Below are 72,089 nucleotides of genomic sequence, written 5' to 3' on the forward strand. Positions count from 1 at the left end.
CGATCTCATGACCCTGTGATCATGACCTGAGCCAAAACCAAGAGTTGGACACTTAACTGATTGAGCCACCCAGGCACCCCTAGGCTAGGCTGACCATCAGGGTAAAAAAGACTGTTTGTTTGCCCATTCCCATGGTGTAAATACTCCCACCAGGCTCAATTTAATGCCACTAATAATTGTGTCACTGAGTATGGAATTAGGGAAAGATGTGCAAAATTGGCTCTCATGAGCACTGGTTCTAGCACACTACAGAAAAGTCATCCTATTTTCTTCTGGATTAGGGCTAATGATTTCTTGTTAATGGCCAAGATTTCTTCTAAGCCAGGTTGGCAGATAGCAGGGTGAGCTGGGAGCTGGAACCTATTTGTATAATAAAGGATACTGTGGTTTGGTTGGTTCTGTAACAGTGAGTGTTGTGGAATGTGCTATTCCAATCACTGTGATGGGGAAGTCTGTTCTGGTGTCCTAAGGAAAGACGAGAGGCTAAATATGGACAGGTATCAAGGATGGAAACTTTTTCTCATCTGACCCAGAGTGCAATTGAGCATCTGATGCTTGGTTTGCAGCTAAAGTGGTCAGAATCCACTTTTTTTTTTTTTAACTTACAAACAATAATGTAAGGTAGTATATTTTTCTGCTATTATATGTAGAAGGATTTCACTGAGTGTTAAAGACATAAAATCTATTCTACTCTATCTTATGATATGCTGTACTGTGTTATTTTATATCTATTTATTTATTGTGACCCTAATATGTGCCTAATTTTTTCTATCCAGTATTCAGGCTAAAAACAGATTCAGGATCCAGTCCTTTCCTTCTAAAAAAGTTAGAATCTTAATTATTACATAATGTACACTGAAAAGAAATAGATCAGACCCAGAATTTAGAATGGCACTTCAAAAAAAGAATAAATGATCTATTTTGTATCTTTCTTTATAAAGTAGATACTACTTTCATATGTGAGGGCAGAGGAACTAGCCTCATTCTAAAAAGTTAGGTTATGGTTTTCATTTAAATTTAAAATATAGGGGCGCCTGGGTGGCTTAGTGGGTTAAGCGAAAAAGAACATATCTATTTATTTTCTTAAACTAAGTCTCATCAAATATAAACTTTTCTCAGTTCTGCATATTGACTAACTTGTAAGTCAGACTCTCAATAACCAAGAAACAAATATGGCTTGACCTCCAAAGATCTCTTTAGACAGATCTCATGACTGTTTCACATGAAGCTAGATGTAATTGGTAAAAGAGAAGCAAACAAGTGTAAAATCTGGGATAGTCATCATTTTCCTCTAACTTTAGTTTCTCTTACATGAACTCCTTAGGCCATGAGCTCCTTTTCTTCCTTGAGATTTATAACATTTCATAGCACTGTATGAATTACAAATCAAGCTGTACCACAGAGACGACAGAGTATTGATTTCCTCAGACTAGAAGCATCAATCTCACTCACAAGGACTTTCAGAAATAGCCTGATTCTTTTATTTCTGGCCTGTTTAAATGTGAGTGAACTTGTGTCATGACCCCTCTTTATAACCGTTTGTATATTTTTCCTCACAATATACCAGCGTTCCTTGCTTTAACCTACCTCACCATCAGACACTGCATTCCTATGATATTTCTTCCTGCTGCCTTTGAAATTCTTGTTGGCTCTTCAACCAGTATCCTTTGCCAAAAAATATAATAAATTCTGTAACAAGAGTGTTTAGCTGTGATACAGGGAGTTGACATAAATGACTTGTGATTTTTATTTTCATAGTAACAAATTAAGTTGCAGTAGTAAATGACGAAGATACCGGTCAATAGTGAACTAGGATACTGCGTTTAAAACTCCACAGGAGAATGACTTTTGTGGCTCAGTTATCATGCTTTGAGTTGGAGAGGCCCACTGAACAAGTTGTGAAGGACGTAATTAATGCATGTGTATCTTTAAAAACTATCTGGGGAAGCCCTGAGATATCAACGAAGGTCTAACAGATAAGGTTAAGAGACAAGTTAATAGATTCAGAGTTTGGACTCCAGTTTCCCTGACCCAGATATTGTTCTCTGGACCACAGTGACTCTCTATTATTCTCCTCGCATCCTATGACTGATTCAGCTACTTGGGATTCAGCCTTTGCAAAGACACTCTGAGAGGACTAAAGATCTCTCTGCTCTATTTTCTAGAACTCTTATGACCTCAGGGTTCTGCCATGTAAACCCAGTGCTTCTAAGATTACAAAACAGAAGTGCAAGCGAGACTTTTCATTCTCCTGGACTCACTCTTCTGCTTTATTAAGACTTCTACGAATCCCACTGGTTTGAGACTAGGTGTACAAGGTTTCAGAAGTCCTGTGCCACATTGGTGACACTCTCTGCCACTGGTATTGCTGAGTGCGGATAAGAGAAAAGAGGGACAACTTGTCACTTCCACTCAAACTCCCGACAAGAAAAATCTACCAGTGTGCATCCCATCAAGCAAGATTATTTTAATCGACTGTTTTAATAGAAAGCAACTAAACCATAAATGTTTAGTGCTTTTAGAGAAGATGTCTTTAATTTGAACATCACATTGGTTTCTTGCTCCCACAAGAGAAATGAGATTATCATGGGGCACTGGAAACATTCATAAAACCAATTCTCCTACTTTATGTTTTGCTCCGATTCTGTCCATCGGCTATTTGATCGATACTGAAAATTACCTTGTGTACAACTTGGGAATTTGGGGAGAGACCCTGTACTTGTTACTTAAACTTCCTAAGCCTCCCTGTTTCTCATCCATAAAACGTACCCATAAAAAAATACTCATTTTATAATGTAACTACAAATATTAAATGAGATTAAGTGTATGAAGCACTTAGAATAGTCCCTGCAACACATCAACTCCCACATGAATCTTGAGGATGATGATGATGTTAAGGACTGATATAGCAATACCTGAAGTTTACAGGTGAAAACGGTCATCATTTCCACATATAATGGGTGATCCTGTCTGCCAATCAATTTCCAGAATTCCATTTTCTGTAGACAACGTCTACTCTGATATACACCAAGACTTGAACTAGGCTCTGTTGCAAAGTCGCAGCTCAACTTGCAAAGTCCAGACTGTAAAACTAACTATTTGTGCCAGTTAGCCCTTCATCCTAATAATTATAGTGATAAATAAAAATACAAATAAATGTTTCTCTGTATGTGTTACCACTAACTTATAAAGCAATCATTTTATGTTTTCGATGGTAGGATTTGCCCCATTGCAGGTAATACAACTCTTTCTCCCCAAACCCTTAAACATTAATATTAAACTGCAAAAGCATAGAAAAAAACATACTTCCAAAGCAGCCGACATCCTTTCAATTCTCCGTGCTTTGCCCTTCCCTCCCCCGAAACCTGGCCCTAACCCAGTGAAAAATGTAATGAAGCAGCTCAAAATTGATAGTCAAATGAGGCACAAGACCAAATTCATGCTCCCAATAGGAAACTAAAGTTTTGAAAAGGTTGCAGGTGAATTATTTCTCTCTCTATTGCTCTAAGTTTCTGAAAACATATTTATTCTTTTCAATAGCAGAAGCCTTGGCCAGAACCTTAAAAGTTTCTTCAGGGATTTAGATGACCACGTACAAACAATTCCAACCAGACCAACAGTCTCACATTTTCTCTCAAAGGCCCAAATGATACCCCCTGAGACAGAGCCAGCTGCTTTGATGGTTCTTATTCCTCAAGAAAGGGCACGGTAATGAAGCTATTTCTTCCCATTACGGTACTTCCTGCTCGAAAGGACACCTTCAAGTTTGTTAGGCTTAAAAATGGTCTTGCCTTACATAATGGTCTCAGTGGTTTTTGTGTCCTGATTTTAGGCAATGTGTTTTATTTTAAAACCATTCTTGTCAGGAAAGAGAGAAGGCAACATACGGCAGTAAAAAATCTCAGATCGGGTCAGTGGGTACTCCTCAGCAGTCATTACATGTCTGGTGATCTACCAAGAGTTCTAATCTATAGTAGAAGGGAGCTGCGTTGCCCTAACTCAGATTGCCCAATCTGGTAGGGCCTCCAAGGGACATGGTTTTGCTTCACTTCAAATAAAATGTAAACTTGAGTGAAAGGAAATGGATCACTGGTGACTTAATTTTTAGTCTGTTGTTATTTTATAGCATTCCCATCCTTCTTTTGCTCATTCACCCTTTCTGTATTTCAGGTCTCAGATCTTTTCCCACTCAGTGTATTTAAAGTTCTACTCAACCCAGGCACTAAATAATTGAACTTTTCTCAATGCAAGTTATAATTCTATATAACGATATTAAATTACCTCATTTATTTTTATTTGAATTTTCTTTTTTCTCTCTTAACTCTCCTTCCTTCTTTCCTCCCTCCCTCCTTTCCTCCCTTTCTCTCTTTTTCTTTCTTTCTTTCCCGTCTTTAAAACCATGTGTCCCTTGAGGGTCGAGGCATTATCCATAATTTCACTACTATATCTCAGCTTCTAGAAAAATGTCTATAGATGTTTAATGAATATTTACAACCTATCAGAGATTATTTGTCATATATAATCTCCTAAATGTAGCTTTGTAAGAGTACTTGCTCTTTTCTCCAGGATATATAGTCGGACTCAAGATCTTAAAAGAAAAAAAAAATACACACACACACACACACACACACACACACACACATACATACATGTTTACAGTTCTGGTAAAACTTCTACAAATTTTTATTCTAGTGAATAAAGCCAGTTCAAAGGATGCTTGCTGTTTATATTCATGTTCATTGTCACAGTAAATGTAAAAGCACAGAATAACAAGTAATAATAGCAAATCCCACAAAAAAGAGATTTTCTCAATTTTTTTATACATACTAAGGAGAGATTCATGATATGTACCAGAGAAAAATGAACAAGAGGAAGGGCTGTAAAATATTAGGTGGAAAACTAAAGTTTCAAGTTTTGGTTGCCTGTTAAGAAATATTTGTGGTCACATTGATATGCAATAAAATCAAAGAAAACTGTAGTATTTCAATTATCTGGATCTACCCATTCCAATACCTTATTTTTAAGTATCATTAACATATTAATAGAAATTTATTTAAAACATACCTAATGCTAAGGTTTGGAATTGCAGAGACAGTCCCTGCCCTTGGACTTAAAGACCAATAAACAAATCTTTAAAAATAAATACAGCTATTGTTATGACAAAGGTTCAACAAAACTCTTCTGGAAACAGAAAAAGGAGAAACTAACTCTGCTTCTCATGAAAGAAAGATAGATCATGCATTCATATATTAACTTATTTGTGCATATTTATCGTGCCAACCCTATATATCATGAACTGTACTAGCTGATAAGACCTACATATAGTCTGAAAGATGGATAAAAACTGTAGTCTAGAGAGGAAACGAGAATGTACACCCTGGTTGCAGTATATACTAAAACACAACAGCACATGAGAATACTCGAGAGGAACTCCTAACTCATATGGGAAAATCAGGGAACGCTTCCAAAAGGGAAGTGATTTCTAATCTGAGAGCAGATCACTTACTGTCCTCATTACCCATTACATATCAAAATCACACTACCTTTCTTTCTATATTGTTTTGTGTGGACAAGTCCTATAATTTATTTTAAAGTGTGGGCTCCTTAAAGACCGGGATTGCCCAGCATCAGGTCATGAAACTCAAATGACAGTTGTTGATCTGTTGACAGAGTAGATGGTGAAAACCCAACATTTGAAAAGAGTACACTTAAATTTCTTTGGTAAGTTTCAGTTGTTGGTATTTCTTAAAGGCAAGAGGCAAAATCTCAAGGAAAAAAAAAAAATCCAAAGCAGTTATCTGCCTATGTCCTTATCACAAAGAAAAAAGAAAGAAAATATACAAAGAAAAAAATACTGAGAAAAGAACAGAGATTCATTCCATTCCTGAATTCCCAAGGATATGCAAATAAATAGAACAAAATTTCCCTTTAACTTATTACATGTCCATACATATTATGCCACTGAATAGTCACAAATCAAAGGAAGGAGAAATATGCAAGCGACACGTTCTTTGGTTAATTTCAACTTCTAACTGCATCTTAAATGGTGTTGCTGTTTCAAAAGATTTTTTTACACATTATGTTTCATCCTCAAACTGATTACACACCTGTTTTAGGTGAGATTTGTGTGCTTAAAATGTATGGAGTATGGCTTCGTCATTTTTATCATTTCTGATTAAGGTAAGTTATTACTCGGCCAATTTATCATAATTGATGCCATTACTGTTTGCAGAGGCCAAAATAATCCGAATTATCAGGCTTCATTACTACTCAGTGACCACATATAGAGTTCACTTTTTTCTAATCAAAACTAAAGCTGTTTTTCTTTTCGCTGTTCAAACTTAATGATATTCTAATCTCATTTGCATAAAACATTTTTCATCTGTTAAAGATACCTTAGCCAACAGATGGTGCTATATATAACATTTTTATGATAGTGTACAGTATTTAAAAATATATATTACAGCTGAGCTGCAAGTTTAATTACATTGTTAGAAGATATATATGAAAGTAAGTTTTTTGAAAATATTTGTTTCACGAAGCTTGTAAGATATAAAAGAAAAATGCAAAGTCACTGAAAAATGTTTAAGTTGAGTCAGGGGTCACCAGCTTTTCAATTACGCACGGAAACTTGTCAGAGTTTGGGACGTCCATGTTTATAAAAATGAAACTTAACATTTGGTTTGATTTGGGGAGCCTGGAACTGATCGGCAGGCCCCCTTTGATGCCAACTCTCTGTTCTGAAAATACCTTGCTCTGAAATCTTTCTGGCTTCAATATCTTGTCTTTCTAATCCATCTTTTCCATAACTACCACACTGAATTTTCAAGGCCTTTTGAATTTAGCAGTGGGGAACCATTGATAATCTTTGAGCAATTGAGAAAGGAATCCAAGGTCCTGATCTTAGTCTAGCCGTCAACTCTTTCATCTCAATCTACTTTTCAAGCAGTTGCTCCACATTTCCCTGCAAAAAATCTTATATAACACACTCATTTTAATCTTGTGAGATGTTGCGGTTCACTCACAATCTGGAATGCAGAGATTGGTCAACACCAGCCTTATTCACCACTTTTCTGTGAAGCTCTTCTGATCACAAAGTGTGTGGGCACTCTTGTCCAACTCTGAACACTCTGAACACTTAGTATTACTGTATCTACTTTAACTTGATCTCACACTGCTTTTTGTTATAGAATTTCTTTTTTTTTTAAGATTTATTTATTTAATTTATTTATTTCACAGCGATAGACAGCCAGCGAGAGAGGGAACACAAGCAGGGGGAGTGGGAGAGGAAGAAGCAGACTCCCAGTGGAGGAGCCCGATGTGGGACTCGATCCGGGAACGCCGGGATCACGCCCTGAGCTGAAGGCAGACGCCTAACGACTGCGCTATCCAGGTGCCACTGTTATAGAGTTTCTTAACAGAAATAAATCCAGTCCATTATGTTTCTGGTTTATTAAGTAAACCAGAAGTCTGAAAAAGAAAGCGATGGTAACACCAACACATGAACTGATGGGTTCAAAAATCATTTTCAGTTAGTTTCTGTTCTTTTAGTAGCAGACTGATCAACAACTTCATCTATCAGTAGATATTCAGTTTTGTTCTTCTGCGAAAATTAAATCATGTACTAATTTTATCTATTCTTTATTATGTAGATTATTTATAAAATTGTTATAGCTGGGTTTATTCTTTCATTCCTTGAACAATGTGCTGGGTAGATTACTTACTGCTTTTGAGCAAGTGCGTGTTTCTGGAGTGGGAGGAGGAAGGATGGAAAAACTCCCAGAAAACTCCAAAACCTATTTTTCCAAACAAAAGTACCACTTACAGCCACGAAGAACATAAAGTATTTGTAAATAAGATACACAGCAACACATGTTGAGAAAAATCTAAGTTTTTCTATGTTTTTAAATGGGCTTAGCTTGTAGTATCCAGAGCATTTGAAAATGGCTGAGTTCTCACACTTTTAACTTTTCAGTAGTTATTCTAAACTTATTAACCCTTTCGTCAGCATTTCCATTTGGTTTATTTCTGTACGTTCTATCTCTTTGTTGATATTCATTCTTTGTTGAATCATTGTTGTCACACTTTTCTTTAGATCTTTAAATGTGGTTGCCGTCCATTCTTTGAAAATATGAGTAATTGCTGATTTGCAGTGTTTGTCTACAAACTCCAATGTCTGGAGACAATTAATGGCAGGTTCTATTGATTATGTTTTCATCAGTATGAGTCACATTTTCAAATCATGTCTTTGCTTGTCTTGTAAGATTTTTGTGAAATATATGATATCTTACATATTCTACTAATTCTCAATTTTGATGTTTTCTTACAGAGGGTTGTAATTGTTTTGATTTATCTGTTTGCTTAGTAACTAACTTCTCCAAATTAAATCTGTAAAATCTGTTTTCCCTGTAGTCTGAATTTTTGTTTTCATCTTTTGCCATTGTTGCTGTTTTTATTTTTAAACCTAGATCCTCAGGGGTTTTTCCTGTGTCTGCACATCTTGGCATTCAATCGAAGACCAATCAGACATTATGATCAAATACACCCAGCAAGTCTTCCAGTCTCTGCTGAGAGATCTCTGTGTGGCCTAGGAACATATTAAAAGTTTAGGCCATTTTCAAGTGTCTTCTGGCTTTTATTTTGCATTGTACCCTCTCACGTCTCCTTTGCTTGTATGTACAGATTTCCTTGGCCAGCAATGCATGGATAGCTTGGGCTCCCTTCAGTCTCTGCCATGCATGAGCCCAGCCTTAGGTCAACCCAGGAGATGGAGAGAATTCATCCAGATCCCTACAGATAGTTTACCTTCCAAAATTCCTTAAAAATTTCCTGACTATCATTTATTTGCTTGTCCTATTGGGACTGAAACCTTAGGCCAGCAGAGCTGCTGGCCCTCCCTGTTCACTTGTCACTGAGATCACCACTTCAACCTCCAGGACCTCACTTCAAAGGAGCTGAGTCTAGCAGCAGCCAGACTGCTGATTTTCATAGTGCCCCACACTGGCCCAACAACTTTGCCAAAAGGGATCAGGTGTGATAGCAGCCATGCCAATCATGAAGGCCACATGCTCCCAAGGTTCTCACTCAATGCTGAGTAGGTTTCGTGAGTAAACATTCTTTTTTTAGCGTATACATGTTATCTCTTTCCCAGGCATTTAAATTGTTTTTATATAGCTTGATAATCACTTTCTGCAGAGAAAATGATTTAACCTCCTTACTTCATCATAACAAAAGTAAATCGGTTCTCCTTTTCTTTTCCCTAGAGATCATCCCTATTGTATTCCACAATGGACAGTCTAATAATTGAATTGTTTCGTTATTTTGACATGTAATTCTACACAACGGTATCTTCGCTACTGAGATTAAACACACACACACACACACACACACACACACACACAAACCTGACCTATTGCATTTTGCTTATTTGTTTAAGAACTGAGGTCATTCATGTAGTTGTGTATTTGGTTTAACCTCAAGTCATAGTCACCTATTATTTACTTCACAATTTACCCTTTCTTTTACTGAACTCATTTCTATCATTTCTATGAGCTTTTCTCCCTCATGAGAAATAAAAATAAGTCAAATCTTCTATTTCCTTCTACTACTATTTTTTAAAAGAAGTTGAAATATGGTAGAGAGCAAATAGTATCCCACAGTATTTTAGAAGACATTAGAATTTCTTTGTCCTTTGTGAGATTTCAATTTATAAGGAGCTCTTTCACTTTTCAAGGAGGAGGGGTGAGGAATATTCAGAGTATTGGTGTATGTGTCTTTCTTCTGAAGGTAATTTATTCAAGTGTTTACATCATTTTCTTGAGACAGAAAATCATACGGTGCTTTGGAGGTGACAATCACCACTGCTGGCCTTGAGCTGAGGTCTATTAAAACTGACTTCATCAGAGCTGGATGTGCCAGATGTAATTTCCATGACTTCCTATGGCCATTCAGAGTTCTACTTACATTTTAACTTTAAGCGTTGGGTCTGTGCATATTTTAAAAGTGGTTATTAGTAACTGTTCCTAGTAAGATTTTGAGGTTTTGTATGAAAAAAAAAAAAAACTTGGTTAAATAACCATATTTCCATTATAATTAGCTTAATGCAAAATTTTTAGAGTGACAAATTCATAAATTTCTACTTACTTCGTAGAAAAAGATTCAGAAGATAAAGAGAAAATGAAGGGGGGGAAATTAACGTATGTACAATAATCATTATTGGCTTGGAATAAAAAGAAAATACTTTCTTCCATATAAGGATATGCAAGTTCAAAGAATAATTTTGCAAACTTCCATTTTAATTTTAATGGTTTATAATATACTGTAGCAAATAGTGCAAATAGTTTTCTGATTTATTTCATGAAAATAGTAAATATATTACATATGGAAAATTTGCCTCTCCGATTTGGCTAAAGAAGAGGCAGGAAAAAAGAATAGGCACAGAAAAAGATATAGAAAATTACATGAAAATGAATGTAAAACCCTATTTTTAATTGTGAAAATGTTTTCTGTAACAGACATAAAGTTAATTTCACCAAAAACTTGCTCACGGTACGTTATCGGCAGACTCTTCAAACTCTGTGTGTGTGGAAACTGTACTACAAGATTGATATGTGGCTTTAACTGACATCACATTGTAATCTTTCAGATGAGAGAGATTTTCTAACACAACTAATCATTTTGTCTGAAATGCTGTCAGTAGTAATCTTTTTTGTTCAACATGAATCACCTTTTACCTATTAAGGTTTGAGTTTTTACCCAGGGTTTTTATAAATATTTGCTCCAGAATAGAACTTTTATAGCAAAGAAAATTGTTGCTGGATATCCAGCAGATTGGAAGCACCCATTTCACTCATCTTCAGTTTATCTTGGTTCCTCGGGTCCCGTTTATGCATCAGCCTCAACAAATAACTCTGTAGAAGTTTTCTTGTTAAGCTATCACACTAGCAATACACTCAGTTGTTTAACAGTAAATGACTCATGAGTTTACAGACACGGGAGAAAGGGATTTAATATTTTATAAGTGCAATTATTTCTCATAAGGCTTGCCCACGCTCCTTTGCACCAGTCTTGGCTTCCAGAGCACTTTAGACAACCGGAAGTACTAAGCCCACCATCAGAGGGCAAAGAGCTAGAATCGGGACAGATATTCAAAAGCATATGCCAAGACACCAAAGGAAATTCACAACAAATTGAGAAACCTGAAAAACTGGCATTACTTGGGCTCTGCCAGAAACAGCAGCCCTCTCTCAGATGTGCACCTAAAATTCATTTTTAACAACTCTGTGTCTACACTGCCGAGTCAGTATTGATGTTAAGGTAGGAGAATTAATCAGCATTAAATACTCAGGAAATAAATGCGGACTAGGACATTTGACCCCTGGGACTATGATAGTGTGGACCCAGTAAGGTGCTCATGACATCAATTCAGTGATGTACTATCTGCCTTTAAAAAAGAAACTGTAGGGAAGCCTGGGTGGCTCAGGTGGTTAAGTGTCTGCCTTCGGCTCAGGTCAGGATCTCAGGGTCCTGGGATCGAGTCCTGCATTGGGCTCCCTGCTCAGTGGCGAGTCTGCTTCTCCCTCTGCCTGCCGCTTGTGCGCTCTCTCTCTCTCTCTACTACAAATAAATAAATAAAATCTTAAAAGAGAGAGAGAAAGAAGCTATTCTTTGACGTACCAAAAGTAGGACTAATTATTAGGGACTTCAGTAGCAGTCGTGATGCTGGTTTTGTTACTGTTTTTTCCTTCCCAAGAGAGGGAAGAATGGTTGGAAAAACATTTTTGATCAGATTAATGCTGGATACCAGAGCTGTCTACAATTTAGTATATGAAAATGAAAATATTCTTAGCTATGGCCACCTTGCCATTGACAAAATATTGCTTCCAGCGACCCTAAAGAATCAACATAAAAAGTTGAGGAAAAGATATATAAAGATCATTCTAATACCTCAACCATTAATTTATCACGACCGTGCAAGCCTCCGTAATTTGCTCTGTTGTGTATTTTTGTCACTTGTACGAGTTTGAAATAGACTTTCAAGTACAATTTTATGATTATTAACTTCAAGTCTGAAAAAAAAAAAAGTCACGGGTTGAAGTAAACCAGTATAAAATGGCATCGCACTATAGCAAAGCTTTTAGAAAGGCTTCACTTCTAGGATTGTGCTTATAAGAATTTATTAGCAAATGTTATATGCCATATGGTAACTTTGATTTATAAAGTGCAGGTGTTTCATTCCGTTCTTCCAATTATTAAATGAAAATATTTTTATGGCGAGGATTTCTCCTTGTTCTCTCCCGGCACATTTTCACGGAACTGGCCATTACCTCATCGAGCCACTTTACTTCATATGAGTTTTAAAGCCCTCTCCCAAGATGGCGTTCAGCCCCGCTTAGAAGCAGGGAGACACCTGAACACAGAGTTCTATGTAGAACACTGGTTGCATGAACTTGACTGTTTGTGTCCATCTGTACAATCTCTACTCTGGAATGAAATACCTAACGAGAAGCCCTTTTAGCATGTTCCTCAGGTCTCCTCTCAGGAACCACAGGAAGTGTTTGTCGGTTGTCCAAGCTTCCCTGTGACCTCTCCCCGCCTCCCTCCCTGGGGCTCTGGTAAAAGCTGCCTTGTTTCCTAGGGAGGCTACCCTCCCATTTTGCTAGTGTTGGACTCAAGTGGTACATGCTTAGCTAAGCTCCATGAAAGAGCCTATAGAGGGTTTGTTTTGTTTTGTTTTTTGTGTTTTTTTTTTTTTCTGCCAGCTGCTGCCTTGCCTCACACCAAAAGCTATAAATTCTTTGCTGAAATAACCATCACTTGAAGGGGGTGTTGGTCAGGAGCCAACTGGGGACGGTGAATGAAGGGGGTTTTCAAACAGCCACCTTGAAGCTAGTCACAGAATCCTAACTTGCCACAAGCTTGAAGTGGCCCAAACCAGATGGAATTTCAGTCTGTACAGAGCCTCCCAGAGCCTGGGGCTTGAGGAAGAATACCACCCCGTTGTCTTTTAGAGAAGATCTTGGCCAAGACTCCATGAAGCCATATGAAGGGAATTTGTTTAACAGTTAGCAGTTAGATTCAAGAAAAGCAATGGATAAGGAAAGAAAGCCTGTATCACTCAGACCAGAGAGACCCAGTATCCTATACCTACGAAACAATACCGCAGTACGGGCAGCATGGGGGGATTTTATTGGGAAGAGGGTGGTCCCAATTGGATCATTTCCATCTAAACAAGTGATGTGATGTGTGATTTTTTTATCTTCACGTGATGGTGAAATGAGGCCACACAACATTTATTGACCACTTATGTCGCAGCCATTACGCTTTATATGTTATTAAATATATTAGTACATATCTATTAGAAGACGGCCACATTTTGGCAATTTCATCTTGGTTCTGAATAATTTATGATTTCATTTAACATTCACAATAACTCTGTATGTATCAGAAGTAACTCTATGAAGAAACCAGTCTTTGCTGACTTTTGCTGAGTAGGCACTGTTTTAAGCCCTGGGTAAGAAGTAATCCATTTAACGATCTCAGTGAACCAATGAGGTAGAGGATAGCCAGTGTTAAGATCCACATACAGATGAGAAAGCTGATGCACAGACAAGTTAACCCAGTGCCTCAGGTTGCACAGCTAATAAAGGTGTAAAGATGGAGAGGGAAACAATTCAGTATGATTCTAGAGACAATATGCTGAAATGCCAAAGATCAGACGTGGAAAGGTGCGGAGCCATAGTTCAACCCAGAAAGTACAGATTTTACAGATCACAATTGTGAACACTTTCCTGTGGTTCATGCTGAATAAAATTGGCCAATGTGTGGCAAGCGTTCCACAGTGGGTAAGGAAGAACAGTTTAAATTTCATTTTATGAGAGAAACTACTATTTTTTTGAGGGGTCGTTATATAACAGACACCGGACAAGCAACTGGTATAACTTATACATTTCCATCCTCCTAAATGGAATTAGTATCCCCATTTTAAAGACAGAAAAACCGTGGTTGAGAGGAATTATTGAAGGAGCTCGTCCAAACTGGCAAAGCAGGTGCTCAAACTCGGTCTACCTTGTTCTGGTTTTGTAATGCAGTGTGAAGAGCAAGAGCGTGATGAGCTGCTGAAATCAGGCATCTGAAATTGGTCTGACAGGGCTTGCAGAGAGCTGAGCAGGCTGAGAAGGTTTTCAGGACCCTAGTGACACCTGGGGAGCGAGGCACCCTGGTCTCTCGCAAGCTGGACCTACTAGGGCTCCAAAGCCTACTTCATCATGCCAAGCTCTGCAGGACTCAGTCACAGCCTCCATCAAACTTCCAGTGTCTCTTTGTCTGCAGGAAGCTTTGCCCTGCAGTGCCAGGATCAAAACACGGTCTCCACAGGCCTCCTTGCAGGGATTGTTACCAAGAAAGTAAACCATCTAAAAATCACAAACACGACTCTGGAGGAGGGAGAAAAGACAAGAGGCTTGACTACCCTCTCTTGTTGCCAGCTAGACAGAGTGAGCTAGACAGGGTGAGCTGCAGCTGGTGCATGGGAAACTCATCATGGCCACTCGAAGCCTTGGCAAGGGCAGCAGGAAACCTGAGAGCCCCGCAAGGAGCCTCCTGGCCCAGTGGTCAATCAAGCAGCTGTCACGTCAAAGCAGACAGCACACACCAAAGTAAGGCACCAGATTAGGTCCCGATAGTGCACGGGGTCAGCTAAGTAGGAAAACAGGGTTGGATCAAGATCAGCAATGATGGTAGGAGCAGCTCCGAATAGAATGGCCTGCAGTTTCCTCTCTAGTGGAGAGAAGGGTAGCCCCGTTATTAATAATTATAATACCACAATAAGTATTAGTCAGAACCCTGGCCTCAAACAGAATTTCCATTAAGTAGGTTCACTGAATAGAGTTGAATGAGGGGACAACTTACAGAAATGAGGGCAGGGTCAAGGGAACCCAAAAAATGATGTTGAGATACCCAGCAGCTAGTAACAGCCTGAAAAGGGCAAGGGACCCTTGTGTTGCTAGGGATCAGCCAAAGCTCAGGGGAGCTGTGACTAGACAGGAATGTCGCCACTTTTGTAACTGGGATGCTGAGGCTGGAAAGGAGTGGAGAAAATATTCCCCACCTTGCTCTGTCTCTTGCCCTCTGATCTTTTGCAACGTGTCTTATTGGTTGAACGAACCCAAAGCCACATGGGAAATGGAGCCCACGGGATACAATCTGTGCAAATCAGGAAGATGGGCGTGCAATGTTTGTGAGTGGGCAAACACATTAACCATCTGCCGTCATAAGTGCTCCAGTCTCAGCAGAGCTGTCGCTAATGCACACATCTACAGGGGACAGACAGGTGCACCAATGAGAAGACGGAACAACATGAGTCTCAAAGTCATGAATGCCACACCTGTAATTTCCTTCCAGCCTTGGGGTCATACAGACATAGAGTTTGTCCAAGGTCCATTTTTGGAAGTGAAGCACAAAATCCAGATTATCCTGTGAACACACCTTTAAATGTTGGGAAATAATTGGGAAAATAATTAGACTTTAGGATGACCAAACACAGCACATCCGTGAGAGATATTAACTCCACCTTCTGGAAGTGAAACATATTACGATGTAAATTCTATAGATTTTTAAATATTGGCAAATAATTGAAGAAACGCAGATCCTGGGATGACCAAACAAAAGACATCCATGTATATATTCATCTCACAAGCCAAACTGTGTTAGATAACTCTTGCTCCCCCACTCATGTCTTCCAGGCTTACTTTTGCTCTGGACATTGACGAGACAAATAGCTCCTGTGTGAAGAACTTAATTTATAGGACCCTTTTTTTTTTTTTTTTTTCCCCCAGCAGCACTGAAAAGATTTCACATTTATGCCCCAGGGCTTTTCCAAGCCCTCAGCATGTTACACTTGTGGGAATCACTGAGGACTAGAGTCTGAATAATTGGAAATATAAGTGGGACCAACAATGACCAATGTGCTACCCAAGCTAGGTTCTAAAAGTCTCCTTTTCCCTGCTTTAGCCTGGACAATCCCGACTCATGCATGTGGTTCCTCAGAGTTCAAGTACAATCACCCACAGTACCATCCAAAGGATGAGAACACACCCTTATGTTGGCCTCCCCTCTCCCCTGCTTTAATTGTCTTGCGTCCTTCACTCCGTGGGATAAAATACCAAAACAAACGATCTGCAAACAACCTTTTTCTCAGGATCTGCTTTCTGGGGAGATTCTTACGAAGGCTGCATCATTCTGAAAATTCTGCTTCAGAAAACAATCAGAAAAGTTCTCTCTTTGTCTGGAAGACATGTTATGTTCACAGACTATTTAATGAGTATTTGTGGCATCAGATCCAACTCAACCTTAATTCTAAAATATTTAAACGGGGTCATTTAAGCTGAGAGAGAAGGTAGAAGGACAAGTTGTTCATTTGGGACGAGGTATTGACCCAAGTTAGGAAAAAAGTTGTGTGAATAAGCATGAATTTTTGGCTACCTCCTAAGCCCTCACTCCTTAGAAAAATCAATAGGAATTTATCTTTAAACACTTATTTTTTTATGTGTTTAAGCGCTCATTCCTAAAATGGCTTTGCACTCTCTTCACGAAGGGAGCGTGCCGCACAAGTATTAACCACCTTCACAGGGGCGCCGGGGTGGCTCAGCGGTTAAAGCGTCTGCCTTCGGCTCAGGGCGTGATCCCGGCGTTCCGAGTTCGAGCCCCACGTCAGGCTCCTCCGCTATGAGCCTGCTTCTTCCTCTCCCAAAAATTTAAAAAAAAAAAAAAAAAAAAAAACACCTTCATAATAACATACACAAGGCCAGTGTACAGAGCCTAGAGAATTAGCCTATAAACCAAGAAACTAAAACATAGTGTCAAGTGATTTATAAGTCACATATCGATCAATTAATCAAATACATTCATCCATTTAATCTTAAAGTCAATGCATATTTATGATGTGCTTTGTTTATGCAAGGCACTGGGCTACGCCTTCAGCTTTCCACAGTGAAACCAAAAGCTTTACCCCCACCCGCACAAAGGTCACAGGCTAGCGGACGAGAAAGTTAATAAATAAGTGAATTTGTCCAGGAAGTGGAAAGCATTCTGGGACTGCATCAGTGGCACTCCTAAATTCAGGAGATAAGGAAAATTTTTTGGAAGATTTTATTTTCAGCTGAGACCTTAAGAATGAGTCAGAGTTAGCTGGTTGATGAGTAGGGGCGGTAAAGACTGTTTCCTGCACAAGGACACATAGGTGTAAGGGGCAGGGCTATGGAGAGCATGTTGGAATGATTGCATTAGGGAGGGAAGAGGATGAGGGGTTCTCACAAGAGAGGCAGGAAGCAGGTCAGGAAGACCAGGTATTAGATGGGAAGGAGTGTGGCCTCCCCTGCATCTGGTTTGGGGAGCAGCAGAAACTCCCAGGCCCCCTTAGCTTTCTGTGTGGGAGGGTATGGCAGGACCTACTGGCCAAGGTCAGCCCTCTGTGAAGAGAAGCAGGTGCAAGCTGTTGGACACAAAAGCACAGGGAAGCTGGCAAGTGGTATGTGACCCGATAATAGTAAAAAGGAGACAGAGGATATCTGGGTGAAACGCTGGAAGTATTCAGTGCAGTGGTACTCACCAAGTACAAATATGTATTATTGTAGCTGTACACATCCATGAGCAAAAATTATTTTGTGATCATTGATAAATAGTGGCATTTAATTATTTACAATGCTTTGCCATTATTTTAAAGTATGGCAAGTCCTCCATTCCACAGAAGATGTCTAGCACATCTCCCACAGGACACTCAGTAGTTACTTAAAACCAACGAGTGTAGACCACCACCCAACCTTTAATCTTCAGAACTCAGGCCTCTTTCAAGTTTCACATGAATTTACCCACGTTTTATCGATCTGGTCCCAGCTCTTCTGCCTCCGGAGTCAAGTTCTGTCTTAGCGCACAATTATGGGAAACCTGAACACGCTTGGACACAAAGCAACTGCCGACCAAACAATGCAATTTACTGGGAGCCCGTCTGCCCCAGTGCTTGGGGGGAGCCTCATGGTAATATGTCAGAGGGTGCCATCCACCTATAAGAATTCCCCTGTTTTAAACACTGCCATAGTCTCCTTACATCAAAAGACCAGACTTCTACTTCCATTGGGGGTCTTCTCCAGACTCACTTACTGCCAGCCCAATGCTGCCATTTTTAGAGCATAGATTCTAAGGGCAAAAGAGTGGCCAAGGGTGCGACTCTCTGTCACAGTCACATCACTGCCAGCCCTGGCCTTGCACAAACTCGAGAGTGAGTACCTCCCTACACTGGGCACACTCAGTACCCCACGTCCCTCACCCTAAGCCAAACTGTAGCCCTGCTCAGACTCATTCAAAAAGTAGTGCAAAGAAAGGAGGTGCTTTCTTCATGCTGCCGAGAAATGGTTAATCCTTCTCCTCAATCCCTTTCATATGTAATGATATATTTTGTATCGTCAAATCATTCCAATTCAAAGCGTGTGTACTCCAAAGAGAGGACAACATTACAGGCAATTATGGGATCGTGGGCCCTGCAGAAAAGTGGGAGAGCTCACGCTCAACCATGGTGCACACACACCTATGAAGGATGGGACTCAGTCTTCTGAATGCCTTTGATGGTGCAGAATGGCTCAGGTTACTCTAAAGAGACTTAAGAAAAGTACTGGGGGCGGGGGAGGGGCCGCGACTGGGAGGTTCACTCAGTTAAGCATCTGCCTTCAGCTGAGGTCATGATCTCAGGGTCTTGGGATCTAGCCCCGCATCAGGCTCCCTGCTGCTTCTCCTGTTCCTTCTGCTGTTTCTGCCACTTATTCTTTCTGGCCTTCTCTGTCAAAGAAATAAATAAAATCTTTAAAAAAATCGAAATAAAATAGAAAATAAATTACTCAGGGGTGTTTGTGCCATTCTTTCAATCATTCATCGTAACCACAGTGTCTTGAGCACCTACTATGTACCAAGCGCTGTACCTTGTGCTGGGGACACAGAGATGGCAGGGAGGTGAAAGAGATACAGTATGCAAGATAGCAATGTAATCTACCCTCATGTCACTGTGAAGATGACAGATGACTGTGACAGAAAGCTCCAAAGGAGTGGAAAAGGCTCCTTCAGTAACACACCCCATATCCTAACTGTCCTGTTGCCCTCCCGCTCTCAGCGAGAGCTCACCATCTAAAGAGCAATTTCCAAGGGGCAGATAGAGAATGAGACATGCCATGTATAGTTTGAATGCAAAAGCGATGCTAACCCCTTGCCACCTTTTAATAATAACTAGTAGTAGAAACAATTAGATCTGTTCCAGGGAGAATTGGTAGACGGCATAAGAATTTTGCACGGGAAGAAAAGAAGTGAAAAGAACACACATCCTTTGTACATGAGCACTGAGTGGCCTGGGTGTGACCGCTACACTTCATTTTAAAATGAGTAATTTAAGCCCAGAATGTCAAAATGGTCAGGCCTCAAGATCAGGGGAAGTCCTGGAACCAGAAAGCCTGACTTGTTGCTCTCCTTGGCCACTGATTCTCTACCGTGCCCTGAACAAGTTACTTCACCTCTCCCTCTCAGTGTTCTCAACTGTAAAATGCCCAAAGTAATAAAAATTCCTACTTCATAGGATTCATATGAGTAATACATAAGTTAATAATTGCAAAGTTCTTAAATCAGGGCCTAGAACATTATAGCACTCAATAAAATTTCTTGACATAGTTAGTGGAAAATACGAAAAGTAATAATACATTTGTTTTCCTTGTAGAGCTATTATGTTTATCCAAGTAGATAAAGTAAGCTAAAATGAACTAAATATAGTTAAAATATGTATATTGTGGTTTTATATGTGTGTGTTTGTGTGTATAATTTTTTCTACCATTTGTCAGTGTACAAGTCAGTGGTATTAATTTACACTCACAGTATTGTGCAACCATCCCCATTATTTCCAAAATGTTTTCATTACCCCAAATGGAAACCATGTAACCATTAAGCAATAACTCCCCATTCACACCTCCAGTCCCTGATCACCTCTAATGGACTTTGTATTGCCATAAATGTGCCTATTCCAGTTATTTCATGCAGTATTTGTCCTTCTGTGTCTGGCTTGAACACTTAGCATAATATCTTCAGGATACATCCGTATTGTAGCGTATAGCAGATCTTCATTTCTTTGTGTGGCTGAACAATATTACTTTGTCGGTTTACGTTACAATTTGTTCATTTCTGTTGACGGACAGACAGTTATTTTGACCTTAGGCTATCTTGAATAATGTTACATGAACATTGGGGTACAACTATCTGCTTGAGTGTCTGTTTTCAATTCTAGTGAGGCTCTGTCTAGTATTAGAATTATGGGATCATATAATTTCATAGTTAGCTTTTAAAGGGACTGCCATACTTTCCCAGGTAGTTGAACCATTTTCTTTCCCAACAGCAATGTATGAGGGTTCCAATTCCTCCATATTCTCACAAGGACATGTTATGTGATGATGATGATGATGATGATGGTGGTGGTGGTGGTGGTGGTGGTGGTAGTGGTGGTGGTGATGATAACCGCTATATCTTAGAAAGTTTAAAGTTGTATCTCACTGTAGTTTTGATTTGTATTTACCAAATGACTAATGGTGTTGAGCATTTTTCATATGTTCTCTGGCCACTTAAATTTTTTTTTTTGAGAAACATCTATTCAAGTCCTCTGTCCATGTTTTATTTGAGAGGTTTGGTTTTTTATTGAGTTGTAGGAGATCTTTATATATTTTGGATATTAAACCCCTATCAGACATATGATTTGCAAATATTTCACCCTATTCTGTAGGTTGTCCTTTGGCCTTCTTGATCACGTTCTCTGATGCACCAAAGATTTTAATTGTGTTGGAATTCCAGTTTATCTATTTTTTGTTGCTGACGCCAAGCTCATGAAGATTTACCTCTTCATTTCCTTCGAAGAGATTTTGGTTTTAGCTCGAATTACATATAGTAAACTGTTTTTAAAATACACTGGGTATTTTATAAGACTGATGAATCACTGACCTCTACCTCTGAAACCAATAATACATTATATGTTAATTAACTGAATTTAAATACATACATACAAATCAACACATATCATACACCATTAGTTTTTCACCCAGTTCCCATGGGCATGGTAGAACCTTCTCCTAGCACTGCATGCAGTTGCAGCTTCTATCCTCATGGTTAGCCACCTCTTGGCACCTGTCTGAAAGACTCATGCAGATAAGTCTTTATGACCTAAGTGCTCTGTATGACCTAAGTGCTCCTGATCTCAAGCACGCATGAGAAGCAGACTTTGACTCCGAAGATGCTTATGAGAACCTTTCAGCTACAACCTGATTGATTTAAGGAAGAAAAACAAGTCCTAGAAATCCAAAGCAGGTTTTAAGAGTTATTTCCTCAACTAAAAATTTCTAAATGTCATATGGTTTCACTCATTTATGGAACATAAGAAGTAGGAAGATCGGTAGGAGAAGAAAGGGAAGAATGAAGGGGGGGTAAACAGAAGGGGGAATGAACCATGAGAGACTGTGGACCTGGGAAACAAACTGAGGGCTTCAGAGGGGAGGGGGTGGGGAATGGGATGGGCTGGTGATGGGTAGTAAGGAGGGCACGTACTGCATGGCACACTGGGTGTTATACGCAACTAATCAATCATGGAACTTTACATAAAAACTTAGGGATGTACTGTATGGTGACTAATATAATAAAAAATATTATTAAAAAAAATTTTCCAAATGTATGCAAAACCCCCACAACTTTGTGTTTCCCTCTAATCCTTCAGTTATTCTTTCAATTACTAAGGAATTCATCATTAAGGTCCATTTAAAGAAACGCCCTTCAGCGTATTTTACGATGTCCTGATATTTAAAATAATAATGAGAAATGTCATGGGGAATTGAAATATTCCACAAAATCAGGTACATTCGCATTTGAAAAAAATATTCACCCTAACCAGTTTAAAGTCAGGTGTGACACAGCTATATTTTAAATGCTCTCTGTCTAAACCAAAGTAAATAATGTGCTCACAATGAGCTATTTGATTTTCTATGGTAATATTTCCTTAGTGACTGCACTGAAGTACTTAAAATTACACAGTGATTTTTTAATTGTGAACAGTGCTTGGCTCATTACCTTGCATTTTATAAGCTTTTGGAGGGTAATACCATCAAGACCATGTATTTTTATACCCAAATCCCACCGTATTTCTTTCACGTCATGGACACACAGGAAGAACTTGTTGAAAACTTAGATTCAGATACATAGCTATAGTTGGCAGTTAATAAATATTTGATGATTGAATGAAAAAGCGTATTAAAATGAAAAATACATGGTAGAAAACACATATGGAAAGAAGATTTAAAAACTCATTTTATGGAGAGTTTATTCTATATTGACATTCCACGCATTAATATGATGGAAAGATATATATACATATATGTGTAAAATCTCCAGAAATATGTAGATAAAAATACAGAAAATCTTTAGAAATGAAGATAGATTTCCAGAAGAATAAGCTAACCATGGAAAAATCGATGCCACTTAGATAAAAGTCTGTCTGAGGTATGTAGTGACTTTTATTGCATTGTTTGCTTGGATTCCCCTGAAGGAATGATAGTTTGGGTGAGTCAGAAGAAATCTTGTAGAATAGACCTAAATGCTTCTACTTTAGGGAATGAGTGTTGGAAGCACAGAGGTGGTTCGAGGAAACCAGAACAAATAAAGTTCAATTTTGAAACCCTGGAACTGGGGGTGAGTCTCCAAAGACACGGCCTCTTTCCCACACAGGATTATTTTTGAAAGCGTATTTTATGATAATTTGAAGATCTATACTTATGTTCTAATTCTCCACAAGAGCGCTATATTTTTCCTGGTAAGTGGAGACAAATCTCTGATTGGTTTCTAATGGAAAAGAGCGTGCTGGGGGCATCTGGGTGGCTCAGTCGGTTAAGAGTCTGCCTTTCACTCAGGTCATGATTCCAGGACCCTGGGATTGAGTCTGGCGTGGGCTCCCTGCTCAGTCGGCAGTCTGTCTCTCCCTCTCTCTCTGCCCCTCTCCCCCTGCTTGTGCTCTCTCTCTCTCTGTCAAACAAATAAATAAAATCTTAAAAAAAAAAAAAGAGCATACTGATAAAACATCTTTAGTTTAACTAGTTACAGCAACCAAACAATAATGCATTTAACGTCATAAGTAGTTTTTCACTTAACGCTATTATCGTTTTGATAAAAGGTCAGTTGTTTTTTTGAACTGACAGGTATTTCCGGCCTTATATTCACAACCTTCTGTAGAAACCTCTGGGGCAAGTATGAGGTTCACTGGTTTGGCATTTGAGAGAAAGAAAGAAATCTCTTTGGTTGGTTTTATTTTTCCATGACATAGAGTATCCGAGGCTTCGTCTTAAATCTATCAACCTTAACCCTTCTTTAAAGAATAAGTGTCTTTTAAAAATGACACAACTGTGTCTTCAACACCTTTAACAGGCTAACCATGTTTGAAGCAGGGTCTCGGGTTTCTACTAAGAAAATGAAGAGGAAGTTACAGACTGTGATGGGAATTTATATTAAATTGGATCCTTCCTGAACTGGTAAAATACATGAAAAAATGAAAATAGGGAATAATAGCACCAGTCATTCATCACTTTAGAGACATATTTTAAAATATCCATAAAAGTCTATTCAGTTCAGAAACTACTCTCATTTTGACAATATTATGCCTCTGTAGACCTCATAATGGAAATAAATATTTGCAATGAAAGCTCACATTGTACAATATGGGACAACTTGATTTTTTCAATAGTCTGTCTTTGTGTCACCTTTGCCTTGTCCTGGTGAGTGATTGGGATTACATTGTATATATAGTGCATACTTGAATAATGAAAATTTCTATCCGTGTTCTTTAAAATCTTGGCATGAGCTGCAACTACAAAATAATTGTGTGCAGGGCAAGTGATCTTTAAAATCATTTTGCAAGGCTGTTCTGCTCTCAGCTGAACCTTTTCACTTTTGATTAATACTCTTCCCTGTTTTCTGGTTCAGAACGCTGCTTCCTACAGCTACAAATTCAGTTTATGGAGTGCCTTTGACCCGCACTCCACTGGATAAAAGTAAGTGTCGATCCAATGAAATCCAAAGATCTGTTTCTTCAGCATCTTCAGGTTATCGTGGACAATGCAAGGGCTCTGTAAAGTTACATTTTTGTGTGTGCACAAAGTGCCAATAAAGAGAGTTAAAATAACATTTTAAAATCTATTTGATTTCCTCTAATCTAGTCCGTCAGATGGTTTTGGATGAAGTACAGATAATGATAAGAGCTCAAGAGTTCATTCCCAGTTCTTCATGAAACAAAACAAAAGGCAAGTTCATTCTAGAGACCTATGGATTTATATTCATTTGTGTAACCCTTTACAGTTCTTACTCAGATTTTAGTAATAGCAAAAAACAAAACAAAACAAAACAAAACAAAAACCACTTTATCGTCTCTCATTCACTCCCCTCCTTAACCTCTACTTGCCACAGTATGTGCTAGAATTGAAAGCATAATTAAAGCTGAAAGGCTCTGGTTCATTAAAGACAGTCATCGATATTGAAACTCACTCTGTCCTCATATCCGATGAGCACCTACAGCAAGGCTTGAAGTTAGAAAGGAGAAGGGGCAAAGGGTTTTATTTCTTTGAACTTGCTACTTAGATTCGGCTCCCTCACTTCTTGCCCTACACTACCCCACCATCCCGTCCTGTACCCGTGCACAATGCACCTTTCACACAATTCTTTCTGAAAGTGGACGTAAGGAAAACAATATGAAAGATAGGGTTGGACAAGCTGTGGGGAACACTGCACAACGGTATTCCAGTAAGATGCATTTGGGGGGTGGGGCGTCTGGCTGGCTCAGTCAGTAGAGCATGTGACTCTTGATCTCGGGTTATAAGTTCAAGCCCCATGTTCGCTGAAAAGACTACTTCAAAATAAAATCTTTAAGGGGCGCCTGGGTGGCTCAGTCGTTAAGTGTCTGCTTTCGGCTCAGGTCATGGTCCCAGGGTTCTGCGATCGAGTCCTGCATCAGGCTCCCCGCTCAGTGGGAAGCCTGCTTCTCCCTCTGCCTCTGCCCTTGCTTGTGTTCCCTCTCTCGCTGCCTCTCTGTCAAATAAATAAATAAAATCTTTTAAAATAAATAAATAAAATAAAATAAAATAAAAATCTTTAAGGGGCACCTGGGTGGCTCAGTCAGTTGAGGATCTGACTCCTGGTTACAGCTCAGGTCATGATCTCAGGGTCGTGAGATCAAGCCCTGCATCAGGCTCCACACTCAGCACAGACTCTGCTTGGGATTCTTACCTCCTTGAACTCCCTCTCCTTCTGCCACTCCCCCAACTCATGTGCACACGAGTATGTGCTCTCTTTCTCTCAAATAAAATCTTTTTAAAAATATTAAAAAATCATAAATATTTAAAAACGATGCATTGTGGTATTTCAATTGTCCAGAAATACCAGATAATGTTGGTCCATTCCTATCCATGATACGAGTGGAACAGTGTTTTTCAAAATCGTGAAAGGTCTCAACACTCTTATGATAAGTAGCAAAGCTAGAAGAGAACAATGGTGAGGTAAAACATAGTGATTAAGGACATGGGCCTTAGCCCTGGGTTTGAATGTTGACTCTCCACGTTGTTGGCTCTGTCTCCTTGGACAAGTCACTTAAAATCTCTCAGTTGTAACTACCAACCTTACTGCAAAGATGAAGTAATTAAAGCTTCAAAAGTTTACATCCAGGTTAGCATTAGTGGTACCTAAGATGTGAACTCAAGAATATTTAAATACAACATCAGTGTTCTTTTTCATTATTATGCCATGTTCACCTGTCCACGATTATACAGAATCTTCTTCCTGCACATAAAGCCCTCAGTCTAGAGCCTCATGCATGTCAAATGCTGACTAAATGTTGTTTATAAAAACTATGCTCAACGACCTTGACTGGGCAAGGCAGTTTGGTTTGAGAAGTGGAACAGTAGGAGATGAGATGAAAAGGTTGGCACTGGTTAATGTGGACAGACCTCCTTGTGCAAAATTTGAAAGATTAATTAGCCTGATGTAATGATTTTTGAAAACTTTTAGCCAAGCTGCCATAAATATGTCCAAGACTGTGCCTTCTCTGTATGTTTATATAATTTTGCCAGAAAGATGAGCAATTATTATTCATGTACATAGACTGTATTTAGGTGCAAATGAGGTTTCCATGATTTCGCAAGTGTCCGAGATAATCACTGTTTTGGTGAACGCAGGCCTAAGAGGCAGACACGGGCCATGGCAGCTGCAGCCAGGGGGAAAGGGGCAATTGCAATCTCCCACAGCAGACTTGTCCCAGCAGGGGCTGGGCCCAGGATAATAAACGAGAGATACACAAAGCACTCTATGGACCAGGGTTCAAATCACATTATGTTAAATTAGAGGCTTCACGTAAATAAGCAGGCTTTCCCTTGAGAAGGAGATGAACTTTATATGAGACTGAAATCTAGTTTTTTTCTTTATGGCTCTGGTTTGTTACAAAGCCTCTGTCGATCACATCCCTAAGTCCACAGAGGGTGCGTCTGCCATGACCTATGACAACTTACATTTTGTACAGTTCACTTTACTGTGTGCAGTTCTTTAGAATGTATCAATCACTCGATGTCATTGTTGGAAGGACAACAAATTATGAAGCGTATATCACAGTATTTTTTAAATAAAGATCGATAATCTATTTCCTAGTGAAGACTTACATGGGAGACAACATTGTTAAATGGAAAAGGATGGAGAGATTCAAGCGGACCAATCAGTAACTGCATTCAACTCAGTCACTTAAATACCACTTATGATACATTGGTTTCTCCAACTAGAAAAATGGTCCGATTCTTTTTTATCCCCATTACCTCCACTATTAAAATTACAAGAGATCTCATACATAATTTTCATGATGTTAAAGAATGGCAAATCCATGATACTTGTCCATTTATTTTAACTACACCCTCAAAGAAATGCTTGTTGACTAAGGGCTTCTTACAAAGCTGAAGGTGCTTGTAACAGTTGTGCAGAATTCAAAGCCCTCACCCTCCTGACACAGAAAGCACAAATGAAGTAATGACCTTTACTTCATTCTAGATTACGATGATTAATTTCAGATATATGAGTTTAAAGTTGTGTGTATTTTTAGATAACCGAATGAGTAAGTCAACTAAAGCAGGATAAAATAATGCAATGAATTGTACTGCTACTATTTATGGTACTTTTGTGATGAGACTCCTCTTTTTCTGGGATCCTATATAAAATGTAGACAAATGTTGACGTTGGGAATCTGCTTGTATTTTATTTTGACAGCATTTTGTCATCTCTAGTTTAATAGGTGTAGGAAATCTCCTGAGACTTATTGATTCTGAATGCAGTAGTATGAAAAAACTCATTTGCAAGGGAAATACTTGACACAGTGAATCAGGTAGCATTTATGCAAAATTCAAAAAACTAAATTGTGTCTACTGTAGTCTTTTATAAATATTTATGATACTAATTACAGAAATTTGTCCTAGTTTGCTAGGGAATAGGCTAACCAAATGTCATTAGAAAAACAGAATTCAGTGGCAGAATCTTATTATATCTATACACTAAGACTGGGATAATATTCGAAAGTCTTACCTTAAACATTCTTATATACATTATCTGAGAGTATTAACTGAAAAGAAATATATGTGATGCACGATAGCAGATGTAAACACTCGTTCCAAATATTTTAGAATATCAAGTCTGTCATTTCAATGATCCTTAACCAAGGCACAGTCATTGAACACGACATTCCTAACTTGCCTCAGATTTATATTAAATAATCCTAGAATTACTGCCAGTGTATTTCTTCCTCCAATTATTCGGTTTAGCATCATGTCAATATTTAATGAAAATAGTGACTTTTTTTCAGTAATACATCCCTTGTGGTTTAAATAACATCATCAAAAAGTAAAAAGACTACACATCGAATGGGAGAAAACATTTGCACATCCTCTATTTGATAAGGAACTTGTATCAGAACGCATAAAGAGCTCTCACAACTCAATAATAGAAAGGGCAATTCACACCATTTACAAATGGGAAAAGGTTTGCATACATATTTCTCCAAAGAAATTGTTTTGAAGTTTCTCAGAAGGCCAGTTATAGAATTAGCCCATGACCAATAATTCCACTTCTAGGTTTGTAGTCTAAATAAAAAGATATGTTTACACAAAAACATTTACATAAATAGTCACAGCAGCATTATTCATTATTATGAATATCTCCTGAAGCGGAAACACACCAAATGCCCATCAACAGATGAACGGATAAACAATCATACAATAGAAAATCATCCATCAATACAAAGGAATGAAGTACTGAGATATGCTGGAACATGGATAAACCTCAAAAACATCATACTAAGTGAAAAAAAGCCACATATTGTATGACTCTATCGATATGGAATGTCCAGAATGGGCAACTCCAGAGAGACAGAAAGTAGATTAGCAGGTTGCTTGCGGCTAGACAGAGAGGTGAATGGAGAATGATGCCTAACTAGTGCCCTGTTTCTTTCCGGGGAGATAAGTTATAAAATTAGATTATGATAGTGGTTGTGTGACTCTCTAAATATACTGAAAACCAATGAATTATGCACTTTAAATGGGTGAATTTTATGGTATCTAAATTATACCTCAATAAAGCTGCTAAAAATGTGTGTTCTGATTTTTCTATGCTTTATAATTCTTCCCTAGATCTCTTGGCTATTCTTTTTTGTTTCTTGCTTTTGTCTTTTTTTTTTTAATGTAGTTTCATTTTTCATATGCGATAATTCATCTGAAACCTATTGTTAATTGAAAACTCACTGACACCTAAGAGAAAAATATCTATAGGAGAAACTCAATAAGGTATATCAGTTTGGGGATTCCACATTAGCCTAAGAAATAATAATTTTCTACATTCATATTAAACTTGTGGCCTTTTTTTGTATGTATCATGCCTAAAGGTTATCGATGTGTGTGATTTAGGAAAAACTATTAAACTAAAATTGTAGGTTTCAGCTATTTAGAAAGACAAGCTATTAAAGGTTGAAGCTTTGCTGAGTTGTAGTTTGGAAAGCTAGTGAAAGTAAGGACAGGACCCTAGAGTATCTCAAAAACCTTTTCAATAAAATCCATCTGCTGAAATCATAGAAAGGAAGAGAGAAGAAAAGGAGAGTAATATGTAAATGGATACAAATCATAACACAGAAATACATTTCAGGTATTGTTCTTGGGAGAGAAAGAGTAGAGTTAAAAAGAAAAAGAAGAGGGAGGAGGAAGAGAAGGAGAAAGAGGAAAAGGAGCAGGAGGGGGGAGGATGAGGAGGAGAGGGAGGAAAGGGAAGAGAAGAAATGGAACTAAATAAAGCATTAGATGGCTGATTTTCCTAACTGCCATATGGTAAAACTAATTTGGGTTTTTTTTCCATGGTAAGTAAAAGACTGCTAAAAAAACACTATTTTACCATTAGTCACAAGTTGCATGTTCTAGTCTGGGATAGGTTGTAGAACACAGAGCTTAAAAACACAGTCTCTGAAATCAGGCCACCTGTGTTCAGTTGTACATCCCTTACTAATAGTAACTTAACGGAGTTATTAATTTCTCTTTTCCTTGGTTTCCACCTGTGAATAGCATAGAGTGGTGTTGTTAGATAGGAGTCTATTACGAGCTTGTGGTGTAACCATAGGAAAACCACTTAAACTCACTGATGTATGAGGGAGTAAGTAGAGGGATGTCTGAGATTCCTTTCAGTTCTCTAATTATATGACATCTGCTTTGTTTTTAAATTAAAGTCTAGTTATAACAGTTTCATCTACAGCCTTTCTTGCAACTGGTCAGGATTAGATCTCTGAATTCTAATGCTGTTTTCAGAGTTGCAGTGGCTAGCACAACCCTTGATCGACCACAAATGAGGAAAATGCCCAGCAGAAAGATCCAGAGAAACATCATCTATCTGGAACGGCTTTTTCATAGGTCAAATCAAGGGCACTATTAAGAGGAAGGAAGTGGGTACAATGGCCATTTTCTAACGTGCACACATTTTTCCTCCAGCTCTTTATTCAAAGACTAACCTGGGTGCTACTGTGAGGAAAATGTGCAGAAGTTCTAATCAGTTAGGTTTAGGAAAGAGAGGCTGTTCTGGTGGGCCTGACATATTCAGTGGAGACCCTTTAAAAGACTTTGGCATTTTCCTGAGTGATACTCCAACTACTGGCCTAAAATTTGTTTTTCCTTTACAGGCTTTTCCTTTCCTGAACCTTCAGCCAATGCCCAAAGGAGTTTCAGTCTGCTCCCAATCTTCTCTTCTTGAATTTCTGCCCTATGGATTTCAAGCTTGCTTCATTAGCTCCAACAATCATGTACACCAGTTCCTTGCAGTTTCTCTCTCTCTCTCTCTCTGCATAGATACACAGATAAAAATATACAGAGAATTTTTTTTTTTCCTATACGAGGCATTTCTAAGAGGTCTGGAAAGTGCTTCTTTCTCTCTCCTTTACCCAGTTTCCTAATTGATCTGTTCATGGCAAGCATTTCCTTCATAGCCCCAGGCTTAGTCTGTTGTAGCATCCAAGCTAATGAAATTTTAATTGAGACAATAAGTAAGAGAAGATATACTAATAAAAAAGATGAAAAAACCTATACACTAACAAAGCAAAAGCCAAGAGATACGAATTCAAATCTCCTTATAAATCTGAATTTCCACCCTTAGCTACATATTGTTGGCCTTCACATGTACCATCAGTGTTTTTGGGGCAGCTGTGAGCAGTGGGTAGAGACTTTATCCAAGTTTACTTCATTTTATTGTACTTCTCCCTATTGGGTTTGCAGAGAGTGTTGTGTGTTTTTGTTGTTGTTGTTTACAAAATGAAGGTTTGTGACAACACTGCATTAAGCAAATCAATTAGCACCATTTTTGCAACAGCATTTCCCAACTTTGTATCACATTCTGGTAATTCTCACAATATTTCATATTTTTCACCATTATTATTTGCTATGTGATCAGTGATCTTTGATGCTACTTTTGTAATTGTGTTAGGGCTCCACAAACCATGCCCACACAGGACGGCCAACCTACGTGATAAACATATGCTCTGAATGCTCTGGCGACGGGCAGTTCCCCCCATATTGCTCCCTTTCCTCAGGCCTCCCGGTGCTCTGAGACACAACGATATTCAAATCAGGCCATTTAATCATCCTACCATGGCCTCTAAGGGTTCACATGTAAGGGAGTCACATGTCTCTCACTTTAAATCAAAAGCTAGAAATAGTGAAGTTTGGTGAGGAAGGCATGTCAAAAGCTGGGACAGGCTGAAATCAAGACCTCTCTTGTGCCCAACAGCCAAGTCATGAAGGCAAAGAAAAAGTTCTTGAAGGAGATTAAAGGTGCTACTCCAGTAAACACAAGAATGCTAAGGAAGCCAAACAACCTTATTGCTGATGTGGAGAAAGTTTTAGTGGTCTGGACAGAAGATCAAACCAGCCCCAACATTCTCCCGAGCCAAAGCCTAACCAAGAGCAAGGTCCTAACTCTCTTCAATTCTGTGAAGCCTGAGGGACATCAGAAGCTGCAGAAGTTTGAAGCTGGCGAGACTCAGGAGATGGAAGGAAGGAAGCCGTCTCCGTCACATGAAAGTGCAAGGAGAAAGCAGCAAGGGCTAATGGAAAAGCTGCAGGAGGTTACCAGAACACTGAACTAAGATAATTCATGATGGTTTAGCTACACTAAACAACATATCCTCAATCTCAATGAAGAGCTTTATACTGGAAGAAGATACCATCGAGGAATTTGAGAGCTTGAGAGAAGTCAATGCTCGGCTTCAAAGCTTCAAAAGACAGGCTGATTCTCTTGTTAGGGGCTAATGAAGCTGGTGGCTTGAAACTGAAGCTAATGTTCAATTAGCAGACCAAAATCATAGGGCCTTTTAGAATTGAGCTCAACCCACTGTGCTTGAGCTCTTAAATGGAACAACAAAGCCTGGCTGACAGCACATCTGCTTACAACATGGTTTACTGAATACTTTAAGCCCATTCTTGAGAACTACTGCTTAGGAAAAACAAAATCCTTTTCAAACTATTACTGCTTACTGACAATGGACCCAACAGCTCTGATGGAGATATACAACAAAATTAATGTTGTTTACATGCTTGCTAACATGACATCCATTCTACAGCCCATGACTCAAAGAGTTATTTCAACTTGCAAGGCTTATTATTTAAGAAATACATTTTGTAAGGCTATAGTTGCCATAGAGAGTGATTCCTCTGATGGATCTGGGCAGAGCAAATTGAAAATCTTCTGGAAAGGGTTCACCACTCTGGATGCCGTTAAGAATATCCATGAGTCATGGAGGTCAAAACATCAATATTCACAGAGTTTGGAAGAAGTTGATTCCAACCCTCATGGATGACTTTGAGGGGTTCAAGACTTCAGTGGAGGAAGTCACTGCAGATGTGGTGGAAATGTGAAGAGAAGAATTAGAAGTGGAGTCTGGAGAAATGACTGATTTTCTGCAATCTCATGATCGAAGTGGAACAAATGAAGAGTTGCTTTTTATGGATGAACAAAGCAAGTGGTTTCTTGAGCTGGTGCAGATGCTGTGAAAATTGTTGAAATGACAACAAAGAATTTAGAATATTCCATTAGCTTGGTTGGTAAACCAGCAGCAGGGCTCGAGAGGACTGACTCCAATTTTGAAAGAAGTACTAGTGTGGGTAAAATGCTATCAAACAGCATCACACGCTACAGAGAAATCATTTGTAAAAGAAAGAGTCAATCCACGCAGCAAACTTCATTGATGTCTATTTTAAGAAAAAGCACAACGACCCCAACCTTCAGCAACTACCACCCTCATGGGTCAGCAACCACCACCCTCATGGGTCAGCAACCATCAACATTGTTCTATAAAGAATGTCTTGGTATTTTGATAAGGATTGCATTGAATCTGTAGATCACTTTGGGTAGTAGGGGCATTTTAACAATATTAAGTATTCCAATCCATAAACAAGGGATGTCTTTCTACTTAGTATTTGTGTCTTTAATTTTTTCATCAATATTTTATAGTTTTCAAGGTACAGATGTCTTATCTTCTTAGTTAAGTTTATTCCTAAACATTTTATTCTTTTTGATTCTATTATAAATAAGAATATAAAAGCCATTCAAACCAGAAAGGAAGAAATAAAATTATTTGTTTGCAAATGACATGATCTTGCAAAACCCTAAAGACTCTGCACGTACACACACACACACACACACACAAATGTCCGGTAGGACTTGTAAACAAATTGAGTAAAATTGCAGGACATGAAATCAGTTTTATTTCTATGCAGTAGCAGTGAACTATTCAAAAAAGGAAATTAAGAAAATAACCTCTTTCACTTGTAAGTATTTAATTTTCTTTAGAGCACATGGAAGAATTTCCAGTGAGGAATGTTCTGGAAAATGTGGGACTCTGAAACTCTTAAACTGCCTACAGAAAAATGCTGCTTTGTTTTTAAGCAGAAAAAAAAAAAAAGTACTGTCTCTTCACCTAGAAAAGCATATGGAATCCACGACTTATGGGAGTCAGGATGGTGTTCAGAGAAGAGCTACAAAGATGATTCACAGGTGGAAAACAGGAGTCATTCTGGAGGTTAAAGGGACAGAGATCCTTAAGCCTGAAGGCGGATGGCTTACTGAGAGTCATCAAATATATGAGGGGTTTCTATGCAGAGGATGGTGACCTCCTGTTTTCCTTACTTTTTTTTTTTTTTTCTGAAAACAGGACCAAAGAAAATAGACTTCTGCTGAGTGAGCCAGATTAAAAATAAATAAAATTGTCTTGGTAGTGAGCACTGTGAATCACTGAAATTCAGGCTACAGACTCTCCATCTCTGTGGGCTCATGAAAAGTAAATGGTTTTGTCTCAACCTAAAGATAAGCTAATGAAAGTTGATCTCTGATGGCTCTTATCAAGGTTCATTAATAAAAAATAAGAGCTTAAGCGAACTTTTGAAGAAATCACATAATTCTTCAAAATAACTTGCAAATTGAATTTCAGTGACAACAATTGACAGGTATCTCACGGCTATAAAGGGGCATTATTTGTCCTGTATCATAACAAATGAAGCTGAAATCTATGAACTCTGATTTGCTACAGATTTAATTTTGGAAAGCTCTAAAAATGATCCCTAAATTAAAAGGTATATTTAAAGGAAGAAGTGTGCAAATTTTACCTTACATATTATGGAAAGCATTCACATTTCTATAGAATATTTAAAAGTATTTTCTAAGTTTGAGGCTAAAAGATTGTCATAAATAAAATAAATGCTGTTAAAAAATAAATCCAATAATCCCAGAAATTAAGAGGATGATATACAATTCTTGTTCGTGAGAATTCAAAATCCAAGAGTGAATCAGGTTAGCAAATACTTCATTGCAACCTAATTTAAAAAAAAAAAAAAAAAAAGTGATTCTAGAAACACACCAAGAGCTGTAGGTACGTGAAAGATGGGGTTAACAGACTCCAGGCTCAAATTTTGGGAAAATATTCAAACTGGGTTTTAAAGAATGAGCGAGAGTTTTTCAAATACATTAGGGGGCATGGGTAGTCTAGGCAGGGAAAACCATGAAGGCATGGAGGAGAGACAGAAGTTAGCATGCCAAAGAATATGAAAAGTTTAGCATTCCAGGAATGTAGTGATCAAGTAAGGGCAGCAGAATATTGTTAGAACCAGACTGTAAAGATGCCAGGTGAGGTGTCTCCACGTGACAATATTCAATGAAAATTCATGTGCGAAGTAGTTGCCTTGGCCTCAACCCTGGAGTTCTGAGAAGATGATTCTACTGCAGGTTTCTCAAGGATCAGACTCAGAACCAGAGTACCAGGCACTGTGGAGCCAGTAAAACTCACCATGTGTCTCCGTAGGTCCTGAATAACCTAACGAACCTTTCCAGAATATTTGTAAGAAAGGCCAATGACATCACCTCCTTTTATCCATCAATGGCTTCGCAAAATGTTCAAGACAATAATGCCAACTGTTTTACTGGAATGGAGATGAAAACAGTCCAATCTACAAAAATCTATACTCACTGCACAGTACAGTGGAAAATGGCGGCACATTGTTTCAATCCCAAAGAGAGAGAAGATGTACTTGGGGAGAAAGGGTAAGGGTGCTTACTTGACATGCACAGGCACCTCACAGACTGTCATCCACTTGACAGGATGGAGCAGACTGACATTCCACACATGAATATTTCATAGCAAAACTGTGACTCTTACTGATAAATGGGGTAGGAAGTTGGCAAGGAGGCCAGTGAGAGATGTTTACAGTCATGTTGCCACTGGTTAAATACCCTCCAGCCAAAGGCTAACTTTGAGTGACAAAACTCTTCACAGGAAATATTTGCAACATAAGGCTTCTGACAAGTCCCTGGTTTTCAAATAATCATGAAGTGCTTTTCTTTAACTTTTAAACAGTGATGCAGAAAACGGTGGGAGAGAATGCCAATGGTCTTCCAGTGCTTATGTCATAGAAGAAATGAAACCCTGCGTATGTTAAGAGTTAATTCAATTTTATGGATTTGGGAAACAAGAAGCCTCAGGAGTGAAGATCACGAACCTGCAACACTTGTACACAGAACAGGTACCAGGGAAAGACCCGGAAGAGATAATAACAGGGACATGTTTGAGGGTAAAAATATGAAACATTTTGCCCCTAGCTTAGCTTTCAGTCATCTGCCTTATAAGGTAAATGTGATGACCTTCCTGGAGTCATACTTAATATTTTAAATTGTGTAACAAAAAAATCTTTTAAAACACTTTCTGGGGTGAAATTAAAAAAAAAAAAACAACTCTTATAAGTCAGCAAAGTTAAAGAGGGAGAAGAGACTAGTTTAGGCAGTTTCTTCATATTAATCTCAAAGGAAATCACCTTAAAAGAAAGAGCCCACACTGTCCAAACTGAATGCAGGATAAGGTAGTTTCAAAATTTCTACCTCTTCATTGCAGTTTTCTTATTTCTTCAAAAATTGTGATTTTCCAGAACACTATGAATTTACACTTCTGTGTAAATAAAAAGTCATTTATTTTTATCTGATTCTATGTATTGGATACTAGAAAATATTCTAGTATTCTAGTATTTATTGTGAGAAAGATATGGAAATAATAGAAAAATGTGATTCAATGGGAGAAACACATGATTCTAAAGTTGTTATATATCTACATATAATACCGTATGTTTTATTTTTTACTGCCATCATTGCCACAATAAATACATAATATAAAATAAAATACATGCACACACTTAAACTCACTAATTTTGTGACTCTCTTCTGATTTCAAAGCATGAAATACCTACTTAGCCAGAAAGTGTACTTTCTTCAAATTATCATTCAGATTCACCGAGGGTCTTTGCTGTTGTAAATTTTCTGAATAATTACCTTAATTCACTGATTTTCTACATTATGAGTACAATGAATTGAGAAGTGGTACATTCTCCTCAGTTAGAGAAAAAATGCATTTTTGAAAGTATCATACAAAATAAAGTTTATGTCCTTCTCTGATCATTACTCAGTACATGACAACACACTTCTTTTGAGTGGAATACCCTCTAAAATGCTAATGCCTGCACTTGAGAGACATGAAGCACAGCAAGAAAAATCAAATTTTGTCCATTTAAATTGTAAAGATCCTTTATTTCATTATCTGGCTGCCAGTGTCCTATTGATCTAAATTTATTTTTAAACACACTTACTTGTGTATATAGATAAAGAGTTTCAGTCATTAATAAAATGTGTCATATTACAGTTGAGACCAGAGGATGCCTTCCCTTGGTAAAATATCTACAGTTTTAAGAAAAAAAGATGCTGTGATTGTAAAAACATTACTCACTGTTAAAATCAGAGATGGAAAGTTCCAGATAAATCGACTTAAAACTATGTCCTGTAGCCTTCTGGTTAGGTTATTCCCTACTAACTGTTTTTCTAATGAATAGTCAAGAAAGATCTGGCTTGTATGTACTGAATTTAGGATTGATGGAGCTTGGACATACATATACACACACAGATACATATACAAACAATGGAAAATTATGCAGCCGTAAAAAGCGTGAGATCTTGCCACGTGCAATACAGATGGACCTCGAGGGTATTATGGTAAGTTAACTAAGACTAAGACAAGGAACATATCATTTCACTCATTTGTGGAATCCAAAAAACCCCAAATGAATAAAGAAACAAAAAGCAAAATCAGATCTATAAATACAGAGAACAAACCAATGGTTGCCACATGGAAGAGTGTTGGAGGATGGGAAAAATGGGTCAAGGGCAGTAGGAGCTACAGACTTCCAGTTGTGGAAGTCACAGGAATAAGAGATAAGGCATAGGGAATATCGTAATAGTGTGACACCGCGATGCCGTAATAGTGTTGGAGGGTAATAGGTGGTCTCTGACTTGCGGTGAGCACAGCATAATGTGTAGAGTTGCTGAATCACCATACTATACACCTGACACTAATGTAACATCGTGTGTCAACTTTATTCAGAAAAAATTAAAAAGAATGTACTTTTAACTAATTAAATTATCCTCAACACAGGTTCCAGGTTACTCCCATCTGGGGCTGTTCACCCTCAATACCCATTTCTACATCCATCATCACAAACAGGGAGTGCACGGTCTTATTTATTGACAAATGCCAACATGGGTCTTGTGTCTTACAAACCTCACTCTGCTAGTGTCTAGTTAAAATGGTATCACCCATCAGTTGTATTACTGAGGATAATTCACGAAGTGGAATCTTCTGTTTCACAACTATGTCCATGAGGTCCTCATTTTATTAGAGCAGAAAACCAGTGAATTTACTTTTGCATTTTGTTCAAGCAAATGGATCATAAAATCAAAAAAAAAAAAAAGTACAAGAATTCCAATAAAAAAAATGTATAAGAAGAGATCTAGGTGGACATTAGTTGGTTAGAACTCAGGCTCTGAATATATCAACCACGTTACATCCGTGCTTTGTTGCCCTCTGGTCTTCCTCTACCCTACTGAAGACCATAAGCCTCCCAGTAAGAGAGCAGAGTGATAACCAGTTTTACAAAACTACTGTCTGAAAATAGAGATTGGCTGAGAAAAGAAGACTATCCTGATTAGTCTGTGTTTGAACCACCACCATTTGTAAACCAGTTAATTTGCCCCAGAAAATCAAATGTTGACCATATTCACTTCATTATGGGGGGAGGGGGGACAGAAGAGGAAGCAGTGGTGGATATCCATCAAACCTAGTCCTCAACTACTTGGGTGAATTGTGATCAAAATTTCCTTTTTATTTCAACCACTAACTCTGTCAATATGCCTAGGAATATATGCTATGCAAAACAGGCAGTGCCAAGACCTAACACACCCGACCCAAATACTTTTCACATCACTCAAGAAAGAGAAACTTCACTTACTTTTTCCAAAGCCATAGCTAAACATTATGAGAGTCTCATCTCATGTGATTCTCATTTCTATTGAAGGTCTAACTATGTTTGACATCTTTATAGTTTTACTTTTTGCTAGTGATGATATTGGAGAGATATCTTATATACATCATCTTAGACGGTTTGCTGCCATTTTGCTCTTGCCAAGTCTATGTCTCATACCTTCTTGATCTTCTGACTGGAGAATTCACTTTCAGTATCAGTGCTCTTTGAAAAATGAGTCTTTCTTTTATTGATCCTCTATCGGGCCACTGGGGTTAGAGCCAAACATTTCTTCTGGCTATTTTTTATGAATTTTGGCTACTTAAGGGTGTGATTTTATTTTTCTTATAAAAATAAATAAATGCATAGAGACCTCTGGTATGAATATGGCTATCTCTACCAACTCCCTGCCCCCATACCTGTTCCTCCTATACATTACATAAAGGCAATAAAGATCACTTCTAAACACCCCATATTCAATAAAAGTAGAAGAGGGATATACTACGTATATAACAAATACATGTGTATTGACTGTAGGTCAGTGGGATTTGGCAGAAGCTGCATAAGAGGAAGAAAAAAGAGAAGAGGCCCAGCAGTAGCATTTCTTTGAAGACAAAAAAAATACTTCTCCTGAAAAAGAGGCATTCATTCACTAAGTGCAAAAGTTATACACTTTGTATGCAGGCCAGCAGCAGAAACTTCCTGGGCAAGCTTTAGAAATAAAGTCAAAAATACATTATAGCAAAATTTATGCATGGCCAAGAGGAATGTACACCCCCACACACTGTATATCTCATGTATATGCTTACTATATTCCAAATACATAAAACACTGCCTGCCATGTTGGAAATGTTTGTTGAGTGAATACATGAATCACATAGAAAAAATTTAGCAAAGACTACTTTGTAGAAAGAAAACAGAAATGGCTTTTAAATATATTTAACAATGTTTCATCCCTAATCATAGGAAGATAAACTATTCCATTTTTAATCTATTAAATTGGCAAAAGTCCAAATACTTGATAAAACTTCCTATTGGTAAAGCTGTGAAGAAAGTCACCATATATCACTGATGGTCATGTAATTTGTATAAAGTTCATGGAGGAAAAGCCATCAAAAGTATAAAGCTAATTTTGACATAGCAGTTCTGATTTGGGTAGTGTCCTAGAGACATGCCCACGTGCCTAATGAAATAGGTATAAGGCAATTCTCTGCAAATTAATAAAAGTAAAATAATGAAAGGAAATTCCTATCAGTAGAGACAAGGACTGTTTAAATTACTTATGGAACAGCCTCTCAACAGGAATATAATGCAGCTATGGAAAGAATGGGAGAACATTCCATAAGCTCTCCAGGATATATAATTAAATAAAAGAAGTGTAAGTCAAGACAGTATTTATATTATGCTATCTTTTGTGTTTTAAAAAGAGATAGAAACTAAGAATATTTGCTGGTAGTTATTTGTAGACTCACAAAAACTCTGGAAGCCCTAAGACAAGAATCTAAAAATACTTGTTCCCTATTTGAATGAGGGAAGTGGGAACAAGAGAGAGAGACAACAGCAATGTGTGGGAAAGAGACAGGTGTACAAAAATTTTTCTACCTCAAAGTTCTGGGAGCTTGCCAATCAATTTCCTATTAAAAATTTTAAATTTAAATTAAGAGAGAAATTATGAAATGAAATGCCAGCAAGTAAAATAAAGGACTGATGTCCAGTTTCATTACAAGATGACACTCTGAGATTCACAGCAATAGAAAAACTCTTTAATCTCATCATTCAACAATTGATGATTGAGTTACTTCCACTATTCAAGATGATGGAGAAAACATGATGAACTGAGCAGGGGCAGGCCGGATGGCTATTCTCTTGAAACTTATTTCAGTAAAATAAGAACAGACAATCTCCATTTAAAAAGAAAACATAAAACAATGACGATATCAGACAGTACTGTTATTAAGATAAAATAACATGATACTTTACAGACAGTGACTTGAAAGGGTTTTGTCTTGTTTTGTTTTTTGTTTTTATGATCGGGGAAAGTGTCTGAGGATGGACAGTGAAGAAGATGACTTTTGAACTATGACCTGACAAAAAACATGGCAGGCATGCACATGTCAGAAGGAGAAGCATTCCACTGAGAGTCCAGCAGAAGCGGAAGCAAAAGCCTGGGGTGGAGCAAACTCAACAGGTTTGAGGAGAGAAAAACAAGCAGTGTGAATACAGAAAAATGAACAAGGACTAGGGTGGCATGAATTCAGGGGTGTGGATCCATCATGCAGACCTACTGAGCAGGGCAACAAGTCTGGATTGCATTTTATGGGGGATGAGAAAGCAATGGAAGGTTTTATGTAGGTGAATCATATGATCTGAGCTCTGCAAATAAAGGGCCTGACTCCGTGCTCTGCTGGGTATTTTCGTGAGCAAGAGTTGAAGCAAGGTGGACGCCTGTGAAACTCAGCTGCAGCTGTATATGAAACTCAAGAGAAAGGCTAAATCAGGACATAAAGCTTAGGAATCAATTACATATAACTGCTATGTAAGGCCAAAGGAGAGGGAGACAAAATCACTAATGAATAAAAATTAATATAGAAGAGATGATAAACACAGTATTCATCCTATGGACATGCCAACTTGTAGAAATGGGGAAGAAGAGAGATTTGAAACAAATTGACAGGTTAACAATATAAAGTAATAAAAAAATTATGCACAAATGAAAGCAACTAAGATAAAATTGATGCTGGGAAAACATTTACATCAAACATGATTTTAAAGAGTTTGTGGTTATTAAAGATTATTTAATGGGGTCTAGCTCTTCATTTAAAGGCAAAAATTATGAGAAAAAAATTTATATAAGCCGAGATTATAAAGACATGGGTAATGCACAATTTTGTCAGTTAGTAAAGTAATAGAATACAAAAAGTAGAATATAAACATTTTTTATGATACCACTGTATTCTTCGTCTATGGGTAAAACAATTTTGCTTCAGTACAAGCACTCACACCTTGTGAGACTGTAATTAAACTAATACAACTGAACACAGCTGTTTGCTGTGTAATACACAATATGTAGCAAAAGCAACATGTTCATCCAGTTTGACTCAGTAGTGCCACCCTTGGGAATATGTATCCTAAGACCAAAATTCCACACAAGAGGACCATATTGATGCAGAACCAGATTTTCATTGCAATACCTTTTAAATTTGAAAAACTGGGATCAACAGAGACACATATAGAAAAGTGGTTAAAACCAATATAGCATATGTAGATTGGATAAACATTTTTAAACTAATAAAAATTATCATTAAAAGCGATCTTTGGAAATCCACAGAAATGTGTGTAGTTACAGTGAGATTTTTTAAAGAAGTTTAAATAAATGGCATTTCTTTGTTTTAATCTGTCCCCATCTCATGACCAGTTGGTAATTTTTTCTTTTTTTCCCCTTCCCACTTCTAAGATGTAAAATCCCAAAGGACTAACTTTCTATCCCTTCCTCTCCCCAAGTAAGTATCTCTATCATTTATCCTATCACCCACTTCGTTGCCATGAACTTTGCGGATGGGGCTGTGAGTTTGTGAGGACATCCTCACTGATGGATCTGCATTTCAGGAATCATGTAGAGTTCTGATGAGAATCTAGTAAATCATAGATGGAGGGTTGACCAGAGATAAATTGTGGACTGGGGTCAGAACTAGCAGCAGAGAAATGGTCATAAAATCGTTAGGAGGAAATATGAAACGTAGACAGGTTTAGGTTGAGACCATAAATGTTGAGATATGAAACAGTCTGAGAATGCAAGAAAAAAATCTTAATGCATGTCCCAAATATACCATAGCCGGCTAACTATAGAAGGCTTAGAGAAGATGCATGGAACTGGATAGTTGTGGGGTGGTATCAATGGAAGAAATGAAAAAATATTCCTTTTCCACTTAAATCCCTTTTGCATATCCAAAGAAGTCACTTAAAGCATTTTTTCTTCTTCCTTCTCCTAATGGATTTGCCTAACCCCACCTATCACCTGAGGGCATTGGTATCTATTCATTTGTAAGCAAATTCACAATATAGTAGTAAGAGTTGCACCATTCTCCCCAGGTATAATAAAATTTTTAATACTGGGCTTCTGGACACCAAATCTTCTGGTGAAGGAAGGGGTCCCTATTCTTTGGCCTACGAGTAGACATGTCAATCGATGCAGCTATTGTGGAAAACAGCGTGGAGGTCCCTCAAAAAATTAAAAAGGAAAGTACCGCACGATTCAGCAATCCCACTTCTGAGTACACATCCAAAGGACATGAAGACAGGACCTTCAAAATATATCTGCATTCCTGCGTTCATTGCAGCAGTATTCACAATCGCTAAGGTATGGAATCCACCTAACCATCTGTCAATGGATGAATGGGTAGAAAGTGGTAGACACAATGGAATATTATTCAGCCATTAAAAAGGAGGAAATCTGTTCGTGAGATCTAAAAAGGCCTTACTTACAAAATAGAGCCTAAAACAATGGTTACCAGAAGTTGCAGGGTGGGGAAAATGGGAAGATGTTGAAGAAAGCAAACTTCCAGCTATTGGATGAGTCAGTTCTGGGGACCTAATGTACAGCATGGTGATGATAGCTACTAATACTGTATTACCAACTTGAAAGCTGCTAAGAGAGTACATGTTAAATGTCCTCACCCCAAAAAGATACAGCAATTACGTGACCTGAGGGAGGTGTTAGCTAACCCCACGGTGGTAATCATCTTGCAGTATTTAAGTGTATCAAATCAAATCAAAATGCTTTACCCCTTAAATTTACACAATATATTTGTCAACTGTATCTTAATACGGGTGGGGGGTGGAAAGGAAAGGGATCCCTAATGGGGAATATTAAGACATGGTGGTGAACAGGCTAAGGAGATATTTTACTTTGGAGGCTTTTTGAAACCATCTTCCAAATCACAAAAATGGCACGATCTTAGAAATATTTTTCTCAGAGCTGGACACATTCCCTTGCAGTGATTTAGGCAGTATAGCAAGTACCATGACTTTTTCAGACAAAAGAGGAATCACTGAGTATTTCTGTCCCTCAGGTAGATCACCAAAATTATTATCATGTCTTTATATGTGTAGCTTCACCCTTGGGGGGGGGGTTTCATCACTCCAGAACTCTATTACTATTAAGGTTCACTGAGTCCCAAGAAAAAATAGCAATGTATACTCTCCTTCATTACCTTATTGGTAAAGTGAATAACTCCTAACACAGGAAATCCAAAAGAACAGCCTAAGTATCAGGTCATTGAAAACTAAGATTAATCCAGGGCTCACGAATATGCTCCTTATTCCTGAATGGTATTCAAAACTTTATGATTCTACTGAAAACTCATAACTCTGTCCAGTTTTGTGATGATGCAGAACAAAAGGAAAAAATGGCATGTTAAAATCTGATTATTTCCTAGAACTGCCTAACAAATAGAAAATTAAATGCATATATTCAATGTCTCAGCGTGCTGTCATGCATTTGCTCCATCATTTAATGTTAATGTTCAATGTTACAAAGTTCTATACTATTTTATTATAGTAGCATTAATTCTGCATATTTCTCCTGTATGAAAAGTACACATCAGAGCTGCAGGAATGATGGTGCAATGAACGATAGTGCATGCACTGGGCATCTTTTATTTTAAGCTTGGTTCCCCCAGAAATTAGAGCCTGAGACAAAGGCTTCTGCGCTCCCCTAGTGTTTTAGGAAATGCAATGCCTGAGAGATCTGAGGGACAGGGGAGTGAGGCAGAGCAGAAAAATAAACTCCAAGAATATGTTTTTGAGATGATGGCTACTGATTGCTTGATCTCGTTAAGAAACCATACAAAGAGCATCTCCAGACAGCCTATCCAAAGGGAGGAAATGAGTAGAATATATTCCCCAGTTCCTATCTCCTATTTGTCAAAGATACGTGCTTAGGGAAGGTGGGAATTTCCCATATATTCAGATTACTTATGTGTGGATACTGAGCTGAAGCCCATATTCTTTTTGTGCCTTGGGAATCCAAGGCTTAGCTCTAGGACAGGAGGCATGGTGTGCAGGACACAGCAGGAGGCAAGGGACGGTCAGGTTGCACCTGTAGGAAATCTGCTGGAGCCCATGCAGAGCAGATGGCCGTAAGCAGTGGCTGGAACAAGGCATAGAGGGGATAAAAGGAAATGAAGTGGCTCAGAAGAGAAGTGGTTCTCAAATTGTTGCAGGCATCAGAAGGCCCCAGAGGGCTTATCAAAACACAAACTGCTGGATGCCACCCCTGGAGGTACTAATACTGTAGGTCAAGGGTGGGCCAAATAATGTGCATTTCTAACAAGTTTGTAGGTGATGTGGATGCTACTGGTTGCCAACCACACTTTGAGAAACACTGTCTACATCTCCAGTCCACTGCACCCCTCCCACACATGTTCCCTTGGGTGCTGGTGGTGTATACTGGCCAATTCCTGCCATTCATTCCCTCCAGGCCTCAGTCTCTATGTTCCTGGCTGTTCTCTAAGTTGACTAAAGTTATCCATCTCGAGGCAGGGAAGGTGGTAAGGAAGGATCCTGGGGAAAACCCATCTTCCAAACTATATGCCTCAGGGGATAGAAACCTCTATACACACTGCAGGGACAATGAAGCCCATCTCCGCAAGCCAAAAAAAAAGAAAAAAAAATTACTGTCAACAGCCCAGGGAGTTCAATGGAATCTAGAAGACCAATGTATTCTCTCTTGAATCCTAAACCAAACCTTCTTTTCTGGGGTTATGGATCTTTTTTTTGTTCAGCTACAGTGTAGTTTTATGAAAAGAATAAAGAAAATCTGGAGTAAATGATTTTAGTAAGCTCCACTAATGTGTATCTGTAATTTAGACTTTTGAGAACAGCAGAGAGATATTGTATGAAGGTGCTAATTCAGCAATGAAGTGTATCTAGAGTTCAAAAAACTTGCTAGAACCCAAAACCACACATAAACTGCACAGACTACGGATGGGGACACATGATTCTTCATTTTTTTTTATAATAATATTTTTTAATATATTATGTTAGTCACCATACAGTACATCCCTAGTTTTTGATGTAAAGTTCCATGATTCATTACTTGCGTATAACACCCAGTGCACCATGCAATACATGTCCTCCTTAGTACCCATCAGCAGCCTATCCCATTCCCCTTCACTTTTATAAAGAATATCTGTATTAGGAATTGAGTTTCCTTGAAGCAATTAGTAAGTATCACAAAAATCACAACTTATTATCCATTTAGGAACATGTCTGTTAAATTAAAAATGAGGTTCAGAGGTACGGAGAAACGCCCCATCACAATAATTTCCTAAGTGACTCTGCTTGCTGACTTTGCAGCTACAGAGTAGAGGCCCTTCCAGGAGCCCCACGGGAGCGTCTGTTTAATTGAATTAATAATTTAATAATAACTATTAGATGATCTGTGAATTCAGAAGGATGACAAGATTCCACAGAAGGCAGAACATTTGGACAATTTCCATTCAGTCATTCAATATTTATTGAACACCTGTCTTATATTAAGAACTTTGCTAAGTACTGGGAAGTACCAAGATGATAAAAGGTACTTTTGCCCTCTCGAAGTTCATGGTCTACAGCGGGAGATGATGAATAAGCAATTGCAGTAATTTGCGAATAGGAGATTGTGCCAATTGGGGGCAAGTATGATGGGATTCCTTTAAAAAATGCTGTTTCAGTATTATGTAAGCCAGAATGTTCATTCTCATTTACATAAACTCCATATACATTGTAAAGTCAATGTCCAAATCAAATAAGCAGATACATTTACAATAATTCATTACACACAAACACACACACACACACGCACACACACACGTATTTAGTGAGACCCAGTTTATAATTAGTGTATGTCCTCTGTCCACCTCTCCTGAATGTAACCTTTGTCGGGTCTATCTCACATCTGACATATGGCTGACATTACCCTGGAAATGTAGAATGGAAGAGAGGAGGAAAAAATGAATTTTTAATAGTCAAAAATGTGATTCTATGTCACTAAATTCAACTCTAAATGCTCATTTTTATACCTTCTCTGCTTATCTATTTGGGGAAATGCAGGGGAATGGAAATTCTGAAAACCTGTGCTCCAGACTATGTCTTAGTCACTTCCTCCATAAATATCCACCAAGCCACAGATACCATAGGAGACTCCATAAGAAAACAGGTAAGTAGGATAGAAAGTATTAAGGCAGCCGGCTCCCAGAGGGGTTTTCCTTTTAGGGAACAATTTGTTTCTTTACTTAATTAAAAATATGTATAAGTTAAGATGAAGATTTTAACAATTCACACTTTCTAAGTATTAAATATCACCAGTTTTTAAAAAGGCAAAATTCATTATGAGTAAACACTAAACACCATGTATTAATAATATTATTGGGTATGAGTTAGAGCTCATGAGGGCAAGGGAGAGAGAGCAGAGGAGAAAACTTTTTTCTCTACCTTTTTTCCCCCTTCATCTTTGCCTTTTCTCTTCTTCCTCCACCGCCTCTTCGCTCCCCGTTCTTTCTCCCCATCCTCCTTTATTAAATATAGAGTTCTGGCTTCATTAAATCACAGCCACATGTTTTGAGAGCGCAGAAGACTGTGACAGTGTGCCAGCTGAGGTGACATTTGAACTTCACCCTCAGGGACAAGCAGGAGTTTATGAAGCAACAAAATCACCCAGGGAAGAAGGAGCACAGATGTCAACTGAGGACTCAAGTGGCCCGAATCACATGGCGATCAGCACAGCCACCTAGCGTGCTGCCTTCACACCACAGGATGTTTGCACTTCTCTTGCTACACTCTTAAAATGCAGCCAGTTCCAGCTCTTTAGATTAGCAAGAATTCCTTTTCAGCCCTTTAAGAGGATTAGAGGTAATACAGCAGTCAAAACCAATTAGACAGAATCGGGTGTTTTCCTTCTTAACACCTATCTGAGGACCTTGTACAACATGGGGAGTTGCCAGTGAGGGAAACCCAGGCTGTGGGTTAGCATGGAACTGAGAAGTCATGAGAGAAGCTTCATCTCTATTTTGAATCCTTATTTCAACATTTCCCCTGCTTAATAGGGAAGGTCTCCTTTTTTTTTTTTTTTTTTTCATTTTTTTTCCTGCTCGACTCTATGTCTTTGCTCACCTCATCACCAATGCCAATTCAAAACTCAGCAGTAAGACTGGCCCAATTCATATACTAGCTATGCTAAATCTGGACTAATATCTGAGACTCTATTTTATAACAGTGCTTCTACAAAAAAATACATCCCTGATTTCCAAAGGAGCAACCTAGGTATAGTTTAGGTTAACAAAGGTCAATGGTATATCGGACACGTACTTGTGTAAGAACCTATAGCACCTGCAAGTCAACAGTGTGATCAGCCCAGAGCTGGGGTTTTTTGTATCCTGTGAGACGGGGCAGGGACAGTGGGAGGCAAGCGCTGGCTGAATCTTTTCTTTCTTTGAATTTCACAGTAGAGAACGGCAAGAGGTGGATGGCTATTTAAATGTCAGCTCTACCTTTTGTTGATTAGTTCACAGCATAATCTTTGTATAAAGGTCTACCGAAAAGTAATGAAATGATATTTCATTTCATACTGAGAGCACACTGAGTAAATAATTATGAAAGAAAGAAAAAACGTTTATGGCAACGTAAGTCTCATGAGAAGCACAAAACGACATGAAAACGTTTACCAGTTTTAATATTCTGAATCACAAGTCTCAAGTATTTTAAATTCTGAATTAGAAGCAGGAAATTTCCTTTTTTTTTTTTTTTTTGTTTCACTATTCAAAATGTATGTGAGGTTTTCAGTAAGATTCATCCATTTTTCTAGGAGTTCTATGATCCAAGTCTAACCTCTCAGCTGGCTTCTTCCACCTTTTCTTCTTACTATTTTATGTCCAATCTCCTCAAACTCACCCACCGACATCTCTTTTATTGATGCCAAATGTACTCTTTTCTCTTGGAAGTTTGTCCCTAAACCTTCATTTGTTGAAGGTTACATCCCATTACCCTTTCTAGATGACTTTTTGGCTTTGCTTTTCTAAACATATCAAAATAAACAAAACACTAATTTTAAAAAGTAATTTTGTGGAAACCTCAATACTTTGCCTTTTCTACATCAATTTCTCTTTCACGTGGAGGTCATAGGTACTTTCAATAACTGATACTACTGTCCAACAGATAATCTTTTATTGGAGAGGAACTTTCCAGGGCTTTACTTTGCTTCTGTATTGTCAAGGCGATCAAGGTAGAAACAGTGCGACTTTTAAAATCCTCATTACTATCAGCTGCAAACCAGTACACTGAGTTTCTACTAAGAGGATAATATAGATTTAGGTTTATTGGAACTTAGAGAAAGCAAGCTTTGAATGAGCCAGCTCCAGCACTTCGATGGCTATTTAAAGGCACCAAAAACTGCCAACAGAGCACAGAGAGCAAAGGAAACAGCAGGGGAAAGTGATCTCTCAAGTGTACGGGAATAAAAATACTGTTTCTTATTTCACAGAGTGCTTACTTCTGAGAATTACCGGTGCCCTGTCTAAACCCCATGCTTAAAAATATATTAGTTTTTCCATGAAAGAGAAATATAGTATATTAGAAAAATGCCCCATCCCTATTCCCCTGTACAGATCCTTGAGTATATGAAAAGAGTAAGCAGAAACCCAGTCAATGGTTTTGAGACCAAATTGCAATCTTGAGGCTAGGTAGGAGAAAATAAGAAGTCAGTTGCCCTCTGTTCACAAAGGAGGACAGTCAGCCTCTCATATTCCAGAGAGAGGGAACTCAACTGCCTACCTACCTTGCCAAAACCTCAGAAGACCAGAAGGTGTATCAGACTCCTTGCAGTCTGTCCTACTCCCTCTCCGCCACCTGATGCTCTCGAGTTTTCTGCAGGATTTGACTTACGTTATGCCACCAGTGCACTAGCTCAAATATGCACTGTGTGCTGTCTGCTTTCTCTCAGGGCTTTTCCAATGCCCTGCTATTAGGCTGTGTCAAGAGACAGCGTGACATGCACCCATGAAACAGGAGACGTTACTTGTCACCCACCCAGGGAAGCTCTGAAAAGCAAGGGTGACAAGTGCTTTTCCTTGGAGATCTTTCGTGGATAATTTAAGAAATACTATGTTTACTCCTCAGAAAATGATGGTGGGATCTAACTTCAACAGCCATGTCCAGGGAGCTATCTGGTAATGAGTTCTTGGGTGAACTCTCATCTATCCTGGGGCCTAGTATGCTTCCTAGGTTGATCTCCCAGCATGTTCCAAATAAACGACCTACATAGAAATCCTGAGACTTCAGCTGCTGCTTTTGGTAGAAACACAAGCTAAGTTAGAGAATCCTATTCACAAATGTTGGTAGTGGCTTGGTGGAGAACTCTTATTTTATTAGACAGCCAACAAGATTCATAGAGAGGTGTATATCCAGGCACAAGGAAGTAAAGATTTTACTCAATGCTATTCAAGACTTCAATCTATAGAGACCATCAGTGAAAGTTGCTCCTTTTTTCGATAATATTCCACTGGTTTGGCTTCTTTAAACTCCTTCAGTGAATCTCAGCCTACAAATGTTTCTCTCTTTTTTCCTTATCAAAGTGTCTTATCTTTGGTTGTATTTTCCTAGTGTCTTAACCAAACTACTGTCCAGGCAGCCATGTTCCTTCTGGGTCTTCCTTTGCATAAAATTTGGAAGGAACCTTAAAATCTAGCCCCTTCATGAGTCTAGTAAAAAAAAGGGGAGGCTTAAAATTCATCAAAATAGCTGACCCAACGTAGTCCAAATGGTTCACAGTCTTGATAAATCACTTTGTCTACTGCCTTTATTTCAAATGGACAAACAGAATTATAATTATTTCTAGATGATAATTTAGCATTAAATCAATAAATAAAATATTTTCTCCCTCAGAGATGTTCTCAGTATTTTGTTTTACAATGAGTTACATATAGTTAAAAAAATTCTACTAAAATATTTTAACAATGCAATGAGTCAATTTCTATATTTTATAAGATACTTAATAATATCAAAATGATAAACCTAGCATATTATGGGCAGCATATTCTGCCTCGTACAAAGATGATATGCATGTACAGTCGCAATTTCTTACAACACAAGTCAGATAAGATCATTCATGCCATATTATCTGATTTGTTTTGTGTTTCTTAATATATTCTGGAACTCAGATATGGGGGGTTGAGTTTATCAAACTCCTCAGCTTATTGCACAATGTCGACCTTGCTTAATAAAAGTTTCTTCTCTTGTATACATTCATTGTCTAATTCTTTTGCTTATACCCTCATATCCCACTTTCCTTCCCCTTCATCCCCAGGCAACAATTTTAATATAGTCAATGTTTTTCTGTTTATTTGAATATGCTTTTACAAAATGCAAATTGTATAATGTGCAAATATTTTAATTTACTTAAATGGTGTTACGCTATGTATCTCATTATAGTACTCATTTTTTCACTAAGGATTATGCTTAAAGATCCATTCAGAGTTTTGCTTCTGTTTAGAATGTGAAAACCACAAGAGAATATTGTTCCTACCTCAATAAGAAAATCGAAGAAAATATATGGAACTAGATTTTTTTCTTTAGTCCGTCAATGAGCTGAAGGAAATCCCTTGAATTTCTCAAGGAAATGAGGTTAATCGACTTTCGAAGGGTGACAAACTCCTCCAAGGAAGGATAGGATGTACAAACTCATTTTGCACTGGCAAAGCCCAAGACAGAAAAATAGTACCCGTTACAGTGGGGCAGAAAAAAAATAAATTCCTGAGAGTCCCAGAAACAGAAGGAATCTCTAGCTACCTCCTGGATTTTTCTCAAGAGCCTTCAGCAGGTGTCCATGAGAAGGAGGGGAGGCAAGAAAGGACACCTGAGAAGGCTTTCCTTAGTAAAGGAAACCTACAGGTGATGATCACCTGTGGAACAGACAGGAAATACACGAGGACTATGACTCTTCTCTCATTTAAGCAACAGCTGTCCTCCTTTAGATATAGGGCAGGAAAACTTCCTTCCCTATGATCCCAGAAATAGGTAAGCTTTCACTGGAAAAGGGATGAAAGAAAAGCTGTCTGCCTCGTAGGGAAAACAGGAGCGCCTCCCTCATTCCTGTTCTGGGCAAAGGTTAGCTGCTGCTACTGGAAGGGTAGAAAGTCTCTTGTTTCAGACATCCTACACAAGTGCAAAGCCGAGTGGCACTGCCGATGGAAGAGAAACAAGGAATAAGCTTGTGTTTGAGAACCCCTGGGCCACACTCCCCACCTATGACAGGCAGTTCGACTGCTGTGTGGGGAGGAAAAAGTGCTGAGAGTGAGCCCCCTCTGCAGTCCCTAGGGCTCAGGGTCACAGGAACTAACAACTAGACTGTCTCAACCCCACACAACCTGACAGAAGCAGAGAATACAGATTTCTAAAAGTGAGTATTATATATCTCAATCTCTACTCTTTTCCACATCATATCCAAAATCTAATGAAAAAAAAAATGATTTAAAGAGACAGAAATAGCCATGAGAAAAGGACTTACCATCAAAAGATAAACCAGTCAACAAAACCAGACTTAGATGGTCCATATGCTGAAAATATTTCACAGGGACTTTAAAATAACTATAATAAATATGTTTACAAATCTAGTGAAAATAAGGACAACATGGATGAACAGAACGGGAGTTCTGACAAAAAGATGGATATGTTAGGAACATCAATAGAAAATGATAGAGATTTTTTAAAAAACCTGTCAAAATTTTCCTTTTATAGGCTTCTTTTCAGACTGGATGCATTAAGCGTAATCGTGAGTTAGAGCACATTTTGGCAGAAATTCTCCAAAGTGAAATATAAATATTAAAAGAGTGACAGAAAGAAGACAACAAAATACTCAAGACCATTAGCAAATAGTCGAATGTATGCGTACTTAGAGTCCCAATATTAGAAGAGAGAAAAGAGAACAGGATTGTAGAAACACCTGAAAAGATAATGGGTAAGAACTTCACAAAATTAATGAAAACAATAAACCATAGAAGTGAGAAGCTCAGAGAATGCAAAGTAGGATGAAATGAGGAATAACATATACAGGTACATCATTTAAAAAAAAAAAAAAAAAAAAAACCCCCCTGGAAAAAAAAAATAAAAAAGGATAAAAAAGAAAAAAAAAAAAAAAAAAAAAAAAACCTCCTGGAAATCAAAGATGAATAGACATTATGAAAGTTGCCCAAGCTAGAAACATCACGTATAGAAAAACAAAGACAACAATGACATCAGACATCTCATCAGAAAGTATGCAAGCCAGAAGACCGTAATGACATATCATGCTGAAAGAAAGAACAGTCAACCCAGAACGCTAAAATAAATGTTAAGAAAAATTATTCAGATACAATATGGTAGTAGATAACTTTACAACTACACAAAAAATGAATTGACAGGAGTAGTAAAAATATAAGAAAATATAAAGTATATTTTCTTTGTTTTTCATCTCTTTATAAGGCAAGTTCAAACCAAATGATAACAATATATTAGGGGTTACGATATGTGTAAAATATATGACAGTAATAATGCAAATGAGGATTGTGGAAAATCGAAGTATACTCTAGTTTCTTACACAATATGTGAAGTAGTACAATATTCTTCAAAAGTAGGTCAGTGTACTCTCAAGACGTATATTGGAAGCCCTAGAACAATCACTAAAGCCATAAAAAGAAGTAGAACCAATAAGCTATTTGTGGAAATAACATGGGAAAGTGAAAACAGTTACTACCAACAACTCACAAAAAGAGGAAATTAGAACAGAAACAGATGGGACAAATTAAAAACAAAAAGTAAGAAGATATATCGATATTTGCTATTGTATCCCTATGACATAGCAGTCCTAACATATCAATAATTGCTTTAGATGTAATTTATCTGAACACCGTAATAAAAGCTGGAGATTGAAAATTCAAGTAACAAAGACACACCCAATTATATGCTGTTGAAAAGATGATGGAAAATTAAAAGAATAATGAAAAGAAAATTGTAGTGGCTACATAAACATCAAAAAAAAGCATACTTCAAAACAAGGAATCTTACCAGAGAGTAAAATCAACGAATTGATACTTAAGAAACATTCAACACGACAACATCAGAATCAACAATTTTTTTCAAGTGGACATAATACATGGAACAAGAGAGACTATATAACCTCACAAATCAAACCTCAACAACTGTAAAAGAATATGAAATCATACAAAATACATTATTTGACTACAACAAAGCTGAACTATCTGTAAAAATAACAATATGGATGGAAAATTCTCAAAGTAAAAAACACATTTCTATGTACCCTCTGGTATAAAGAAATCTTGTCTGATACAAGGCAAATTAGATATTTCAAACTGAATGGATATGAAAACCTAAACCAAAATTTGTGGAACACAGCTAAAGCCAGGCTTAGATTCAAATCCATAGCAATAAATGCTTATGTTATAAGAAAGTTCTGAAAATAATGATATCGGCTCCTAATGTAATAAACTGGAAAGAGAGGAGCAAAGTAATTGCAAAGCAAGAAGAAAAGAAGTAATAAAAAGCAAAATAAATAAATTAATTAAATAAAATCAAAGGAAAAGATAAATAAGACAAAAAACATATTTTAAGATAAATGAACTTGATAAGAGTCTAGGCAGATTTATAAGGAAAAATATAGCTTACTGGTATCAGGGGAAAAAAGAGAGTATAGCACTGTTATCTCCTACAGGCATTAAATGAATAATTAAGAAATAATATAAAGTACTTTATGCCAATACATTTGATAACTATATAAAATGGACAATCCATTGAAAGATATAAGTTACTGAATCTCACTCAAGAACATATTTATACATGAATATCAAGGAAATTAAATATATACTTCTGAAAAATCAAACTCCAAGGTCAGTTGCTTTTATGGTAAATTCTACCAAACATTTAAGGAATAAACACCAATTACACACTAACTGTTCTATAAAATACAACATTAAAAAAAAACACAACCCTTCTACCGCATGTTATGAGACCGTATTTTCCTGATAATAAAGACATTACAAGAAAAGTGCAGACCGATATCGTTTATAACACAGGCTCAAAATCATTAAAGTATTATCTAAGTCCAACAATATATAAAACAATACATTTGGTAGCTTCAGCCAGGAATGAAATAATTTTGTAACACTTGAAAATCCATCAATATGATTCACCAAAAACTACATACTACAAAAAACTACAAAATCACATGATCATTTTAACAGACATTTAAAAAGTATTTGAAAAAAGTTAAAATTTTATTAATCATAAAAATTCTCAGCAAACTGGTAACTTCCTCACACTAATAAAGATCATCTATGAAAAACCAACAGTAAATATTTTACTTAGTGGTTAAAAGAAGGAATTCTTTACCTCTATGACTAAAAAAAGACAAAAATGTTCAATCTTACCTTTTTTCATTAGACTTCTACTGGAGGTTCCAGAAAACTCAAAATTGGGGGGGTTGTAATGGGGAAATGAGTAAAGGTGGTCACAAAGTACTAACTTCCAGTTATAAAATAAACGCCATGGGGATATAATGTACAGCATGGTGACTAGTTAATAACACTGTATTGTATGTTTGTAAGTGGCTAAGAGCAAAGGTCTTAAAAGTTGTTGTCAGAAGACAAAAAACTTTGTGTGGTGATAGATATTAACTAGACATATGGTGGTGTTTATTTCACAACACATATATATATTGAATTATTATGCTCTGCATCTAAAACTAGTATGTTATATTTCAATTTTATCTCAATTAAATTAAAAAAACCTCTTAAGACCCAACAATAAAGAACAAATGATCCAAATAGAAAATAGGCAAAAGATATGAAGAGACATTTTACTGAAGTAGATCTATATGGCAAATAAGCGCATGAAAACATATTCAACCATTAACAACTGCAAATCAAACCACCACACCCTATTTGATGGCTACAAAAAAAAAAATAAAAAAAAAAACAGACAAAACAGACAGACCACATCCACATCAGGTGTTTGTTATTATATGTGAAGTGATTAAATCTTTTATCCTTGGTTGATAGGGCATGTTAAATGACACAATCACTTTGGAAAACCATTTGGTAGTTTCTTAAAAAGTTAGGCACTCACCAGTATATGATCAAGCCATTCCACTCCTGGAAACCGACCTAAGATAAAAGAAAACATGTGTCAGTTCAAAGATTTGTACTTAGATGTTTATAGCAACTGTATGTGTGATAGCCAAAAACTGTAAGCAACACAAATGTTCAACAGGTAAATGAAAACAAAAGCTAGCATAGCCATACTGTGGAATGCTAAGTAGTAATAAAAAGGAATTATTAGCACATGTACCAGCATGGATCAATCTCAAAATAATTATGATGCGTGAAAGAAAACAAAGGAAAATAGTATATGCTATGATTTCATTTATATAAAACTCCAGAAAATGTAAACTAATCTACAGTGACAGAAGTCAATAAAGCTATTATTATAAATTAAACATGATATATATTTTATTAACATATTTATAAAGATAAAATTATTGCTAAACAGTAAACTGCACAGATTTAAAGGGATACATATTTTATTTAAATTTTCAATTAAATATGTACATACACTATTATGTATATATGCATTATATATACATATACTTTATGTGTGCATACATATATACATATATACACATACACGCACACGCACATACACGTAATGTTAAGACTGCCTTAATTTCCAAATTAAAGCAGTTGAGAGCAATATTTCCTATTATATTAAAAAATCATTTAGAGAAAAAAAATAAATGCAGAACATATTGGAAAGGAGAAGTAATTTGACAGCAATATATCCTCTACATAAAATTCCCAAGAAATCCAGGGAAGGGCCACTTGAGTAAGTGGATTTATCAAGGTCACAGAATTCACATCAGGACACAATGATATCAATTGCATTTTCATATACTGGCAAATAGAATCAGTAACTTTAAATTTTTAAAAACAATATGCTCACAATGTCCCATAAATAAGCATGAAATACTTCAGGGTTAATTTAACAAAATATATACAAGACCCATACACTGATAACTTCAAAACATTGTTGACACAAATCAAGTATATGAAGAAACGGACCCATTTTTATCATCAGAATTTTCATATTTAAGACTGTTCTCTTCATATTTATTGATCTAAAAATTCAATAAAATTTCAACCAAAACTCTGCGAATATTTTTGTGTTAATTGGGAAGCTGATTCTGAAAATCACATTGAAAAGTTAAGGATAGAAAATTGCAAAAAAGCAATTTTGGAAAAGAACAAAACTGGATACTACTACCTGATGTCAGTACTTACTATAAAGCTACAGTAATAAGTATTAAAGGTCTTATATACAGGGTTTGAAATTAGATAGACAGACAGACAGAATGACTCATAGATCTGTCAATGGAACAAAATAAAAATATACCCACACAAACATGCATAATGGTGCCAAGTTAATTTAATAAATAAAAAATACATAGAAGTAAACATTGAAAAATGTTTGTTATAACAAATTATGTCTTAGATATGATACCAAAAGCAAAAATCATAAAAGAAAATTAGATAACTTGGATTACATGGAAATAAAGAAAATGTCTATTTTCAAAGATCCTGTTAGAAAATGAAAATACAAGCCACAGACTGGGAGAAAATGTTTGCAGAACACATCTCTACTAAAGGACTGATAGCCACAATATAAAAAGAACTTTTACAACCGAATGTAAGAAGACAAACAAGCTAATACAAAAGGGACAAAAAATTGGTTGTGACACTTCAACACGCACAATGAACAAATGGCTCATAAAGTGCCTGAAAGTGACACTCAAATGCATTAGCTATCAAGAAAATGTAAATAAAATCTATAACAATATACTAGTACACATCTGCTAGAATGACTAAAACTGAAAAGCTTGACATTAGCAAATGATGACGTAAAGGTTGAGCAACTGGGACACTTCCGCGTTGCTAGTGAGAATGTGAATGCTGTGATCGCTTGGAAGTCACTTCAGCAATTTCTTATAAAATTCAATATACACTTTCCATAGGATCCAGCTATTCAACTCCCAGATTTATTCCAAAGAAATAAAAACATACATTCACGCAAGTATCTACATGCAAATATTCATAGCAGCTTATTCACAATAGTCCAGATCTGGAAACAATCCAAATATCCCTGAACTTGTGAAAGAAGAAACACATTTTGGTTTCAGCCCATGAAGAGACTACTACTCAGCAATATCAAAAACTGTTGATATGTTCATATCAGAAGAATCTCAAAAACATACTGTCAACAGAAAAAACCTTGGCAAAACAAATGACCATACAGTATGATTCTGTTTCTATAATATGGGAAATAAAAGCAAAACTCAGAGATAGAAAACAAGTCAGCATACACGTATTGAGATGATCATATCATTTTCTTTCATTCTATTAATGTGATGTATTACACTAATTGATTTACATATATTAAACCAATTTTGCATCCCAGAGATAAACCCCATTTGATCATGGTGAATGATCCTTTTAATGTGCTGCTGAATTGGGGTTGACAGTATTTTATTGACATTTTATTGAATACCTCTGTATTCATCAGGGATATTTGCCTATAGTTTTCTAGTATTGTCCTTCACAGTTTTGATATCAGGATAATGCTAGCCTTGTAAAATGAGTCTGAGGGTGCACTGTACTCTAACTTTTTGGAAGAGCTGGGAAAGATAGATGCTAATTCTTTAAATGTTTGGTGAGACGCATCAGCAAAGCCATTTGGGGAAGTTTTTGTTTCCTGATTCAATCACCTTACTAACAATTGGTCTACTCAGATTTTCTATTTCTTCCTGATTCACTCTTGCTAAGTTGTAGGTTTCTGAGAATTTTTCCATTTCTTCTAGTTTGTCTGGTTTGTTTCCGTATAGTTCTTTGTGGTAATAGCCTGTTGTAATCCTTTCAATTTCTATGGCATCAGCTATAATATCTCCTTTTTTATTTATAGTTTTGTTGATTTGGATTCTTTCACTCTTTTCCTTGGTCTAGCTACTTCATCAATTCTGTTCATCTTTTCCAAGAACCCAGTCTTAGTTTGGTTAATTTTTTTCTGTAGTTTTTCTGTTCTCTATTTCATTTATTTCTGCTCTAATCTTTACTTTTTCTTTTCTTCTGAAAATTTTGGGTTTACTTTGTTCTTCTTCTCCTAGTTATTTAAGGCATAGACAGGTTGTTTATTTGGGTTCTTTCTTGCCTCTTACTAGAGCTGTTTCTTGCTTTGAATCTCCTTAGAACTATATTCGCTGTATCCCGTAAGTTCTGGTATGTTGCTTTTCCATCTTTGTTTCAAGAAACTTTTTTATTTACCCTTTAATTTTTTCTTTGATCCACTGGTTGTTCTGGGATTATCATTTAATTTCCATGTGCTCATGAATTTTCAAGTTTTCCTGTTGTTACTGAAGTCTAGTTTTACGCCACTGTGATCATAAAAGATACCTGGTATGATTTCAATCTTCTTGAACTTACAAAGACTTATTTTGTGGTCTAACATATGGTCCTAGAAAATATTCCATGTTCATTTGAGAAGAAAGTGTATTCTGCTGCTATTGGATAGAGTGTTTTCTAAGTCTATAAGGTCCATTTTGTCTCTAGTGTTGTTTAAATCTGCAGTTTCCTGATTGACTTTCTGTTTGGATGATCTATTCATTGTTGAGAGTAGGGTATTAAAATGCTCAACTATTATCATATTACTGTTTATTTCTCCTTTCAGCTCTGTTAGTTTTTGCTTCATATGTTTAGCTACTCCAATAATGGGCACATAAATATTTATAATTATTCTAACTTCTTCATGGATTGACCCCTTCGTCATTATATAATGATCTCTTTTGTCTCTTTTTACCATTTTTAGTTTACAGTCTATTTTGTCTGATGTAAGTATAGCTACCTCTGGCTTTTGTTGTCATTTTGAAACATTTACCTGAAACATATTTACCTGAAACATCTTATCCATCCAATCACTCTCAGTCTATCTGTGTCTTTACTGCTAAAGTGGATCTCTTGTAGGCAGCATATTGTTGGATTTTGTTTAATACATTCAGACATTCTGTGTCCTTTGTTTGGAGAAATTTATCTGTTTACATTTAAGGTAACTGCTGATAGGTAAGAGTTTACTATTTCCATTGTGTTAACTTTTTCTCTGGTTGTTTTGTAGATCCATTTTGTTTGTTTGTTTTTTGATCCTGCTATCTTCTCTTGTGTGCTGTGATGTCTTTTGGTGGAGAAATCCTTTTGACATCTCTATTGCGTCCTTCCGTGTAATTACTGCAAGATTTTCCTTTGTGGTTACTGTGAGGCTTACATAAAATACCTTAAGCTAATGACACCCTATTTTAAACTGATAACAACTTAACTTCAATAGAATTCATATATGTCACCGTTTTGTTCCTTTTCCCCTCATATATTAGGTTATTGCTGTTAAAACCTACATAATTTTTATACTGAGTATCTGATAAAAGATTCTTCTGAGTGTGTGTGTGTGTGTGTGTGTGTGTTTTTAACTTGTACACTAGAGCTGTAAGTTACACACAACTACTATCATACTGCAGATTCTAACTATCACTATGTATTTACTATACCAGGAAAATTTACACTACTTTTTTTTTTTTTAATATTAAATAGTGTTCTTTTACCTCCATTCTAAGAACATCTATAGCATTTCTTGTTATGTAGGTCTGGTGGTAATTAACTTCTTCAGCTTTTGTTTGAGAAAGGCTTTCTTCCTCCTTTATTTCTGAAGGGCAACTACTGAGTACAGCTTTCTTGGTTGATTGTTACGATTTTTCAATATTTTTAGCATGTTAACCCATTGTATCCTGGCCTGAAAAGTTCTTGTTGAGTATCTACCAATAATCTTATGGGTGTTGTCTTTTATGTAACTTCTGTCTCTTTTGTTGTTCTTTACTTTCTTTACTCTTTTTCATTCTTTTGTCTCTTTGCCCCTCAGCCTGGGTTATTCTCCAGGTCCCTCATTCTTTCTTCTGCATGGTCAGTCTACTTTTGAAATTCTCTATTAAATTCTTTAGTTCAGTTACTGGTTACTGTGTTTTTCAACTCTAGGATTTCTGTTTTCAATTTTGTTTTTTTTGTTTTTTGCTTTTTGTGGGGTTTTTTTTTTTTTTTTTGGTTGCTGTCTCCTTATCAAAGTTCTTGTTTTGTTTATGCATTATTTCCCTAATTTCATTTAGTTATCTGTATTTACTTATAATTCACTGCACTTTCTCAAGAGGATTATTCTGAATTCTTTGTCTGATGGTTCATACATCTCCATTTCTTTAGGGCCAGTTATTGGAGCCTTATTAGTATCCTTTAGTGGTGTCTTATTTAAATATAGTTACTTATATTTCATGATCCTTGATTCTATATGTTGGCACCTATGCACTTGAGTAATGGGGCTCCTCTTCCAGACTTTACAGGTTTGCTTTGTCAGAGACTGTTTTTACTAGTCAGCTCAGTTTGGGTTTCAGGTGTGTCTACCAGTAATGTCTTTGGAGAGGCAGACTCTGCTGTTAGGGTCTATTTTTGGATGAAGGAACTGATCACACTCTAAAGATGGAAATGGGAGGATGTGCCATTGGCTGAGAACAATTGGACTGGATTGCTGGCTTAGTTACCTACTCAACTGGGGCTGCAGGATAGGCCCCATGGTTTCCTGAATTCTCTGGTCAGGCTTACTAAACAGTCAGGACTGGGTGCTATATTCAGTAACAGAGCTAGAAATTACCTTCCCTGCCCTGGTGGGGCAGCAGGACAAGGCCCAGAGCCTGTATAACCTGTTGACTGTGGGCCCAATCCAGGCCTGAATGGGCACTGAAATCCCTGGTCAGGCGAGGCCACCTGTTTTGCTCTGCAGATGGAGGAAGCTACAGGCTGTGTTCTCTATTCAAGGGCCACTGTGCGTAGGGCTGTCGCATACACTACATAGCTTCCTGTGTGCTTTGGTTAGGTCTCCTGGTTGGGCAGGCTGAAGACTATATTCAGCAATGAGTGGGGCTATGAATTAGATTCCCTGCTTGGATGCAGTGGGTCAATCAGCTCTGAAATTTGTAAAGCTCTTTTTTCACTGTCTTAAGTCAACCACACCCCATGGTGCCTGACTGAGCAGAGCCACTAGTCTTGCTCTACAAACCACCAGCTCTGTTTGGCCTTCTCTGGGTCAAGTGCTGCTAGGAAGCAAAGCTAGGAATTGCCTCCAGTCCTTTTAATCAGGTGGAGTCAGAAGATCTCTACAAAGATGAGGCTCCGTCTCAGCTCCCTTGCCTGGTTGGAGGGTGAGGGGCTCCTCTGGCCTACTCTCAATTTCTCAAACAGGCTCTCCAGTTAGGAGGGGCCAGGAGGTACCCTCAGTCTTGGCTATGAATTAATCCTCCTACTACACACAGGAAGCCTCCATGCTCAATCCTGGCTTCACTGGACGGGCAATCAGCTCTGCCTGCCCACCTCTGAGCTCAAGCAGCAGTGGGACTCACAGTTTCCAGATGTAACCAGGCATTCTGTTCAAATGGAACTGAAAGGCACTCTCCACAGCAGGTGCACTGTGATTCAGCTCCTCGCTAGGGTGTGGGCAAAGCAGACTCTAGGGCCTACAGAAATCCTTATTTGAGGATCTGAATCAGGCAAATCTGCATCACACGAAACTTCCCAACCAGAGTGCATCTCTGACTTGCTTCTGTAAATGAGTAAAGCTGCTGTTGGGATTGCTACTTGGGCGATGCAGGTCTAAAGTTAGTGTGCCAAGATCTCACTGGTTGTTGCAAGCCCTTTCCTCCCACTGTGTCACAGACTCCCAGTGGCTGGGACCCATGGAGTCCCCTGCAACCTCCACAGGGCAAGATCAGAGTAATGGTTCCCACAAAGGACACCACAGTGCCAAAAAAGGGTGGGTTGTCCTTCTTGGGGTCACTTTTCCCACTGGAAGAACCAGAGGCTCAAGGAAATCTTTACAGGTAGTGCTTATTCATAAATAGTTGTTAGTTGCTCTTGTAAGGGAGAGCGAAGTCAGGAATGGCCTATGTCACCATCTTAGTGATGTGACTTTCCTATCTTAATTTATTCTGATTATTGTTGCATTTACCTGACTGCAGAGGCTTGTGAAAACTCATCAAACAGTACACTTAAAAATAAAATTTAATGCATGTGAATTATTCCTTAATAAACTTGACTTTAAAAAACAGAAAGATCTATCTCTGTTGCTATCCCTGTTGTATACATCTAATTCATTGTTTTGAATCACTGAGTCACCATGATATACATTTACTTACGTATTTCTATAAACTCTCCAACTTCTAATCATCATCAACATTGTCATAATGAACACCTTCACATATGTATATGAAAATTTCTATGGATTATATGCAGACTGTATGCCTGGGAACAAAACTGTTGAGTCATAAGATACGTGCCATTAGTTTACCACAATAAGACCAATTTCCCCTTCTAGAAACAACGCCAGCCTACACTTAGTGCTTCTTTCTATTTGGGAGGTTGAAATGACTTCTGTAAGATCATCTGTCTGAGATGACATGCCATGCCTATAGCTTCACAAACTACTCAACACCTTTACAGAAATAATGTTTTTCATTTCTCATTGTTCCCTGTTCACTTGGTCCATAATTGTTGCTGTTTTCATTTTCCCATAGTTACATTAGGCTTTCTGAAATCCCATCAAGTTGTATGTCACAACAGTGTTTAAATTCTTCTCTCAGTTATTTTGTTTCTTCTCTCTTATCTCATTCAGGCTTGCTGGCTGTCTAAGAAAGTTCTCTTTTCAAATTCCAGTTTAATTTTAACATTTTTCCTATGTGCTGTGACCCACGATTCTTATTTCCAAAGGAAAATAAGAAAAACTGAGCTCAGCCTCACAGATTTTCAACAATCAGACATCTGCAAAAATTCATACACTTAACTTTCATCCTAAACCTCTTCTTTGTCACATTTGGGAAAATGGAATGATTACCATCTATGATGTGCATATTTTTGAAGGCAGTTGGGAGTTTCAGGCTCAAATTGTTATGTGAGCAAAACTGAACACATTGCGTTTTGAAACTTAACCATCACATAAGCAATTAGATTATCTGCAAGTCTCACAATCTATATTTTTAGAATTCTTTTGTGCCTTTCACAATAAGGCATTTATCAAATTAATCATGGGTTTTTCTCCTAGCTGCTTGATCTATATTCTGAGTTCAATTTCTTGCATTTTATGTCTTCAGGAAAGAATTAAGTTCTTCTGCTTTTCTGTAATTAAGCGCAGAAGAGTAATATTTATATTTGTCATAGAATATTAGGGATATTTAAGAATTTTCATGGAGAAGTCACTATAGAACACCTGTTTTTACAATTAAGGGACAAGAGAGTTCCAATATTTTACACTATACCTTAATGAAGTGAATTCACAGCACCTGGCTTACTTCATTTTATAAGCTTTGTTTTACATGGTTTTGTGTGAATTACCCACTTATGATCAGTCTACTTCCAATGTATAACCAGTAAGAATACTCATCAAAACCTGAAGCATCGATCTATAAAGAGTTAATGTGATAAACTATTTTCAGGCACCACAGAAGAATTTCTTTACTTCCAGGTACCTGTCTAGCAATGCCCTATTATTTTAAGCACCTTCAGTAATTTATCTGTCTTATAATTAACATTATTCCTAAGTATGTCTAAGTTTAATAAGATTTCACTCTTTTTGTTTGTTCCTAACTTCAGCCAAGTATATCTAAGCAAGTATCAGAGACTCATTTAGAAAGAGTTCCCTCCCTGGAACCCTGAAACGAACAGAACAGTCCTATTTTCTCTGCAGTGGACTGTATGCTGATATATTAAGCAATCAGTTATTTGGCTAGAAAGTATAAACATTTCAGTTTCTTTTGGCTTTGGTTAAAGCCCATGTGTTCTTTAACACGCCCGTCTAAAGTTGTCCCAAGTCATCTCCAACCTGTACCAAGCGGAGGCATAGTAACCTAGGAAGCACAGGCTGAGTGCTGGTTCAACACAAAGAGACAAAGCCAGGAGACAGAATTTGGGCAGATTTCTGCCTGCCTGTTCAAAATGAGCCTTCTAGGCACAGGGCGCTTTGGACACCTAGCCTCAGGGTGCTCTGTGAGCCCAGCGCTGCTGTGGCAAGTAGCTTAGGGCAGGAGTAACCTGCCAGCCTCATACCTCAGTAGCATCCCGGGTTTCTATCTCAGCCTTCAGGCTTGCCTATCATCACCTCATGGCACCTCCTGAAAACGTGGTCAGCCATTCTGACGCACATGCATAACTTGACTGCACCTGCCAAGACGGTAAAGCAAAACCATGACAAAGGCAGAATCGCCTAGCAAAAGGTGATACGCACAGCATACATTGAAAGATCCACAGGATTTTAAGGCTAATTGGATAATTCATGGTATTTCCTTGGCATAAAACAGTAAGTAGATAGGTGAGACTTTTTTCAGACACTATTAAATCCCTTTACGTCTTAAAACAAAACAAAACTGGCATTCACCTCACTACATTTTCTATTTCCCAAGTGGTTATCCAAAGGAAAAAAGAAGTGTCAAACTAATTATAAAGAAGAAATGCTCTCGGTGTATTTCCAAAAAGAACTTGCCTTCTCATTTTGACATGGACACAGATGAGGAAAAGTATTTACTTACTTAATGGTTGTTAGTTTGCTTTGCCATCAATGAAACAAAAACCTTTTTCGTAGCCTCAGGGACATCTTATTAATGGAAATTAGCATCTGATTCTTATTAACATTTCCACAACATTATATCCAGCAGATCAAAACACCCAGGCTCCATTATTATTTTTGCGAATACTCGACTAGTCCCCAAAAAAGTTCATTAATATCAGATCTCCAAAGTCACATATCATTTGTCCAAGTCAAACACACGTACACAAACACACGTCCCAGCCTTTACACACAGAAGCTGTAATTCAATCCTGTAGATCATGGTCTCTGTTTTCCTAACGAAAGACACTATTCAGTCAGTAGATGTGAGGGAGTCAAGAAGTCTACCGTGTTCCTGGGCTTCGCTTTCTTAGAGTGAAGGAGGCAGACCAGTGACTCCAAAGCCTTTGTACCACAATACAACTGAAGTCTGGAAGAAACATGCTTCAAAAGGTATTAATGGACTCATGACAAGCCAGAAAAATCTGCAAGGGTAAAAATTAAGCCAAAGTAACAACAACCATGAACCTTAACCAGAGAAGGCAGCTGTGAATGGCACGAGACGGCCCTGGGTACTAATATCCAGAGCGATGCTGAGATTAGAGCCAATGCCTTTGGGCTGCCACCAGGTGCAAGAGCTGAATCTAAAATGTCTGAATGAAGATGGAAACCCTGCGGAGGTTACAGTGGCGCCCCATGTTATTAGCAAGTTCTGGGCTTCAGCAAAAACAAGTTAAATTCTCTCCCTCAATCAGAACTACAGTATTCTCACAAATAGGTTCAACCAAATATAGCTAGGAATTTTTTTGAATCATAAAACACCCCTATAAAATAGAATGACGTGAGGGAGACTCAGCAGAAGCTAGAAGATGACAACTTGAGATCTCCAAGGACTTCGGATAATAGAATTAGACATGATAAGACAATGTAAATTATTCAAGATAAAAAAATGCAAGTTTTTTTTATTTATTTATTTGGCAGAGAGAGAGAGAGCACAAGCAGGGGGAGCAGCAGGCAGAGGCAGAGGGAGAAGCGGGCTCCCTGTTGAGCAGAAAACCAGACTTAGGACTGATCCCAGGACGCTGGGATCATGATCTGAGCCAAAGGTAGATGCTTAACCAATTGAGCCACTCGGGCGCCCCCAAATGCAAGTTTTTAAAGAGAATATTTAATAAGAAACTATTACAAGACTGATTTGGAAAAGAAATATAACTCTAGAATAAAAATTCACAATTAATGCTCAAAGGTTGTTAGAGGACTAGAAGAGAGATCTGAAGCGAGTACAAGGAAAGAGAAAACTTAAAAAAGAGAAGTAAGGGATAAATAAAAAAAAGGGAGAAGTTCCACTTTCTAGTTACAATTCCAGGAGGAGGAAATACAGATTAGAGGAGACTAACAGACTCTGTGGGGAAAAGTATGAAAATTTATTGGAAGACATTTAAAAGACTTCATTATACCACATTCATGCCCTGGAAGACTCTTTATTTTAAAGATCTACTAGGACACAATCTGAAATTTATTCCTTCATGTGAATCATAGTAAAGACTTTGAACACCATTTAATAGCAAGTCTTGCCTACATACTCCAGAGAAGATATTCACAACAGGATTATTCACAGTAGCAAAAAAAAACCCCAACAACAATGCATCGACAAGAGTATGGATAACAGCTTATAATCGCTACAGTGGAATTTATTAAGGAGAAGGATGAATTGGGGCACTATAAAACAATGTGGAAGGGTATGAGAAACAGAACAAGGGAAAAATGCAATTGAAGGTGGATAACCTAATGTTTATAATTTTATAAATCCCCCCAAACAAGAAAACAAGCCAGAGTATTTTCTAGCAGCATTAAACATGCAGTGGTATTAAAAACAACAACAAAGAAAGGATGCAACAAACTGAGGGCTTCAAAGGGGAGGGAATGGGATAGGCTGGTGATGGGTAGTAAGGAGGGCACGTATTGCATGGTGCACTGGGTATTATACACAACTAATGAATCATGGAACTTTACATCAAAAACCAGCGATGTACTGTATGGTGACTAACATAATAAAAAAATATTATTAAAAAAAAAAGAAAGGATGCCTATAACATGCAGAGTAGTCATTAGCTCTGGTAGAGATACTAAGACATGACATTAGGAAAAGGAAAAATAGTATCAATATTAGTGCTCTTTAATAGTTCCTAAGTTTGATAGTGTATCGTTAATATTTAGGGGCGCCTGGCTGGCTCAGTCAGAAGACCATGCGACTCTTGATCTCAGGGTCATGGGTTCGAGCCCCACATTGGGGGGTAGAGACTATTAAAAAAAACAAACATAGTTAATATTTAATGTCAAACTTGAAAATTCACCTAGAAGTTACATACATTACTCCATACCTATCAAATATTACCTTAAAAATGTATCTTGCAATTTACAGATAGTTCTAAGTTTGTTCACTCCAATCGATTCTCATTTTATGCAAAATTCGAAAAGGCTACTTATTCAGAGTTGCAGGCCAATCAGAAGCAGCAGATTAAAAGGCAAAAGGAAAAGTTCCCAAGAGGCTAGTATAAACCAATACCTATACATTGAATAACAAATGAAATATCTCAGAATAACCTCTAAGATACCAGCTCAGGGGCTGCAAAATTATTGTCATTCAGCACAGGAGCTATTTACTATTCAAAGAAACGGGTGGGCACCGTCCACGCTTTAGCACCCCTGTGGAATAAGGTCACTGACCTCGGGGAATCACGAGTCACGAGATCAGGAAACACTGTTACATTAGCAAAGAAAGAGGCGACACCTATCCAAAGAAATCTCAAATCAACGTAAATGTTGTCCATTCAGGGTCTGCAAGTGATGCCCCCTTCAGACTCCACGGAGGAAGTCTGCCGACTTCCCTCGTAGGTCACCTGCCTGGTTCCTGAATGCATTTGTCTCTGTGAACCACAGATTACCAACCCTGACACAAAAGTAGTGGCGGGGGACGCCTGGGTGGCTCAGCTGGTGAAATGTCTGCCTTGGGCTCAGGTCATGATCTTGGGGTCCTGGGATCGAGTCCGGTGTTGGGCTCCTTGCTTAGTGGGGAGTCTGCTTTTCCCTCTGCCTGTTGTTCCCCCTGCTCCTGCGAGCTCTCTCTCTCTGACAAATAAATAAAATCTTAAAAAAAAAAAAAAAAAAAAAACCACAATATTAGTGGTAGGACACTGGGCCTATTTTGCTGGCTTGGTGAAAGAAAGAAAAGAGGGCTGTGTGTGGACACTGGACTGGGGCAGGTAGATGGAGATGGAAAGGTGTCCCAGGAAGGGAAGGCAGTGTGCCTAAAGGCAAAGTGGCCACTTCTCCTTCTCAACCCCTCACGGTCCTAATGGCTTGTTAGGTGTTTGGGATGAGGTCTTTCTGTGTCTCCAATGACACAGCACACCGAGTTGGGGCCAGGTTCCTGGCAAAGTGAACGTGTAGCTCAAGGATCTGCGGTGCCTTGTACATTCTTTTTGGCAGCTTTCCCAGTTTCTGACGTTGCATTTCGACCCAGGCTTCTGGAGCTGGGGATATTAACCTTACCCTATCTTCTGCAGCTGAAAATTCTGTACGAGTTGCCAGGAGCACCAACATCAAATCTCTTCCTGAATCCCTCCACGACGCCAACCCAAAATTAATTAATTCAACAATTAATGGTGACCACTCCGTGTCTAGGCCTTCCGTGCAATTAAATCCAGCTAGTTATTAAAAGGAGAGTAATCGAATTATTCAAGTAAAATAAACCACCCTAAATGGCAAATGACTCATTTATTATTGAGTAATTCTCTCAAGGACTTTCCATAAGTTTTTTGGGGAGAATATATAGAAGAGACGTTTTGGAGGGCTCTTTTCCCAACCACGGGCAAAACTGTAAAGTTTATCGTTTAGACCATAAAACATTAAACATGTTTTTATTGTTTTTAAAACAGGGTATCAGTTATGTAAGGCTATAAATACAATTGGCCAGTTAGAAGATGGTAGTATAATACACCATATTTGTACAAATAATTTTTTTTTTTTTTTTTTTTGAGTCAGGGAATCCCTGTCTCTGTTGTTACTTTACCACTAGCTAGATCATGGACTTTAGTTAGCTTGCTTGGCCTGGACTGTGTTATTTTGTTTCCCATCATGAAACAGAAACTCAGTATTCCAGTGTTTACGAGGTAAACAGGATTCCTTGCCCAGCCACTTACAAGTGGGGGTTCTTAACTTCTTTAGGTTTATTTCACATGTATAGTGTTGATTTCCCCCCATTTTTCCTAAGTTTCTTTAAATCTTCTCTAAAACACAGATACAGATTTACTACAAAAGAGTACTGTATTTACTACAAAAAATTGTATTTACTACAAAATAATAAATCATATAAAGTGTATCAAGTGACTCTAAAACAAGATACTGTAGCTGAAGCTAAGATTTCCATACTCCTATTTTAAAGGAGAGAGGTCTTTAGTTTAAATCCCTTTTTTTTTTTAAGATTTTATTTATTTATTTGACAGAGACAGCCAGCAAGAGAGGGAACACAAGCAGGGGGAGTGGGAGAGGGAGAAGCAGGCTCCTAGCGGAGGAGCCTGATGTGGGGCTCGATCCCAGAACGCCAGGATCACGCCCAGAGCCTAAGGCAGACGCTTAACGACTGCACCACCCAGGCGCCCCAGTTTAAATCCCTTTAGATCTAGCTTCGTTTTTTTGGGCTGAGTTACACGTCTAATGGCCTAGATAGAATGCCTGCTCTAAGATGGGTAGGATGAGCCTTGTTCCTGAAAATGCACGGGTGAGTTGGAAATGGTACGAGGACTCTTAAGTGGAAGCTTTTGCTTTAAGGCTGTGAATGTCTGTAGTAACGGTCCTGACAGCGTTCGTAGAGTTTCTGTGCCGCGAAGAAATAATTGAGATATTTCACAGAAATGATATTCTAACAAAAGTCTTGTAGGCCACAGGGCCCCTTGATGTGGAAGTGCTTAGCTTTCTTCTCTCTTTTCTATGAGTTTCACATAAATATAATTTTATGACAAATATGTTTTTGGTTACTAAGAGAAACGAGAGAGTTTCTTATTTGCCCTGGGAAAACAAGGAATGGAGCCAAAGATATATACATCTGAGAAGAGAAAGCTTCCAGGGGCCGATGAGGGAGTTTCCATCAAGATTCCAGAATTCCTCAGGGAAGGCAAAGTGATAGGATGAGGTTCCGCAGAAACATTTTCGTGTTTGGGGTGAGTGAGTGTGCTAAGATAATTCAGAGGCATGAAAAATAGGGGTGGGGAGGAATATCAGAAGGTGAAAACATATCTCATTCACTGTGTAAACAGGAGGGACGGGAGTTGAGGTTAATGGGCCATAAGTGGCCGTGGCCAAAATAGTCCTGACTTTGCTGAAATCCCCTTTCTTCATGCAAATGAGTCTACTCCCCAGTTGGCTCCGCTCCTTTGGACTCTTTTAACACTGACGAAATTTATATCCATATACTGGAATCAAAACAGGGTTCTGTGCATTTGTCGAAGTGCCACTCAACATAATCTCTTTCTGTTCCTGCATGGTCCATAAAGAAGTCAATACGGCTCTGTAATTTATTGAGATGTCAGCTCCGCAAACTTCGTTGGAGCCTGGCAAGACAGACTCCAGCTTCTCTCTCCCTTTTTAAAGATGCATTGACCTCATGCAGGGAGCACTTCAAGGAGTTTTGTCTGGATGATCAATACATTTCTATATTTATAAGCCTAATCAGAGCCCATCTGCTTTTCTGCTCAAGTGCTGCTCAATGAGAGAGTCACATAATCAAAATTATAAACTTTATTGCATTGATTTTTTTGTTCTACTTGTTACTCAGACCACAAAAATAATTAAATATTTTCGTTTTAATAACTGCGGCTTGACACAAAATCATTTCTTGGGGAAATATTTCCCTAACGTCAGGACTACGGCATCTTCTACTCCCAGTCCTGCCATTTCTCATTCTAACTATTCGACTTTAACAGGTCCAAGACTTGTTTTAAATGCTCTTGTCTCAAAACGTAACAGCTGTTCCCGGGCCATATATAGAAAGCCAGTCAACTGCTTTGAACTGACCTCAGTGGTGCAGTCACTGAGAGTCACATCTCCACCGGAAAGACTCTAGAGACACCTGATAAGTCCTGCAGAGTCATCTATAAATATGTGCATTTCACCACGTTTCACCTGCTGTTGTTTTGCTGAGCCAAGTGCCCTTATTCATGGAGGAGCAAGCACTTTTGAAACTTGCTCCACAGTTTTTCTTTTCCTTTAGAGGTGGGGAGAGCGGAGCCAGTGACTGTTTAACTGGCTTCATCCAAATGCGGTGGGGAGTTCAGAAAAGAGAAATGAGGATGGCCAGCTTGGAAGAAAGATAACTAAAGGAAATGACATCTCACGAGGAAGAGGAGAGGCCGGCCTTTAGTTTGCCGATGTGTTAAGCCAAGACGACTTTCTGTAGTACACGGCTCACCATGTCACTTCACGCTGGCTTGTGCAAGCTTATTACGTGGTTTGTAGGGATGGTGTGTGGGAGGACGTCACCAGACCAGTCCTACCTGCCACATCCAAGCCACCGCCTCTGTGGCTGGGCATTTTTTTTCTATAAAGGCAGCTTTTCCATTTAGGGAGATGAATTAGATCTGAAGGCACCTAAATGCTTAGCATTTTCACTTTGTCTTTGAGTATGCTCGCAGGCTAATTTAGGCCATATGCTGTCTTCCCGGGGCAATAAATATGCCCTTCCTGACTTTTAGGCTTTCTCAGCTATGGGATTTCTGAATTACAACCTACAGTTCTCCCCGGCCTTCCTAAATTCTTCAGAAGCACAAATCAGTCAGCATTTCCTCATGGCCAAATTAACAGGCTATAGAA

General features: G+C 37.9%; 1 pseudogene; it reads left to right on the plus strand.

The window, feature by feature from the left end:
• Positions 1–31,278: 31,278 nt before the first annotated feature.
• On the plus strand, positions 31,279–47,251 carry LOC121100795 (annotated as a pseudogene).
• The last annotated feature ends 24,838 nt before the right edge of the window (positions 47,252–72,089 follow it).

This window comes from Ursus maritimus, unplaced genomic scaffold, assembly GCF_017311325.1.
Source record: "Ursus maritimus isolate PB19 unplaced genomic scaffold, ASM1731132v1 scaffold_5, whole genome shotgun sequence".
NCBI lineage: Eukaryota > Metazoa > Chordata > Mammalia > Carnivora > Ursidae > Ursus > Ursus maritimus.